The sequence below is a fragment of the Nannobrachium achirus genome (genome assembly GCF_963921795.1).
Source record: "Nannobrachium achirus genome assembly, chromosome: 10".
NCBI lineage: Eukaryota > Metazoa > Chordata > Actinopteri > Myctophiformes > Myctophidae > Nannobrachium > Nannobrachium achirus.
Genome location: NC_137819.1, coordinates 37,779,122 through 37,851,210, shown reverse-complemented (window position 1 = coordinate 37,851,210; position 72,089 = coordinate 37,779,122). Strand labels below are relative to the sequence as shown.

Here is a 72,089-nt window from a genome sequence, read left to right as displayed (position 1 = left end):
AGTTTTTTCCCCTACTCTGCACCATTCTATCACTTAAATTATGTTCCGTTTTACCGATTCCATCACGTCACAAATCTTTGATCTGGACTAGGCTTAAAAGTTGCGCTGTAGGGATGCTCCGATCACGTTTTTGGAGGCCGATTACGATCACAGATTTATTTTTTTCATGATCTACCGATACCGATCGCCGATCACGTCATTAATTGAATAAATCTGCTCATTTAAATCGGCCACCGAACGATCGGAGTATCCCTAATATTAAATATAAACATTAGGAGATTGCAGGCTGAGGTCCTTTATTATCCAATTCAACTTGTAGGAGTTGTAGCTGAGGTTACATTCAGTCCTACAGATAAATATTGTGAAAATAACTGATCTAGCTTGTAGATTAGCAAAGCCGATACCGCCGATCACTCACCGATCAATCGGCACATCTCTATTGCACTGTGTAACTTTCCTGTTCTACCCTGGATTTTAACCCGGTTTCAGAGCTTGGCTTCATTGAGGGTTGGAGCCAATTAAGCAAATCGTCATTGTCAGGCAGAAACCTTATCGTACCTCCAAGTTTCAAATTTGTATGTTTTTTTCCCCCTACTTCATCATACACAGGTGTTGCACAAAAGTAGTGAAAATGGCAGATCTACAAGCACACAACGCCTGCAATGCGAGGCATTGTGTCCTTGTAGATTATCACTCTTTTAAATAGTTTTTAAAATAATATAAAAAAAGGATGTTTTTTTGGACATTAGTACAAAGTTTCCACCCGACAACGGTGAAATGCAACAGTGACTCTACCACTGTGCCTCACGTGGAAATGTAGCTGTGCTAATGATGCTTGTTAGTTTTTTAAATGGCGTTGGAAAGCTGTAGCTGTTGGTGCATCTCACTAACCTATCCTGAAACCTCACAGAAGAAAAACCACGTCAATTTAGGGATGGCGTTCACTTCAATACCGGCCAATTCAGGCGTACGCAGTCGAGTGCACAAGGTTCATTTAACACATTTTTACTGGGTAGACGTTTATTTCCAAAACTAAATTTGTTATTCCTAAACTTTCTTTTGTTTCAAAAATAATATCCATTCCCACTTTTGGGTGAACAGCTGTTTGAATTAGCATTTTGAGTGTTTCGAAGACGCATTGATTGACCCCAGCTCAACTCTGTTTTAGTATATGCGCATTATAGTTAAAGATAATTAAGCACACAGTTGCAGCAGAAACAAATAAAAGGCCCTGTTTTTGAATTGAGTGGGGATAAACATTATTCCCACTGTTGTAATCAAATATGAATTGTATAGACGACTAATGGCATAGAGTACAGTCATGCAATATTCAAGAGCAAGATTAATCTTTTCCCACACAAATATATAAATGACAAAAAATGCCATGAGCTTTGAAATTTCTCTACGTTCTTAATGTTTTTTTTTTCTTTAGTTTGGGTTTTTTCATCATATCTGAATGGATAAGAAAAGAGTAATCATTGTGATATTTGCCATATTTTATCATCCAGTAAATACGTATATACTTTTGTTTGTTCTGCTAGAATGAACAAAGTGTTTATTCTTGATGATTGTGATTGTCTTTAGGGTATGTAGCCAGCTTTTGTGTTCCATAATGCATCATCACACCAGTTATTTACAATACACTGTTTGTATTTCGGGGACTCATTTGGTACTTGGTGTTTTCATGGTGGCACGAACTAAAGCAGAGAAATCTTGAGTTATTTAACTCTTGAGAGTGTACAAATGAAACCAATCGGACCCATTTGTAAATTCTTCAGTTACAAATGGATATAGTAACACATGATTTGACTGTATAGCGTGTAGTGTACATTGAAAATGACACTGAGGCAGGTGAATAAGGGAATACTTTTGCTCATTTTCAAACGATGTGTTCATCAAGCAGCTTACTTGAGAACAATGTCTGTTTATTCATTTAGTGTCAGACATGATTATATGTATCCGTTTCACTCAAGTGGACCTTTCTGTCAATGTTGGGTTCTGTTTACACACTGTATTCATATTTAACAACTTCTACAGGTTCTATGGGAGTGGTTCTCCAGTTCTGAGAACTCAGACTACTGCTAGTTTTCTGTTCCAGTCCAAATTACTTCCCGGTCAGATGGCTGCAATTTAGCTGAATTTGTCCTTTTTATTTGTTGACTGCTACAAAGAAAACTAGTAATACTCAGGGATCCCAGGATAAGAGCCACTGTTCAATATGTCATTGAAGGGTTGCACTTTTAATTGGAAATAGTTGAAAATGCTTATTTCATGTGACTTTGCAGTTGATTCCAACATCTTATTTAGATGTTGCCCTCATCTCTTCACCCGTAGCCTACAAAATAGTTAATAAGCAGAACATTGCACAAGAAATGTCTCAATCAGGCTCATATAATTGCAATTATATCAGAGGTCATTACATATTATTTGGCCAAAGATATGACACCATTAAGCACAATGAACAGCAAAGGCATCAAGAAAATGATGTGGGGAAGGGAAAGAGTCATTGCCAGTAATCATGATTAAGAATCATGATTACAATAATAAGCAAAAAGACACTAGCAGCAAACATGCAGCCATATCGATTGTACACAAAACCATTCCTCACACTCTGGGATTGTTGTCAGCTTGTCATCAAAGTTATCAGTGAAGAAATAAAAGATATTCAAGGATTATCCATGTATTGTGTTATTATATATATAGAGATATAGATGGATAGATATACACACTGTCACACAGTATATCATTGTTTCGGGTGACTTACAAAATCTAAGGTCACAGTCGGAGTAAGTGCCATGAACATACAAGTAGTTAGACAAGCATATACAAAGTAACTTGAATAACTTGCGAGCAACATCATGCATCACTGTTAGTCGACTGTTGATCAGTATTTCAAGCCCTGACATTCTTTCCTTTCTAGTCTAAGTTCTCAGTTCATATTACAGTTTTCAAAGATATTTCTATACCATCGAGGGAAATGTCAGAGAAAGTATAGGGCAGGGATAGGCAGCCTGCTGCTCCAGAGCTGCATGTGGCTCTTAGGCCCTCTCCCGTGGCTCCCAGTTTCTTAGGCAAAGAAGTATCATAATCATAATGTATTATTGTCGAAGTCATAAAGTTATTCTTAGGTATTTACCCATTTTTTGGATTAGGATTTTTAGTTAGGATTTAAGGACTTTTACTATGTATAAACGACTTATTTATACCTCACAAATATAATACCACAAAATGAATCAACAAACTATCATAAAAATGGTCAAACATTGTCCAGATTGTCAAACGTTAGCCTACCTAAGAAAGAGGCAAAACTTGAAAATAGCTGTGCTTTACATGCTCAACACCTGAGCGTGTAGATCGGCTATTTTCACAATGTTTATCTGTGGAGTCAAACTAATGAATTGCCAATTCCAAGTGCTTGTCAGGGTGGGGGGTCACCAAATCAAATATGATGGGGGTCACAGCCTGAAAAGGTTGAGAATCACTGTTTTACATTATCGAACATATTTTCTCTATGCCATGGGTCTTCAACAGGGGGTCCTCAGAGTTACTACAGGGGGTCCTCCAAATCTTTGTGTGATAGAAACTTTTTTCTCCTTTTTTATATTGACTACCTGAACGGTCTGAACTCTAGCGTCCATATTCGGAGAACTTTAGCCAAATAGCAGATCTACAGGCTCAGCGCAAGGCGTTGTGAGCTTGTAGATCGGCTATTTTCGGCTAAGAGGTATGGTGTAGAGGGGAAAAAGAGCAGACCAAGTACAGAGGGAAATGTCAAGTTAGCCTCGGAAACCCAGGCTTTTAATTACTTATTGACCGTTCAAGCGGTTAAGTATCTGAAAACACAAATTGAAATTGAATCTAAAATACACTGATGATTGTGCTGTCAAACAATGAAACTATATGGAATCTATGAAGAGGTTCCCGCTTATCTCTCTCTCAACTAACGGGTCCTTGGCCTGAAAACGTTGAAGACCCCTGCTCTATACTACACAGCACATTGTAAAGAAATGGTATGTGTATTAAAGTGCACTTACAGATCTGAGCTCTATTCATACCAAGGCCTCACCAGATGAATGTTATTTATTTTCACAATTCCTCCCATTTTCTCTCAGAGTTTAATCGTTGCCAATGGCAGCGGCTGCACTTGCCAATTCTCCCTGTGTATTCATTGTGCACTGTCTGCAGTCCCTGTCACTGCCAACTGTTGGTCTTCGGAGAGTGTAGAGTAGGCTTGTGGTGCACAAACTGTGCTGTGGGTTGCAGCCCCAACTTGTATGGAGCCAGAACAGTCTCATAATTCACAAATGCGTACCTCCAGTTTTGTAATTTTTGAAATTTTGTGTTTCCACATTTTGAACTCACATGCCCAGATTTGAAACTCACAAGGTCAGATTCTTGTGTATTTTGTATCTGTGATTTGTATCTGTGTTTTGTATTTGTGTTTTGTATCTGTGATTTGTATTTGTGATTTGTATTTGTGTTTTGTATTTGTGATTTGTATCTGTGATTTGTATCTGTGATTTGTATTATTATTTGTTATTTGCATCTCTGATTTTTATCTGTGATTCAAATCCACAAAATACAAATCCACAAAACACAAATCACAGATACAAATCACAGATACAAATCACAAATACAAAACACAAACACAAAACACAGATACAAATCACAGATACAAATTACAAATACAAAACACAAATACAAATCACAAATACAAATCACAGATACAAAACACAAATACAAATCACAAATACAAAACACAGACACAAAACACAGACACAAAACACAGATACAAATCACAAATACAAAACACAAACACAAAACACAAATACAAATCACAAATACACATCATATAAATCCACAGATCATGCACGTCTGCTGTGAGGATTTTTTTTTCCGCCACTAGGGGGAGCTGTTTTGCAGTGGATCTGTTTTACAGTGGATCTGTTTTGCAGTGACTTTATGAGACTCAGTCTGACGGTTGAGTGACAGGCCTCCCAGACCCAGTTGTTGCCATGTCTGCTTATTATAAGCGACTTTATTATTACCATTATTATTATTAATATTAATAGTAATTCTTCATCTCCAGAGGCGAGGGGCCAGCGGCCGACCGAGGGGCCTCTGGAGTCGGGGTCTGACCACCCGGGGACCCCCTGGAGCCCTGGGGACCCCCAGCGGACCCCCTGCTATCTAGTCCCATGTATTTAAAAAATGTTCGGCTCTACAATGGTTTCAATGGGAGGGCCGACATTTTTTGGGGGAAATCCGGGACTTAACCCGCACGGACACCCTCCAGGGGGCCCAGGGACCCCCGCAAAATTATAGCGCCGCCACTGCAGCGCACATAAACTTCCATAACTCGGGCTAGGAGCGACCGTTCGAGACGGGACCGGTACCCACACGTCCGGCTCGGGGCCCCGGAGCCGGCCGTGCCACTGCGCCGCCTGGCGGCCGACGCCAAACAGGAAGTGCCTCTATATCTCATGAACCGTTTGTCGTACAGACGCGTGGGTGGCGTCATATGACTTGATTAAGAGTCCTTGACCTTAATTGGTGCAACAGGAAGTGCCCTTCGCCAAACAGGAAGTGCCTCTATATCTCATGAACCGTTTGCCGTACAGACGCGTGGGTTGCGTCATATGACTTGATTAGGAGTCCTTGACCTTAATTGGTGCAACAGGAAGTGCCCTTCGCCAAACAGGAAGTGCCTCTATATCTCATGAACCGTTTGTCGTACAGACGCGTGGGTGGCCTCATATTACTTGATTAGGAGTCCTTGACCTTAATTGGTTCAACAGGAAGTGCCCTTCGCCAAAAAGGAAGTGCCTCTGTATCTCATGAACCGTTTGTCGTACAGACGCGTGGGTGGCCTCATATTACTTGATTAGGAGTCCTTGACCTTAATTGGTGCAACAGGAAGTGCCCTTCGCCAAACAGGAAGTGCCTCTGTATCTCATGAACCGTTTGTCGTACAGACGCGTGGGTGGCCTCATATTACTTGATTAGGAGTCCTTGACCTTAATTGGTGCAACAGGAAGTGCCCTTCGCCAAACAGGAAGTGCCTCTATATCTCATGAACCGTTTGTCGTACAGACGCGTGGGTGGCCTCATATTACTTGATTAGGAGTCCTTGACATTAATTGGTGCAACAGGAAGTGCCCTTTGCAAAACAGGAAGTACCTCTATATCTCATGAACCGTTTGTCATACATGTTTGGGTGGTGTCATATGACTTAATAATAATAATAATAATAAAACTTTATTTATATAGCACCTTTTAAAACAATGTTACAAAGTGCTTAACAACATAAGATAACATCATACAGTGAATCATCATCAATTTCAACAATAGGATAAAAATAAAAACAACACACGACAACAATCAGAGAATAAATGCAATTAGGAGGTTAAAAAGGCCTTTCTATAAAAATGAGTCTTTAGTTTAGATTTAAAAATGGTTAAAGAACCAGCAAATCTGAGGTCCACAGGAAGACTGTTCCAGAGTGTGGGGGCCCTGACAGCAAAGGCCCTGTCACCTTTGGTCACTCTGTTAGATGTTGGAACCTCCAAAAATGCCAAATCAGAGGACCTCAGTTGCCGGGCAGGCACGTAGGGTTCCAACAGGTCTCTTAAATATTGAGGTGCTAGGCCATTAAGAGCTTTAAAAGTCAACAATAAAATCTTAAAATCAATTCTAAAAGTAACTGGCAGCCAGTGCAATGCGGCCAAGACCGGGGTAATGTGCTCTGATCTCCTAGTGCCTGTAATGAGTCTGGCGGCGGCATTCTGCACGAGTTGCAGGCGGTGTATGGATCCTTTTTTGATGTTGGAGTAGAGGGCGTTGCAGTAGTCTAGGCGAGATGATATCAGTGCATTTACGACTAAGTGGAGGTTGGGAGTGGAAAGTATTGTTCTGATTCTATAAATGTTCCGTATATGGAAAAAACAGGTACGCACCACACTTTTTACCTGGGCCTCGAGACAGAGGTCGGAGTCAAGGAGTACACCCAGATTCTTTGCCACGGGTGTGACATTTTCTGACATGGCGTCAAGACTGCTTAATAGTTGTGCTCTAGAGGTAAGTGGGCCGAACAGGAGGATCTCTGATTTGTTTGTGTTAAGTTGAAGGAAATTTGCGGACATCCAGTTTTGTAGTTCAGACAGGCAGGCTTTGAGAGAAGATAGACAATTAGGGTTTGAGGTGTTGAGTGGCAGGTACAGTTGCGTATCATCTGCGTAGCAGTGGAAATGGATGTTATGTTTACGGATTATGTGACCTAATGGGAGCATGTATATAGAAAATAGTAGGGGACCAAGAATTGAGCCTTGTGGGACACCGTGAGTGAGGGGGACAGAGGAGGATGTGGCAGTACCAATTTCAACAGAGACAGTTCTGTCAGTTAGATAGGATCGCATGAGTTGGAGTGCAGTGCCATTTAGACCCACCCACGATTCTAGTCGCCTCAATAAAGTGGCGTGGTCGACCGTATCGAACGCAGCACTCAGATCCAGGAGAACCAGTATTGCGGCGTCTCCATTATCGAGGGTCATTAGCAGGTCACTAGTGACCTTAACCAAGGCTGTCTCGGTACTGTGGAGTGCTCTAAAACCAGATTGAAATTTTTCTAAAATGTTGTGGTCTGATAGGTGTGTGAGGAGCTGTGAGGAAATGACTTTTTCTAAAATTTTGGACATAAAAGAAAGTTTGGAGATGGGCCTATAGTTGGAGAGGAGAAGTGGGTCAAGACTGGGTTTCTTTAAAAAGGGGTGAATTAAGGCGTGTTTAAAAGAGAGTGGGACAGAGCCAGAGATAATGGAGTGATTGATTATGGTGAGGATGGATGGGCCGACTGTTGGAATTACCTCTTTTAAGAAGGAGGTTGGGATTTTGTCCAGATTGCAAGAAGATGATTTCATATGGGATATGGTAGAGTTGAGTTCAGACAGGGTTATGGGGTTAAACTGGTGTAGAGGACCTGGGATAGTGGGTGAAATTGAGGTGTCAGCAGTGGTGGATGGGATCTGGAGGCGTATATTAAGCACTTTATTAATGAAGAATGATAGAAGTTCTTCACATTTGTCTGGTGATGGCTCTAGTAGAAGGGTGGAGGGGGGTTTAGTGACAGAGTTAATTACAGAAAAGAGGGTCCTGGGATTATTGCTGCTTTTTGCGATGATGTCAGAGTAATATTTAGATTTGGCCTTACAGACAGCTTGCTGGTAGGTTTTCATGAGGAGTTTAAGATTGATGAGTGAATCGGGATGTCTGGTGGTCTTCCATTTGCGTTCAGCTGCTCTGCATTGTCTTTTTACTGACCGGGTGTGATCATTGAGCCAAGGGTTTGGGTTGGGTTTGGGGGTTCTAGTTTTGAAGGGTGCAATGGAGTCCAGAATTGTTAGGCAATTACTGTTAAAACTCTCAACCAAGCCATTGATATCCGTGTTATCAGTGGGCTGCCCAGGGGAACCTGGGGAAGGGGAGGTTATAAAAGCATTGCAGAAAGCGCTAGCTGAGTTAGAGTTAAAAACACGTGATCTAAAAGGAGCAGAGCGCTTGGGGGGAGGGCGGGGCAGTGGAGCATTAAAAACCAGGGCTTTGTGGTCAGTCACACCACGGTCCATTAGATCATCAATTAGCTCCACAGTATTTTCAGTTTTCGCCACCTAGTGGCGGAAAAAATTACCTCTGGGAACTCAGATTGGCTCCACAGTACCGAGAGCCAGACCAAGGGATAACACTAAATCAAGTGTGTGACCTAGCCTATGAGTGGCCCCAGTGACAAATTGTTTAAAATCAAAGGACTCTGTGAGGTTAATAAAATCAGTGGCGAGGGGGTTAGAGGGACAGCATATGTGGACATTCAGATCTCCCAACAGAATTATGTTTTCATAACGTTGTGTGATAAGGGATAAAAGCTCTGAGAATTCGGTCATAAAACCAGAGTTGTGTTTAGGGGGTCGATAAATTAAAACACAGAGCACTGGATTTTTACTGTTAATTAAAAAACTAAAAACTTCGAAGGTGTTAAAAGTACCGAAGGAGATAGGAGAGCATTTAAAAGTATTCTTATAAAAAACAGCAAGCCCGCCACCTTTGCCCTCGGGTCTAGGCAGGCTAAAAAAGGAAAAATTTGGTGGGGTGGTTTGGATGAGAGGTACATTGTCCTCTGGGCTTAGCCATGTCTCGGTAATGAAAAAGAAATCAACATTTAGTGATTCAATGAAATCGTGACAGGTAACAGTTTTTTGAGCCAGAGCTCTGATATTTAGTAGCCCAATTTTAACAGTGGAGGAGACAGGAGTGGTGAGATGAATGGTTGGTAAAAGTGAGATTAGATTGGACAGATTAACAGAGTTATTTGGTCTATTTGTGGTGCGATGACATGTGATCCTGACTGGTATGGTGAGAGAGAGTGGGGTATCAACATGACCCTCTGGGGGTTGCTCGTCAATATTGCCAGATAGGGGGTCTATGGTGGGATCATGCTGTGAGGGATATCATGTCTTGAATGCAACAAAGCGGATGTAATTTGTGGTGAGTTGTCGGATACCATGAGTGTTAGGGTGTAGGCCATCAGGTTTATATAGGTCGTTTCTAGACCAGAAGGTGTCAAAATTATCTACAAAACCGTGCCCTGTTGCAATGCAGAATGCTATGAGCCATTCATGCAAGCTGTGGAGTCTGCTAAAATGCTCTGCATTCTTGGATGGAGCTGGGATGGGACCGGAGAAGACACAGGTTTTCTTCAGACTTTCAATGCTGTTGGCAAGCGCTTCTAAATCTAGTCTGAGTTTGGCAGATTGCCGATTTAGGACACTGTTTGTCCCAATATGTATAAAAACAGTGTGGGCAGAGGGGTATAGACCAATAATAATAGGTGCTAGCACTGAGACATTGGTAACTGTACCACCAGGAAGACAGAACGTGATGGCACCTGGGATTATAATGTCTCTGGTGAGCGAATCACCAATAATGAGGATGTCTGGATTGTTGTCTTTAAACAGGAGCCCCTTATAAACAGAGAGTTTTGGCCAGGCAAGTAGAGGGTTCTTATAGATCTCGGGGGATGGAGGGGAAAGACAGACAGCTGACTCAGGGGTTTCCATGGCAATCGCTGTGGGAGAGTTGCAATTCATTAATTCAGGTTCAGGGGTGGTAGCTTTCACAGGGGATGTGAGCGTGAGCGAGTCATCAGCCATTAATACATGTTCCGGGGTTTCACTACTTGGCTGATGGCTAGTGATGTCATCATTATCCACAGCTGTGACCAGTTCACAGCTGGGCAGTGGGGCTAGCGGTGAGTGTGTCGGGGCAGGAGAAGACACGGGGAGCTGGACGACAGGAGTGGATAGGAGAGACGCAGTGGGACTCACGGAGAGTTGGATAACGGGAGGTGGAGGGGAAAAACGGCGTGAGCGCTTATGGACAGTTTTCGGAGTCAATGATGGGCAGGAACGTTTCCGTGAGGAGTTGGAGCGAACCTGTTGCGCCTGGCCAGCGTGCGTATCGGGGACTGCTAGCTCCGCGTTAGCCACACAGTCAGCTGGTGTTGTTGTTAGCATATCGCTAACCACCTCCACGCTAGCCTGCAGCTTGGACTCGGAGTGAGCCGCAAGTGGGGAGAAAAAGTTCTACAGTGAAATGTTGCCTGCATCTCCGCCTGGGGAGAACAGGGGGAGAGAAATCTTGATTAAGAGTCCTTCAGCTTAATTGGTTTAACTAGCCCTGCATCTCTTCTGATGGCTGCTGCCCCTTTTGACGTGGGTAGAGCTGCGAGGGCCCGGTCATCATTGCTGAAGGACTCTTAATCAAGTCATATGACACCACCCACACGTGTACGACAAACGGTTCATGAGGTATAGAGGTACTTTCTGTTTGGCAAAGGGCACTTCCTGTTTGACGAAGGAAACACCAATTAAGGTTAAGGACTCTTAATCAAGTAATATGAGGCCACCCACGCGTCTGTACGACAAACGGTTCATGAGATATAGAGGCACTTCCTGTTTGGCGAAGGGCACTTCCTGTTGCACCAATTAAGGTCAAGGACTCCTAATCAAGTAATATGAGGCCACCCACGCGTCTGTAAGACAAACGGTTCATGAGATACAGAGGCACTTCCTGTTTGGCGAAGGGAACTTCCTGTTGCACCAATTAAGGTCAAGGACTCGTAATCAAGTAATATGAGGCCACCCACGCGTCTGTACGACAAACGGTTCATGAGATACAGAGGCACTTCCTGTTTGGCGAAGGGCACTTCCTGTTGCACCAATTAAGGTCAAGGACTCCTAATCAAGTAATATGAGGCCACCCACGCGTCTGTACGACAAACGGTTCATGAGATACAGAGGCACTTCCTGTTTGGCGAAGGGCACTTCCTGTTGCACCAATTAAGGTCAAGGACTCCTAATCAAGTAATATGAGGCCACCCACGCGTCTGTACGACAAACGGTTCATGAGATATAGAGGCACTTCCTGTTTGGCGAAGGGCACTTCCTGTTGCACCAATTAAGGTCAAGGACTCCTAATCAAGTAATATGAGGCCACCCACGCGTCTGTAAGACAAACGGTTCATGAGATACAGAGGCACTTCCTGTTTGGCGAAGGGAACTTCCTGTTGCACCAATTAAGGTCAAGGACTCGTAATCAAGTAATATGAGGCCACCCACGCGTCTGTACGACAAACGGTTCATGAGATACAGAGGCACTTCCTGTTTGGCGAAGGGCACTTCCTGTTGCACCAATTAAGGTCAAGGACTCCTAATCAAGTAATATGAGGCCACCCACGCGTCTGTACGACAAACGGTTCATGAGATACAGAGGCACTTCCTGTTTGGCGAAGGGCACTTCCTGTTGCACCAATTAAGGTCAAGGACTCCTAATCAAGTAATATGAGGCCACCCACGCGTCTGTACGACAAACGGTTCATGAGATATAGAGGCACTTCCTGTTTGGCGAAGGGCACTTCCTGTTGCACCAATTAAGGTCAAGGACTCCTAATCAATTCATATGACGCAACCCACGCGTCTGTACGGCAAACGGTTCATGAGATATAGAGGCACTTCCTGTTTGGCGAAGGGCACTTCCTGTTGCACCAATTAAGGTCAAGGACTCTTAATCAAGTCATATGACGCCACCCACGCGTCTGTACGACAAACGGTTCATGAGATATAGAGGCACTTCCTGTTTGGCGTCGGCCGCCAGGCGGCGCAGTGGCACGGCCGGCTCCGGGGACCCGAGCCGGACGTGTGGGTACCGGTCCCGTCTCGAACGGTCGCTCCTAGCCCGAGTTATGGAAGTTTATGTGCGCTGCAGTGGCGGCGCGCCGCCGCTAGGCGGCGCTATAATTTTGCGGGGGTCCCTGGGCCCCCTGGAGGGTGTCCGTGCGGGTTAAGTCCCGGATTTCCCCAAAAAAATGTCGGCCCTCCCATTGAAACCATTGTAGAGCCGAACATTTTTTAAATACATGGGACTAGATAGCAGGGGGTCCGCTGGGGGTCCCCAGGGCTCCAGGGGGTCCCCGGGTGGTCAGACCCCGACTCCAGAGGCCCCTCGGTCGGCCGCCGGCCCCTCGCCTCTGGAGATGAAGAATTACTATTAATATTAATAATAATGGTAATAATAAAGTCGCTTATAATAAGCAGACATGGCAACAACTGGGTCTGGGAGGCCTGTCACTCAACCGTCAGACTGAGTCTCATAAAGTCACTGCAAAACAGATCCACTGTAAAACAGATCCACTGCAAAACAGCTCCCCCTAGTGGCGGAAAAAAAATCCTCACAGCAGACGTGCATGATCTGTGGATTTATATGATGTGTATTTGTGATTTGTATTTGTGTTTTGTGTTTTGTATTTGTGATTTGTATCTGTGTTTTGTGTCTGTGTTTTGTGTCTGTGTTTTGTATTTGTGATTTGTATTTGTGTTTTGTATCTGTGATTTGTATTTGTGATTTGTATTTGTGTTTTGTATTTGTAATTTGTATCTGTGATTTGTATCTGTGTTTTGTGTTTGTGTTTTGTATTTGTGATTTGTATCTGTGATTTGTATCTGTGATTTGTGTTTTGTGGATTTGTATTTTGTGGATTTGAATCACAGATAAAAATCAGAGATGCAAATAACAAATAATAATACAAATCACAGATACAAATCACAGATACAAATCACAAATACAAAACACAAATACAAATCACAAATACAAATCACAGATACAAAACAAAAATACAAAACACAGATACAAATCACAGATACAAAATACACAAGAATCTGACCTTGTGAGTTTCAAATCTGGGCATGTGAGTTCAAAATGTGGAAACACAAAATTTCAAAAATTACAAACTGGAGGTACGCATTTGTGAATTATGAGACTGTTCTGGCTCCATAGCCAGCCAGCCAGACTGGCCTGGCTGGAAATATGGGACTTAACATGGACTGTCCCAATGCCTAGATTTTAAATAATCACAAACTGTCACATGATTTCTAATGTTCCAATAGAATCCTATACTGGATTACGAAATTCCTATAATAAGGATTTACATTTATTAATTATTTATTATGTTAATTTCATTTGTTTTGTAATTATATTAATATTCTACAAGTATTTGTTTAGGATGTAGGCCTACATTTAGTTTAGGACTTATTTGATGCAATACACATAGGCCCTGTAATAATAATAATACTGTAATAGGCCTACATTAGAGCCTCATTTAATCCATATAGGCCTACTCTCTCAAATTAGCTCTGATATGTTTGTGTTTTCAAAAGTTACAGGCCTGATTGAACTTGGGATTTTAGAGTCATCATCATCATCACCACGCTTTTGAGATTGTGAGAAACTGTTCTATTAAACCAGCATTGTATGCAAGTATGGTTGAAATCATCTACACACACACACACACACACACACACACACACACACACACACACACACACACACACACACACACACACACACACACACACACACACACACAAATACAATGCTATCATATGTTCAAATCAAATTCCAAATAAACATAGACACTTATAAACTGTGGTAATTAAACAATAAAGGACTATTTCCTCCAGCGGAGGGACTCTGACAGACTCTACCTCAATTACCTGGTAACCAGAACGGCGGAGCAATATATCCATCTTCAACGAGGACAATGACTCCACGACGCCACCGTGTGGTGTCACCGACTAAGCTACAAGTCCAAGTAGGCCTAGTTTTTTTAAATCTGTGGAACAGATTTTATTAAAGAAGTGCGTTTGTGGCGAGACATTCAGGCGACTTTCAGGCGACCTATTGCCGATTGGCTGTCCATGTCACATGGTAACCGAGCTAGTTTCATGATTGGGAGCGGCCTTGCGCTGTTCTGGCGCTGTTCTTCTTCTCGAGTTTGGAAAAAAAGGATCCGTTCCGTTTCCTGCTTGAGCCAGATGCGAGCAGTCCTTTGTTGTCCCTGCTTAGCATTGACTTAGCATTGACAACATTGTCATGATCGTAAAACTATCTAGTTTTAATGTTCAGAACGTTTTCTTTTTGGACAATAAAAACATTGACAGCCAGGGGGAAAAAAATCCATGAAGGACACGGAATGCAATCGTTCACTCGCCGTTGGAAAATTGACTTATTAGACTATTCTGGATGTGTGGCTAACGGCTAACGCTAACGTTAGCTAGCGCTAGCTGCAGGCTAACGCTAGCTAGCGCTAGCTGCAGGCTAACGCAGGCATGTTATACACAATTACTCATGGAATAAAACGGCGACCCAACTCTATTTTTGCTCTTCTACAAGCTCACAACGCGAGGAGGTTAAGTCTGTCAGAACCGTCAGATTATCCTTCTAACTGAAGTTACACAAACACTGATTATGCTACATTTAGCACTGTTAGCCCGACCAATTTAGATAGTGCACGAGTCACGTTGTTGCGCACGTAATACATTCACTTCAACCTCGTGTTGAGCAGTTAAACCTATTTGCTACGTACGTCTACAAAAACGTTCTTATTTCAAAGATAAAGTGCTTACTGAAGTCTCACAGATGTCACAGTATGGTACGCTCAAGCAGAATTACCCGTATCTTTCGTATTGTTTAATAAACAGCATTTTAATCCGATCAGACGTCATTTTCTGTTGTTTTTCAGCCATGCGACCCCATCGGTTGCGAGGTGTACTGCACTTAGATACATTAATACCTTTTTAAGGAAACGACGACCGATCGGATTAAAATGCTCCTCTTTAAATAATACGATCATTACGGGACATTCTGCTGGAGCGTACCCTATGGTGACATCCGTGAGCCTTCACTAAGCAATTTATCTTTGTAATCTGACCGTTTGTGTAGACGTACGTAGCAAATTGGTTAAACTGCTCAACAGCAGATTGTGTTGAATTCACGGTTGGCGCAGCGTAGCGTCTTTACATTTAGCCCAATAATGCTAATCTACAAAACAATAACTAAAGTTTAAAACATACATAAACCACTTTAGCCCTATGTTATACCAAGGCTATTTGAAAATAGCCGATCTACAAGCTCACAACGCATTGTGGTGCGACGCGTTGTGAGCTTGTAGATCTGCTATTTTCAAACATTTTGTACTTTTACTTTTGGTACTTTAAGTACATTTGGATACCAATACTTTTGTACTTTTACTCAAGTACATTTTTTATTCTGGACTTTTACTTGTAACAGAGTGATTCTACATTGCAGAATTGATACTTTTACTTAATTATAAAAATGTAGGTACTTTTTCCACCACTGTGTAAACGTTTGTGTTCTCCATGCCAATAAAGCTTCTTTGAATTGAAGATTGAATTGAAGATTGCTCCCCATGTGGCGGAGTACACAATAATGGTAAATAAAGTAGCTTACTCTAAAATAATCCATCCATCCATCCATCCATCTTCAACCGCTTATCCAGCATCGGGTCACTGGGGTAACAGTTCCAACTGAGATTTCTAGAGTTCCTTAATAATAATAATTAAAATAAACATTACTAATGATTATAATTGCGACCGTCAGGTCGCAGTTACTATGAAAATCTCCACCGCCTGTCTGTCTGTCCGTCAGTCTGTCTGTCACGTCACATCACACTTTTTTGCCCCTATCCATGTGAAATTTTCCACACACAATCCTTGTCTGCCAATCCACAACCTCCACCCTTCCAGGGACCCCCGCAGCTCCAGGGACCCCCGCCAAATTTTTTAAAACACATTTTTGAATACTGCTCCTACAGTTTTTGCCCTAAAATCACACAAATCGCTACACAGTATGTCTACACTTATCTCATCGACATGGATCTGTCCCATATAGCGCCACCATCAGGTCGATTTTTTAACACATTTTTGGACCTAAACTTTTTTTTTTCTAATTTTTTTTTTCAAACTTTTTTTTTTTTTCAAAAAAAAATTTTTTTTCAAACTTTTTTACACTAACTTCAACACACCAATCCACCAGATTTTATATTGACTGTGTGTCAATTCTTGTTTCCTCACTAGAGCTCTTTATTCTTAAAGAATGGTAAATTGTCCTTTATCCAAAGCACATTACAATGTGTGCTAGCAAACGTTACATTCACCCATTCACGCCGACCACTGCAGAGAAAAGGCACCAACCTGCTCATTGAACGTCTTGTTCAAGCCAGGAGGACACTTCAACACTTCAACACAAAACATTCCGGTTCCCAGTTAAACAGTTGCTCTTGCCCTTTCAGGAGCGTCTGAGCATCTCCAAGTTAAATAAACCTAAACGTTCCACAAATGTAGAGCTCATGGAAGTGGTTGCAACTCTGGTCCTCAGCAAACAAACTGCTTGTACCTTAGAATAGCCTAAGTAGTAGTAGTCTACCTACTTCTTTTGAAATCGTCCACAAAACAAATCTCCATGGTTAATTTACAAGCAGTGTAATCAGAATTCAGAAACTAGGCTGGCATGGGATGGGACACCCCAGGTGAATGCAATTAATTATCAGGTCAAATGGAAAAGCTGTGTCCCTTTTGCTGACAGACAGACATTCCGTAAATGAATAGTTAGATAATAATAATAAAACAAGGTATTTACATATTTGCACATACGGTAGCATATCCATCCATACAGTATGTATATGAGCTTTAGACATAATGTCCATCCAGAGCCCTAGAATGGAGAGTTGCGTCACTCCCGTTCACTTCATGGGGCCAGGTCTTCTACGCACACATCTATTGGCGTATAGTGACAAACGGCCAACCGGAAGTTTACAAAATGCATTGAAGTCTATGAGGTGTAAAGTGACAATGAACCACGTGACCAGCGCTGTTTCTGACCCCGCGGTGACACCACTCTCTGATTATACTGCTCTGTGTCTGTCCATCCATCCATCCATCTTCAACCGCTTATCCGGAATCGGGTCGCGGGGGTAACAGTTCCAACTGAGACCTCCAGATTTCCTTATCCCGAGCAACTTCCTCCACTCCCTCAGGGAGTATACCGATGCGTTCCCAAGCCAGTTTGGAGATATAATCCCTCCATCTGGTCTTGTCTTTGGTCTGCCACGGGGTCTCCTCCCAGTGGGACGTGCATTGAGGACCTTCCTAGGAAGGCGCTCGGGAGGCATCCGTACTAGATGCCCGAACCACCTAATGTGCATAAGCTTAACAACTGGTACTGTTCATGGTATACTTTAGGCCTAGACTTGAGTGTAGACATTTAGGAGCAAAAATAAGTAAGCACATGACATGAGATTAAGGTGCATCAGTCAGGTTCAACCACATAGTCCACAAGTTAACTTTCACTGGTATATAATCCACAGGTAGGTCCATGAGGAGGAGCATAAGTCCAAGCCTGCCTGATGACAAGCGGTGGCCAGGCCTTGTTCAACAGTCTGATGGTGGCCTGCCCGGCCAGGTGGAAGCTGATTGGCTGATAACCACACGTTGTTTACTGGTATGTTTTACATGTCGTGACTGTCGGGCAGAAACCTCGTATCTCCAAGTTTCACATTTGTATGTTTTTTCGTAAAGTAAAGCCCTGCTTCATCATACAAGATTGTCACACAAAACTAGTGAAAATAGCTGATCTACAAGTAGAGCAGCTATTTTCACTATTTTACATCGTTTTTAAAATGAAAAATACAAAACGAACGGTTTGGACATACAAGGTTTCCACCCGACAACAATGTTATGCATTTGGTTATGTGCTTTTAACAGCAGGCTTTGGTGTGCCTTGAAAAACTTTACGAAACATTAGCCTTAATTGTTCTTTTTTCAAAACAAGACATAGAATGAAAAATATAAATGCGTATCGTTAAATAATGAAACATTATGTCTGTCATTAGCAGGCAAACAATTAACTGAGTTAATTATTATGAATGCATATTACAGTGGGATATGGGTCGTGACAAGCACCATGGATTAATTATTCTAGTTAATTTCAGAAGAAAAAAGTTAATGCACTCCTGTCATAGGTTTGCAAAATGTGATCAGTTGCAAAGACTTGGGGGTGGGCTGAAGGCGAAGAAGTCGAACAATGTCAATTATTTTCGTCTTAAAGAATTGTAGGAAAATTTTAAACTGAGAGAGAACTAGTCAACTAGATATTTCATGTTTGATAAACACTGCCTTACAGCAGTGGGAGTTCTTTAAAAGAAAAGGCTTGACATTTGCCATTAAAAATCCATTAAGATCCATTTATATCTGTCAGTTTTGGGATGAGCCCACGGTCATGGAATTGCTTTGGCTGGTCACACCTCCAGTGGTCAATGATAATAAACAGTGATTAGTATGCTTATCAGCAGTGTCCTGCTGGGGGGTTTTGCCTCCACGAAGGCAGCTTTTGAGGATTAAAATGGTTAATACCTATTGGTGTCCATCTGTTTCTTGATGGCTTTGGGCTGAGCCCAAATTCATGAAATATTTATTTTCATTAGTGAGGCACATTGCCTGTCGTCAGTTAGAATGCTTGTTGATTGGAATGTGTAACAGCAGTGATTCACAGAAAACGAGGAAGCTGTAACCACGTTCAGCTTGTAGATTGGCACATTTTAGCTCAATACCCTAAAGGGAAATTTTGCATATTTGCCTGGGACCAAAAAACTCATGTAGCAGATCTACAGATCTACACCAGAGATTTACAAGCTGATGGAAAACGTGTCACATTGGGATGTGTTTGAGCCTTGAGGTTGTAGATTGTAGATTTGAACTAGAAGCAGTGCTCTACCGAGCACAGGTCTCCACCAGGCCAGGCGTCCTGGTGGTGCTATAATAGGCCAATGTAAAAAGGGTGGCATGTGTTCTTCACCAATCTTAGACCTTTCATGGCGCCACCATGAGGCTGATTTGAACATTTTGTAGTGTAATTTCTTCCTTGGCCTTTTGCGAATGTGCGTGCACAATTTCATTACAAAGCACGCTGTGTTCATGATTTGAGGCATTTTGTTCGAAACGGATCAATCCTGGTGGCGCTATAAAAGGCTGATGTGAAAAATGCAAGGAAAGGGTTTTTCCTTCCACAAATTGGCCTCATGGTGGCGCTAGAACAGGCCCATGTGAAAAATGTGGGGCAGAGGTACTGAATTGGCATCCAGGGAGTGTGCTTACAAAGTTTGAAACTGATCCACCGATTAGTGTCAAACTTTGTATGCGCACTCCTTAGAGGCCAAGGTAAAACCTTTTCCCTGCATTTTTTACATCAGCCTTTTATAGCGCCATCAGGAGGCCGACTTATGTAAAACACATTACATGCCTGACCTGGTGGAGACCTGTGCTCGGAAGAGCACTGCTTCTAGTTGCACTCTGTGTTTGTGATTTGAGGCATTTTGTCCAAAATGGGCCAATCTTACAAACTTTGAAAGCCAATCTCAGCCAATCAGGATGGAATATGGACAATCAGACAGATCTGTGGCGATCACATGACTACCGATTTGCGTGATTTTTGGACAAAATCTGTAGGAGTAGTGTACAGAAATGTGTTTTGCAAACATCGGCCTCATGGTGGCGCTAGAACAGGACCATTTGAAAAATGTGGGGCAGAGGTTCTGAATTGGCATCCAGGGAGTGTGTGCGCTCATTTTGGCAGCGACCGGGCCAACAGCGCCGGAGATTAGCTGGTAACAAACTCGGAGGACGGACGCACGCACGCACGGACGGACGGACGGATAGGGGCGAAAACATACTCTCCCCCTGCCTTCGGCTGGTGGAGACAACAACTGTCCTAGTACAGCTGTTAATCAAGTCTATTTCTCTAAGAGTAAGTTCTATTAAGAGCATTTATGTGGTGAAGTACAGTAAATGCATTGACATCCTCCTTTTTAGACCGTTTTGTCTTGGTCCCAGATTTTCAAGAGCAGGTGACAACGGCAGTAGTCAGTCACAACATCTGTAACAAAAGAGGCAGACTTGGGTTGTACATGAGTGAAATGTAGATTAGCAGAATAATGATGACCTTGGTCAGTTAAGAATGGAATTGTCTTCTGAAATTGGCACTGGATACTACTTACTTTTTATGTTATTTTGTATTTTAGACTTTTCGCTCAAGGCTCATAATCACCATCACAGTAGAGGGCAATAAGGACTGTTCTGGTCACTTAACTTTTGCATTTTCAGACAAATAGTTTATCCAGAGTGTTTAAAGGCTTCAGCAAGCTTCTGGTCATACAGTCTGACCACGTAGTACAGCCAAATCATTCATACTTATCCCAAATGGCTAAACACAAAGGTCATCAGAGAGGGATGGTATATAAACTCAAAGTAGGCTAATTGCTGCTGTACATGAGAACAGTTGGTGACATTGTGACCCAGAGCGGCAATGCATAATTTCTTTGTTTGCCAACCGCCAAAGAAGGTTGTGAGGTCTGTTTATTTGGGAGACTTCCACGTTTACTTTTATTTGGAAACGGAAACATGGCACCATGTTAAGATCAAGCTACAGTACATCATTCCATTTGATTAATTCAAACACCGACAGGAACACTAGAAATAAAAAATAAAACAATGACACGCATAGTGCTCACATTGATTAAATCCGAGAGACTTTCGCGTGCAGGCCACATAATGCTTTGGTCAATTAATGATTACTAGCCCTTACCCGTTCAAAGATATGAGCTCCAAAATGATGTGCAGTGTGTGGGTTATGGGGGTGCACACAGATACTGTGTACCGATCTGCATGATTTTTGGACAACATCTGTAACAGGGCCAGAACCCCCCACCCCCCCCCCGCCCGCCCGCCCGCCCGCCCGCCCGCCTGCCCGCCTGCACACACACACACTCCCCCCCCCCCCCCGTGTGTGTGTGTGTGTGTGTGTGTGTGTGTGTGTGTGTGTGGGTTTGTGTGTGATTGTGCATGGCCTGAACAACAGCGCCCCTCCCTTAACATGTGTGGTCACAAAAGGTACTGTAGGCTAAATAGATATAGATACACCATAAAAATGCTAATATACAGCATACGATTTGTGAAAGTGACAAACGGGCTTCACAGTTATGTCAGGTGTGTTCATATGCTGATGGTGATGCGATTTCAGATCAATTGCTCCAGCCACTGAGGAGAAACGCTGAGACAGACAGACAGACACTCACTCACTCACTCAGACATTCGCAAAATTATAGTATAGATGTTCTCCTCGCTCCATGAAATGAATTTACAAGGAATGCCACCTTACACAATAGCTCTGATGAATAGATGAACTCCTTTCATTCATCATATCCAATGAAGTCCTAAAACAAAATTTGGAAGTAGGCCTAAATATGCAAGTCAGTAGCTGCTTTTACATGGACACTTTTAATCCGGTTAATACAAGATTTTAAATAAACCAGATTAAATTTCTCCATGTATACACCTAAATAAACCAGATCAAGCCCAACCCCATTTCAATTCAAATCGGGTGCAGGTGGTCTACACCTTTTTAAAACCGATCAACACCAGATCAGATTGATCTCACCACATCATGTAAACACTTGATCCAAAACCTTCTATTAGGTTTATTTTAATTCGATTGGAATAAAGGTGTCCATGTAAACACAGCTAGTGTCTCTTGGATTTTGTGAACACAAACATGTACCGGTATACAAATTCAAGCAATTCCCTCCCTGCAATATTTGTAATTTGCCCAGTATATTTACAGAGAATATGTCGTATATGATGGTCAAATGTTGTGTATTCCTTTCTTCAACACACACGGAAGAAAGGAGCTTTTTATTTTTTATTTTGTTACTTCTGTTTTTATGTTCAAAGTTTATCAGCTTTGCAAAACGCTGAGCTAATCTGTCCTGGGTATATTCATAATCTTGTTCCGCTTGGCTCTGGTCTCGCTTATATTAAATTACAAGCAATAAATAATAAGGAATCCAGGCATCAAAGTGACAGTAGGAATATTCATGCACTCTAGCATTTATTGGACATGCCATTTTGGTTTGAATTAATGTAATTGAAAAATATAATTGTTTTTGAAAGGTAGTCATTCAGTAAGCTTGCCTGCAGTGCCAAAGCTGTTGGAAAAAAACAGTGAGTTATATACCCTGGTTATGCTACATGCTACAGTTGCCAATCGCCCAATAATTCAGTTATACTATAAAATGCAGACATGACAATAATTAAGCTTGTTAAGAGGCTTGTGTTTTGCTTGACACCCGCGCCAACTAAGTATAACTTAGGTTTTAGGGACAAGACAGTCTCTTTCACTTCTGATTTCAGGCACGTGCCGTGCGTGCACACATAGACATGCCCTTTTATCCGTCTGTAAAAAGTGCCCTCTCCAGACCATGAATCCAGTCTTAGTATGGAAAGAAATGAAAATGCGCTCTTTCCATGCCATAACTGAAGGCAGAATTGCCTTGCAAACTCTCCTGAACTTGAATGCAGCGTCTTAAGTTGAAAGAAATGCCCTCTCTGTGTAGAAATCCATGCCGTTATCTCCAGTATTGACTTGATTATGCTTAGTTCAGTGTGTTATCAAGCACCGAAAATAGCTGGCCTCCAAGCTCACAACGCGCCGCAGCGTGACGCGTTGTGAGCTTGGAGGTCTGCTATTTTTGACATTTTCACCAAAATGCCCTTTTTGAAATGTCAGCCCCTGCCTCTCTAACATTCTCTGCACGTCCTTGCCTGATTTAGTATGCTGTGAAATATTGCAGAAACGGTTAACAAAACAGACAGTGTAACTATGACAGCATCTTTTCAGAATAACTTCAGGCGCAAAAGCAACCAAGAGGATCTTTTGATTGTATTTGAGCAATTTCATAAGTGACACATTAAGGAGGCTTACAGTAAAAGTAGTCCCCCGTGGTACGATTGTAACGTGTGGAAACAATGAGAGCATTGTTCCCTTCAAGCACATTCGAATGGGCAGATATAGCGTATCAATTACTGTCAAAGGCATTCAACTGCCTGCACTGCGTGTCTAACTGATGTAATGATTATTATAATACGGTGTAACTCGGCTTGCTTTTTATATTCTAATAGCCTGGAGGCTTCTGGAGAGGACACAGAGAGACAGATTGTGGAGGGGGCTACATTGTAGGTTAATAGAGTGGTTTTAAATCAGTAATTCTTTAAGGGAAACTTTTAAGGGACATAATCAACCACAGAAGAGGGAGAGCGTGAGCATGTGCATGTGTGTGTGAGTGAGAGAAAGTGAAAGAGAAAATTATAGAAGCAAAGAAAATTTTGAAAAGGGGAAAATACACACACACACACACACACACACATCCTGCCAAGCAGCGCTAATGGCAGTGCCTCGGGTCATGTCTCTCTACCTTACATACTGTGTGTGTTGGTGTGAAGTTTGTGAGTGTGTGTGTGTGTGTGTGTGTGTGTGTGTGTGTGTGTGTGTGTGTGTGTGTGTGTGTGTGTGTGTGTGTGTGTGTGTGTGTTCAGCTGAGGGAGAGGAAGCTATTAAAGCTTTATGATGCCTGCTGGCTACAGGAGGATGGCTGCATATTAACACCACCACATCACATAGCAGGTAACAACAGGCCAGTGATAAATAGGCCTGCAGGTGTCACCTGTGGGGAGAGTGTGTGCACATGCTGCAGTGTGCTGGCGTGTGTTGTGTACGGTGTCCCAACCAAACAGTGGGTCGGGACTGGGCCAGGACCATGTTTGGGTCACAGACCAGTGAAAATAACAGATCTACAAGCTTGTAGATCTGCCATTTTCACTAGTTTGGGTCCCGGCCAAACGTCTACTTTCTCTTTATATGTCAGTAAAAGGCTCATGCATACTCCAGGCTTCACTTTTTGGGTGATAACAAGTGAAGGCCATCATACTTCACGGTGAAGGCCTATCACCGTGACCCTGCCTCCCTCTGGTCAGTGGCGGAAAAAGTACTCAAACTTTTTACTTAAAGGAGTAGTTCACCACTTTTCAACCTGTCTTCATATAATAGGTCCTCACTAATGTTCATGATAAAATATCACAATTTTTTTCTACTCGGTCCAAGTCTCCTAGGAGAGCTGTGGGAAGTTCAGAATCCATAGTCTTGTGACATCATCATTTTCCAAAAAAAAAAGAATTAATCAATATTTTTGAAAAAAATATTTAGATTTTTATTATCGTGAGAACAATGGCTTCCACTTTAAAATTGCAACTTTTCAGGAATAGAGAGCCTGCAGTTTCTATAAGCTGGATTGGCAATCGATGATGTCACAAGACTATGGGTTTCTGACCTGCCCACAGCCCACAAAAAAAAAAAAAAAGAAAAGCTATTTTTGAGTGAGGACCAATTATATGAACATAGGTTGAAAAGTGGTGGAGTGCCCCTTTAAGTACCAGTAAGACTCCCTAATCGGGAGATTAGCGACCGGCAGGTCACCCCGGTCGTGGGGGGCCGAGTTACGGCATTTTTAGCGGGCTGCGGTGGTGGGGGCCCTCCATTTTTGCATCCGTTCTGCAGGAGTCTGTGGTCCCCAGGAATTCCCCGTGAGCAGGCTGTCTCCGGTCCGCCGAGGCGGGTACCGGCCCCGGCTCTCCCGGTCGCTCCTAGCCCGAGTTACGGCATTTTATGTGTGCTGCAGTGGCGGGGATCCTTTTGCATGATATGGCATCCGTTCTGGAGCACCAGGAGTCGGTGGTCCCCGGGAATTCCCCGTGAGCAGCCCTGTTGGGGTGGTCATAATTTTTGCAGAGCCAGGGGGTCCCTGGAGGTCCCTCGAGCTCCGGGGGTCCCTGGGAGGGGTGGAGGTTGTAGTTTGGCAGGCAAGGAGTGTGTGTGCAAAGTTTGGCATGAATTGGGGCAACGGTGGAGATATGAGTTGGGGAAAAGTGTGACGTGACGGACAGACAGACTGACAGACAGACAGACAGCCGGTGGAGGTTTTGATAGTAACTGCGACTTGACGGTCGCAATGACTTCCTTAGTAGCCTACTAAGTGATGTTTATTGAAATGCAGACACGGAAGACGGAACAGCAGAAAAAGCAGGCTTGAATGTCATTTGAAGAACAACATAACCAACACTGCCATGTCCAGCATGCGTTATATTGCTCACAAGCTTTTACTCAAGTACATTTTGAATTCCGGACTTTTACTTTACTTACTTGCATTGCAGTATTGATTGAGATCAGTCTGTCCGTTAGGTCAGTCTGTCCGTCACGTCACACTTTTCCCCTACTCATATCTCCGCCATGCCTTCTCTATTTGACTGACCAAATCAAACGCGAAGCGGATGACGGCAAATATAGCGGCATGGTCATGATGGACCTCCAGAAGGCATTTGACACCGTAAATCATTCTATTCTGATTGAGAAACTAAAAGCCATCGGTCTTGACAGCGCAGCAGTGAGGTGGATGCAGTCTTACCTGGTGGGGAGGGAACAGGTGGTGGAGATTAACGGTACCCTGTCCCCCCCCCTCCCGGTAAACTGTGGTGTTCCTCAAGGTAGCATACTGGGACCTCTGTTGTTCCTAATATACGTGAACGACATGGCATCTGCTTGTGACTGCAACCTGTTCCTGTTCGCGGATGACTCGGCTCTCCTAGTCTCGGGCAAGGACCACTTGCAGGTTGAGAAGACACTTAACTCTGAACTAAGTAAGATCTGCACATGGCTTAACGACAACAAATTATCAATTCACCTGGGTAAAACAGAGTCCATCCTCTTTGGATCAAATCATAACCTCAAAAAAGTTGATAACTTCACAATCAAAGTGGGTGACAAGGTCATAACACGAAAAAACGAAATCTCTTACTTAGGATGTATCCTTGAAGCTAATCTTTCCAGTGAAAAGATGACTTCTAAAGTAATAAATAAAATCAACCAACGAACTCGTTTCCTACAGAGGATCGCCCCGATGGTCAATTCCAACACACTGAAGACCATAGCTGGTGCAATAATCCAGCCCCTCTTTGACTACGGAGTCCACGTATGGTATTGTGACGCCCCACAAGCCCTGAAAACTAAACTACAAACAGCCCAAAATAAACTAATTAGGGTCCTGCTTAGACTTCCCTATCAGACTCACCTCACCGCTACTCACCAGTTAAGAGTGGGGTGGCTCAGAGTAGTTGACAGAGTACAGCAACTTGCAATGGGCCTGGTGTACAAGATACACTACACCACTATGATACCCAAGTACCTGTCAAAATACTTTATAAACATTAAGGATGTCCATAATTACAACACCAGAGGCAGCGCCACAGATCACTTTCAACCCAGAGTCAAAACCAACAAAGGGTCAAACTCTTTTTTCTGCTATACCACCAAAATGTGGAAAGCCTTACCGAAGGCCACAAAGGAGTGTGGATCACTAGCATCCTTTAAAATTGCCCTGAAAAACCACTTACAGGCAGCAGCCGTTCGCAACTGGTAAAAAAGAATCTAGCCCAACCCTACCCTCCCCTGCCCCTTCTTTGTATATACTGTTTGTTTTGACTTACTGTCTTCTATTTTGTTTTTCTTTACATATCTACTGCATAGTACTGTGTTCTATTTGTCTGTCATTCAATGTTATATGAGATACTTCAATGGTTTCCAGTGGAAATAAGCTTAGTCTTTTCATGGATCTCCTTTTAGTAGACCTTGTACCAGTGAACTGTACCGTCATGAAACTGTACCTTTTCCTATGCAAACTTCTAATAAAGTCTTCAATCAATCAAAAGCCACCGTTGCCCCAATCCATGCCAAACTTTGCACACACACCTTGCATGCCAAACCACAACCTCCACCCCTGATTTCTCACATGCCCCTCTTCTAGCGCCACCATGAGGCAGATTCTTGCAAGACACATTTTTTGGAAACTGCTCCTACAGATTTTGCCCTAAAATCAGGCAAAGTGGTACACACTACAGTATCTCTACAGTCATCTCATCAAAATGCATCTGTCCCATCTAGCGCCACCATCTGGCCCATTTTTTAAAAACACATTTTTGGACACTGCTCCTACAGATTTAGCCCTAATATCACGCAAAGCGGTACACAGTATCTCTAAAGTCAAGTCAACAACAGGGAATATTTCCCATATTCCCTCCCGATTGGCTACCATTGCCTTCTAAAGTTTGTGTATGGGACCTGACGGTCGCTTATCTCCCGATTAGGGAGTCTTACTGGTCAAACCCCTATGGACCTCTGAAATTGGTTCAGAGATCCGAGTGAAACAGACTTAAAAAAAGAAAAAGACACACCCAGCATTATTTTATGGACCAACAAACCTAACATGCTGTTGCTGTAGCAGCCTACAATAAGAGAAAACAATGACGTTAAATTCCATGTTTTCACCTCAATGAAAGCAATCCATGACCACAACAACCACCGTGCACTTTGATTCCACAGAGGTATGGTTTGTGCGTACGCTCTCTGCTCTCACCGAACTGACTGGTGGAGGACAACTTTGTTGTTTGTTCCCCCATATTTGGCTGCAGTAATCTGATCCCTGGTCAATCATTCTATTATATTAACTGCACTTAATTCTAGCAGCTCAAGCTTATTTCACACTCACAGACAGTATCATAGACTGTAAAAAATATGGATGGTGGGAACCCATTGGTTTTTATGCTGTGAAAATGAAGCTTTTTTTGAAAGCTTCATTTTCGGCGGAAACATTTGCATTAGTGTCACCCAATAGTGCGGGGACATTCTAGACCGAGACGAGAGTGCTATTCCAATAACTACTTTATCAGCCAAAACGGCGAGAGAGGCACTTACACATTGGGCGTGGCCTCTGCTCAGCTCCGGCGGGAAAAACATACTTACAGGGTAATGGTTTCTTGGCAGCCATTTTGAGGCCATTCAGTGACATTGGGGGTTTGTGGATTAAAGTGCGAAAAGCTGAGATGACGTGACCCTGCGGTGGCACGTCGTAGTATGGTGAGGCGAAATCCACAAATTACATTTTAGCCTCCAAGCTGTCCAGCTTTTTTTTCTATGCAGCCTGGTTGTCAGACTCTCTCTCTTTCTCTCTCTCGCTGTTGGCTTTCTATAAATCCCCCTCTCACTCTTTGCTGACACACATAATTGTGCCAGTGTCTCTGAATGTCCACTTTGGCTTGAGGCCATGCCACACACTGACACTTGCAAATTCACACACCCACAGCAGCACAGCCACGCTCATGCATGCTGCATGTGTGTGCATTTGTATGAGACACGGCGGACTACCAGAGAGCCACTGTTTTACAAAGTGGCTCACGTCACGCACCGATCAGACAGATGCTGCTGCAGTGATGCAAATGTGGGTTCACAAAAACGTGGCGCGGTCATGGAATGGCAACTGCACATCACTGGGCTCTGATTCCTGCGGCAGACATCCCAGACACTCTGGGTATATCCATTCCCGGAATCTCCCGGAATATGGGATCAGCTCACGACGGGGACACCCGTAAATGATAGCAAACAAAATGTACTGCAAATCCCACACTACAGAGGCAGAATAATAGACCAATTATTTGTTTACAAACATTGAGCATGAATGCACAGGTGAATGTATCATGTAATCAATTCCCAACAGATCCCAAACCTTGTGTTTTGGGGAGCGCTGGTTTCAGTTCATTCAACCTCCTCCTGTGTGTTGGCTGTTGGTGGACCATTAAGGCATTTATTCCTTTGTGAATTTTACTTTTTGTGATTGCCTCCAGGATTAATAACTTATCAATTAATTTATAATTATTTCTGAGCCAGGGTTGTCGGACTGTTCATTAATAGAAATACACTGGACAAGTTTGGCACCAATGTGGTATATAAAGTGTGTGCTATGTTAATGATCCCTTTATTAAATGGTAAATGGTGCATTTATATATAGCGCTTTTATCCAAATCGCTTTACATAGATTGTGCATTACATTCACCCATTCACACACACATTCATACACCGATGGCGGAGGAAACCATGCAAGGCATCAACCAGCTCACCGGGAGTTCAGGGGTTCAGAGACTTGCTCAAGGACTCTTCGACATTAACTCAGGGGGAGCCCGGATTCGAACTGGGAACCCTTCAGGAACCCTTCTTGCTCTAATGACGGTTTAACAAGTTTAATTTATTCAATGCAATAAATGATTGATTAAAATACCTACAGTATGATCACAAAACAAAAACCCAAGTATAGGCTTTCAGGGTCAATGCAGTGGGGGAAATACAGTATATAAGTCTGGGTAAGAGCTTTGAGCTCGAAACTTTGTGTTGCAATGAAGCATCTGTCACATTGGAGCCCTCAGTGTGCAGGCGTCTATTTATTTTCCCATTGTTTTTCCTACAGTATGTGGGGAATATAGAACAGGAGCTATGGAATCTGAACTGCCAAGAGATGAAAGAATTGAAAAGTGAAAGTAAAAAGAGTGAAAGAACTAACTTGAACTTCTGATAAAGTAGTCCTAACGTAATAATCTAATATCATGGACAAGAGCTGCATTTAATGAGCTGACCTGTTCTTTGAAGGTCAGCCAGTTCTGTGCATGCCCAGACGACAGATGATGATCCGTGGGTTGGGGTGAGTGGGGCATCTTGTCGTGTCTGTGTGGTTTCGCTGTTGATGGCTCTGCGTCTGCGGGCCTTGGTTCGTTGTGGCAGACGGGAGACTATAATGTTACCCAGTCTTAATGTTACACAGTCTTGGGTGTGAGTCTATTAGGCAAGATTTTCACAAGGGCGAGAGTTGGCTGTAGCTTGTAAGACCAAAAGGAGAGAGGAGCTGCTTATTTGCATATGGACATCAGGACATGTCATGTCGGCTGACCCTCTGGGCATGAGATGAGATCTGAGAGACACAACCTCAGGCTGTTAATTCTTCCTCTTCTCTAACTTGTCCAGTTTTTCTTCTAATCTAAAGCTCTACCTATGTAGATCACTTTAAATGACTAACCTCACCATTGAATTCCCCATGAAATGAGCTTACTTGATGCAAGTGATAGACGTGTCTATGGGTTTGCCGCTCTGACATCATGCTCTGTTGTCACTGTGATGTCAGGGGAACCACTCTACCAGAATGGGTTTGCCACTCTGATATCACGCTCTGGTCACGCTCTGGCTTCACTGTGATGTCACACTTACAGAATCCCTTTTATGCCCATAAATGGAGTTCCCTAATGTCATCAATATTAATGATGTCCTTTTAGAGAGATCCCTGTGATGCCAGGGGGAACAAATCCCTTTTATGCCCATATATGGAGATCCCTGATGTCCACATCCCTGATGTCCACATCCCTACATCTGTGATGCCAGGGGAACAATCCCTTTGTCTTTTATGCCCATATATGGAGATCCCTGATGTCCACATCACTGTGGCACAACCTCACCCTTTAGGGCAAGGTCACTTGTCGCCCTGAGGCGTCTTACTAGTTCCACATTCCTGATATAAAAAAGAGACGTCCTCATGTATGCAGAGACTCACTTGGTTGTTAATCTCAAGCAATCTCTTGGATATCGGCTCATACCGATGTTGCCTGTTTCCTTATAGGACTCATCAGATAAGAATAATAATACTCCACTCTCAGAGGTTGTGTAGAGACAAGACGGTTCCTGTGGGGTTTCGCGCTTTAACCCCAGAAGGGCACATTCACAGTCAATGAATTACGGCCTGTGGAGTTAACCTCCGATCCACGCAGTCCATTTGCCTGTGTTTGGAAGGTCCTCTAAGGTGAGGAGATTACATGTGGGGTTATGTTCAACAACCAAAGTATAACTGCAGAATTGCTTTGTCGACCCTGGTGGTGTTCCTGTGAGGGTTAACTTTAGCAGTCATTTTAAAGTGTTGGGGGAGACATTGTCCCTTTGGTACTCTGACAGTTAGTGTATTATTGGAGTAGTAGGTAAACAGAAAAGGGTGCTTGTGTGCTTGTGAGAGTGCCTTAAGTCTTGTATATTACATAAAAATAACTGATACAGTAATCCACCATACAGTATTTGCTTAACCACCGTTACTAAGTAATACTTCCTCTGACATCAAGCTGGGGTGGGAGACTATGCTTGATTTAAAGTTGTCGCTTTAGTCACGAAACATGCTAATTATGAAAATGGATGAGGTGTTCTTTAGGGTACATGTAATAGGACTAACACTACACAGACGGGACAATATTATATACATTTACCAAAGCCCAAAGCCGATTTGGGGAGATAACTACAGTGGATTAAACAATAGATCACACAACATTGTAAAAACAATTAACAGCAAATGATATTAACATGTTAACCCTGTAAATCATAACATCTTCCCTGCTATAACAATGCGTTATCACTAAACCAGCAACATGCATAATGACTCTTTTATACAATACCTAAAATCCGAAAAGCGGAGGTCTATATACTGAATTCACATCAGCAGCTGCCTTTGTGACATTGAGAATACTGCGAGGTTCAATACAAATTCTACAGAGCGAAGCGGCCACCCCTTTCTTCACCCTTTCTTCATCGTAGCAGGGGGTAGGCAAAGCAAAATGCCAGGCGTGAAAGTTTTGAAAAGTTAACTTTGATGCTGCGAGACAGTATTGGCAAGCTGTCAGAAGCTTGCTGTGCTCTGAAGTAGTCATGGATAGGCATATTTATACACTCAACACCACAGAAAAAGACTACTATATATCGTCGTTGTCGGGTGGAAACCTTGTATGTCTAAAAGCGTTCGTTTTGCATTCATCATTTTAGGAATGATTTAAACTAGTGAAAACAGCCGATCTACAAGCACACAACGCCTCGAGCCGTGAGGCGTTGTGTGCTTGTAGATCGGCTGTTTTCACTACTTCTGTTCGACGGCCTTGTATGATGAAGCAGGGCTTTACTTAAAAAAAACGTACAAATCTGAAACTTGGAGATACGAGGTTTCTGCCCGACAGTGACGATATGGAAGTAGCAAGTATTAAAACTACCAGTTGTAGGTGTGAAATTGCTCAAGACTTAGGCAACTTGGTCGGAATCTGAAACAGATTCTGGGTTAAGTAAGGTTAATCTCTTACTTAAAATGTATAAATCTTTCAAACAAGCTGCCACGTATCAGCGTTGGGGGTCTGTTCTCCCCCTCCCGGTCTGCTCTGCTGCCGGGCGCAGCTGGCATTGATCCGCTCGGAACACAGCAGCTCTCGCTGGAGCGCAACTCAACTTATTTATGATGCTGTCACTCGTATCCATTGACACGCCCAATTTATTGCGTCTTTCGAATATCTGCGCTACAAACGTTTGCACGTACACTGCTGGTGTAAATAGATTGTTGGTATCATCACAGCATCATCATCCCAGCCAGCACGCCCACATGGGTCCCGCATGGGTACAGGGTGGGCTTCCCTACATGGGCCCCATGTGGGAATGTCCGCGGTTTCCACAAGGGTCCCTCGTGGGTTAGCCCACGTGGGCTCTGTGTGGGTTCTACATGGGCCCTGGGTGGGCCCCACCTCGGCTAATTTATATGGGACCCAGGTGGGAACCACTTGGGCTAGCCCACGTGGGCTCAACGTGGGTTCTACGTGGGCGCTGGGTGGGCCCCACCTCGGCAAATTTATATGGGACCCATGTGGGAACCGCCTGGGCTAGCCCACGTGGGTTCTATGTGGGAATGTCCGCGGTTTCCACAAGGGTCCCTCGTGGGTTAGCCCACGTGGGCTCTGTGTGGGTTCTGTATGGGCCCTGGGTGGGCCCCACCTCGGCTAATTTATATGGGACCCAGGTGGGAACCACTTGGGCTAGCCCACGTGGGCTCAACGTGGGTTCTACATGGGTCCTGGGTGGGCCCCACCTCGGCAAATTTATATGGGACCCAAGTGGGAACCACTTGGGCTAGCCCACGTGGGATCAACGTGGGTTCTGCAGGGGCCCTGGGTGGGCCCCACATCGGCAAATTTATATGGGACCCAAGTGGGACCCACTTGGGCTAGCCCACGTGGGCTCTGGGTGGGTTCTGCATGGGTCCTGGGTGGGCCCCACCTCGGCAAATGTATATGGGACCCAGGTGGGAACCGCTTGGGCTAGCCTGTGTGGGCTCTAGGTGGGTTCTACATGGGCCCTGGTTGGGCCCCACCTAGGCAATTCTATGCGGGAACCATAGGGGATAAACGTGGGATCCAAGTGGGCTCAACCTTGCTCCTAGGAAGATTTTAATGGTAGACTAAAACAGTGTTTGACATGAACTGTGTTAATTATTGAAACACCTAAAATACATTTTGGATGAAATAGACAATATACTGTATATTTGACAACGTTTATTACAAAAATAAACAAGATAATAAAATACAATATAAATAAAGATAGCAGCAGCATGAAGGCAAACAGATCAAATGTGCAAGTGTACATACAGTACATTAAAAAAAACACTTGAAATGCAAAAAGAGATATTCCCATAATGCTCCACAGACTGCTAACAGAACAAAATAAAGGATAAAAAAATGTCCAAAAACATAAATTGTGTAAGAGGTGCATCAAAATCTTGAATTTTGTAACAAAACTGTTTTAGGGCATAGGTTTTCTGGAATCCACTGTTCATTCATGTTGCATTCATCAATCTGGGTCCGCTGTGCTTGTGGGTGTTTTTTTTAGCCAACCACAGGGGGGAGAGAGAGAGAGTTTGTCTAATGGGGTGGCACATCATCCAGATCTTTTTCTGTTGTATGTCCTTACACTCCGTTGCAGCAATCCAGTCGAGTGTGTCATTGTCTAGGTCATGATCATTCTCGGCCACGATCACCATTCAGTGGCTGGTATATAGGGCAGCTGGTCATCACATGCTACACAGTCTGTGATGGATCCTGTGCTGCACTGAAACGTCCCACACCTGTCCTCAGGTGATTGAGGGTTGTCCACTCCTTACGGGGGAGGTGCTGGTCAGGAACATCTGTGAGATCCTTGATGAATTGGTGAAGCCTGGATGGTTCTGCTGCGTTCCACTGGTCTGTCCATCTTGCCTTCACCCAGGAAGCCTTAACCTTAGATATCTCCGACATGGCAATTCCTGAGTTTATGGCAAAAGTCAAAGAAAGGATTAGCCACAAGATATGAATGTAAAGTAGTCATTCTATCTTTAAACACACTTACACTGGCGTCACCAGGAATGAGATTTTAGTAGGCGAAATGCCAGCCGAAATGCCAGTGAAGTGCATTGCGACGCATTGTGAGCTTGTAGATCGGCTATTTTCAAATAGACAAAATGTATAGGGCTGAAGAGATTAATGTAGGCCTATGTTTTATAGCCTAATAATATTCTAAATAAGTAACTAGTAACTAAAGTCCAATAGTGTAGTACACAGGAGACAGACCATTTGGCGAGCGTGTGCACATTTGATTCTTTGTAAAGCCAGGTGACGATGACCCAAAGTAAACCCCCGTCACCCAATGAAAACAATAGCAAAGATTTGCATCTCTATAAGCAAGTTGAGTAGGCCTATGCTATCAGCTGCCTACTGTCTACGTGCCTGCTGACTGTGGACAAACTGGTTTTGAATGTTCAATGTTTTCAGGCCACGGACCCCTTTGTTGAGAGAGATGAAGCAGGGACCACCAAAACCTTTACATAGATTCCATATAGTTTCATCATGACAGGAAAATCATCATTGTATTTTGGATCCATGTCGATTTGTGTTTCAGATATTTAACCACTTGAACAGTCAATACTTAATAAAGTTGACATTTCACTCACTACTTGGTCTGCTCTTTTCCCTCTCTACAAAACCTCTTTGCCCAAATGTCTGATCTACAAGCTCACAACGCCTCGCAGTGCAAGGCGTTGTGAGCTTGTAGATCTGCTATTTTTGGCTCAAGTTCTCAGAATATGGACGCTAGGGTTCAAGTGGTTAATATAAAAAATGAGAAAATAAGGTTTCTATCACACAAATATTTGGAGGACCCCCTTTAGTGACTCTGAGGACCCCCTAGGTGTCCCGGACCCCCTGTTGAAGACCCTTGATGTAGAATAAAAATGTAACTGCCAACCGTGATCTCTTCAACAAATCTGCCCCTTCCACTAGTTAGCTGCAGCCGTATGCTGTCACATTCAACTTCAGTTTTTTCCACACAACATTAAAGTTAGCCAAGATCAATATCCCAACAAAATCACAAACATTATGTAAGTTTATATTACCATTGTCACTTATGGGGTACTTCATTGTCTGTCTGTAGATTGAAGCCTCTGCTTTTCAGGTTTGGGTTGAGCACATTATTTGTCTTCAAGAAAGAGGGGACAAATGAGATTTCAAAAGTTAAAGCAATGTAAATTTCAATGTAGGCACACACATATTTCAATCTGTCTTGATTTACAAGCTCATAACGTGCTGTGATGCTTTATTAGCTAGTAGAGCTGCTGTTTTTGTGGGTTTGCCCAGACTAGGAACACATTGGGTACATTAACCAACATATACAGTACATACGGTAAACCAACATACATTGTAATCTAGGGATTTAAAACATAATATATAACAATATTGGCCTGCCTAAATCCATGGTTTGAAATAATTTGTTACAATGTGATAACATAACATTACATCTAGAGCATAAAACATGTAACTTGTTGTTTAAAGATAATGTCCTTAGTTAAGTTGACAAAATCAACAAACCGTGAGTTAAAACTAGCCTGTATCTAGGCTAGTCTAGAACATTTTAGAATATAGATTAGACAATGAGGCTACTTACCATATACTTTTGGATTTTTTAAGGTCCATTCGTGGAAGCAAGTCCTGTCATGAAGTTCCTCACTCTCAAATGACAAAGAAAAAGTGATTCAGTTTCAAAAAAGTCTGGGAAGCACAGTGATTGGTTAGACGGTCAATAACACCTACATGTGAAATCACCCTGTATTCACATGGTAATGAGAGGCTTGGTTTGGTCTACTCACTGTGTGTGTCTGTCTGTCTGTCTGTCTGTCTGTCTGTCTGTCTGTCTGTCTGCCTGCCTGCCTGCCTGCCTGCCTGCCTGCCTGCCTGCCTGCCTGCCTGTCTGCCTGTCTGTCTGTCTTGTTGAACAAAATGAATGTGGTGTTGTAGCCTAACGTAGCCAGACTATATACTAATGCAGCTAACTAACTGCAGTATTGGGTGGATTGTTTAGCTCTGCTAGGCTAGTGGTGTTGTACAAAGCAGCTAGGTAAACTAACTAGCAGCACATAAAGCAAAGTCCAAAGTCTGGCCAATCGTGGGAACACAGACAGATTGTGTATGGCCTGAGGCCCACTTCCATGTTATTTTGATCAACATTTTGCCTGTTATCTCTCCTATTGGTACAGCATGGAATTGTTATAGCATCAAAGCCATGGATATTATTACTATTATTACCCAGGCCTAATTAGCCCACATGTAGCCCATGCAGAAACCGCGTGGGCCAGCCCACTTCCATCCCATGCCCAGTTAGCCCACATTTAGCCCATGCGGGAACCACGTGGGCCAGCCCACTTCCATCCCAGGCCCAGTTAGCCCACATGTAGCCCATGCGGAAACCACGTGGGCAGCCCACTTCCAACCCATGCCCAGTTAGCCCATATGTAGCCCATGCGGGAACCACGTGGGCCAGCCCATGTCCATCCCATGCCCAGTTAGCCCACATGTAGCCCTTGCGGGAACCACGTGGGCCAACCCACTTCCATCCCATGCCCAGTTAGCCCACATGTAGCCCACGCGGGAACCACCTGGGCCAGCCCACTTCCATCCCATGCCCACTTAGCCCACATGTAGCCCATGCGGGAACCACGTGGGCCAACCCACTTCCATCCCATGCCCAGTTAGCCCACATGTAGCCCACGTGGGAACCACCTGGGCCAGCCCACTTCCATCCCATGCCCACTTAGCCCACATGTAGCCCATGCGGGAACCACGTGGGCCAGCCCATGTCCATCCCATGCCCAGTTAGCCCACATGTAGCCCATGCAGGAACCTCGTGCCCCAGCCCACTTCCATCCCATGCCCAGTTAGCCCACATGTAGCCCATGCGGGAACCACGTGGGCCAGCCCACTTCCATCCCATGCCCAGTTAGCCCACATGTAGCCCACGCGGGAACCACCTGGGCCAGCCCACTTCCATCCCATGCCCACTTAGCCCACATGTAGCCCACACGGGAACCACGTGGGCCAGCCCACTTCCATCCCATGCCCAGTTAGCCCACATGTAGCCCATGCGGGAACCACGTGGGCCAACCCACTTCCATCCCATGCCCAGTTAGCCCACATGTAGCCCATGTGGGAACCACTTGGGCCAGCCCACCTCCATCCCATGCCCAGTTATCCCACATGTAGCCCACGTGGGATCCACTTGGGCCAGCCCACTTCAATCCCATGCCCAGTTAGCCCACATGTAGCCCATGTGGGAACCATGTGGGAAAGCCCACTTCCAACCCATGCCCAGGTATCCCACATGTATCCCACGTGGGACCCATGTAATTTGCCCACATCAAGCCCATGCCCACGTGGTACCCAAGTAGCCCAACTCGTACCCATGCGGGACCCATGTGGGCGTGCTGGCTGGGATATTACACCATTAACAGAAATAAATCTGTTTTTCTTTCTTTTTTTTCCTTTTTTTTTTACCATTTTACACAACTTCTGACTACAGCACTACCCTCTCATATACTAGAGATTCTATGGAATTGGAGGTCTAAAAAGTTGACATTACTCCTCTAGAGTCTAGACCAGTGTTTCCCAAACCTTTTAGCTCAAGACCCAAAAGAGAAATTGGATGTTTGCCTTTGCCTGGGAGCCAAAATCGCAGATGTACAAGCTCACAACACGGTGCAAAATATATACTATTTTCACAACTTCTTCTATTGTTTTATTTTGGAATTGTTTTTAATTGATGAAAAGTTTTGATTTCATTTGGTTTCAACTTTTTTTAAATCTTTTGAAATAATAATACCTTTCATCACATGATAACATGTCATATCATACACAATCCGTAACGTGTCTTATGCTTGTGTGTTCATGTTCTCACAGCAGAACAGTAGCCTAGTGACATTTTTGCAAATCGGAGGTAACTTCTTAGATTAATGTTGAGTCAGTCATGGTTTCTGGTACCCTGCCAAAGTGCCAAATATGATGAATGATGACATAATATAGAGCCGAATGTCATCATTCAACCACTGGTTGTCAAGGAGGTGTCCACATAATAATGTGGGTTTTATAAATGTACATAGAATTAACATTTATAAGTAACATAAAAAATACTGTATAACGTTATGAATGACAGTTTTATAAATGATGAAAAACCTGCTCTGAATAGGAGAGCTTTGGCAAGGCTACAATTACTGTAATTGGGCGATGAAAATGTCAAATCCAGTAATGCTTAAGGAGCTGTAGTTGGATGTAGCTTTCCACAGAAATGCAGCGTTTTAACAATTAAATGTATGCCTACAGATTTGGGAAGCATATTTAGTAGGAAATAGACCTGTGTGTAATGGATTCAAATCAATATAACATGTTGAGGAAGCACAGCTATTAACAACGGCTATTGAATCCCTATTCTAATGTTGTGTTCCCGTTGAGGTGGGTCTGCTACCTGCCAAGCAAAGTTTTGGGGCTTTGGCTTTTTTGGCTCAAAGGCCCTGGCTGTAATCCTAGCACCCAATGGATCTTATTAACTCATTTAATGCCACCCTTTCACCACTAGAGGGGGCCAAGTGTGCCACAGACAATCCCATAGAGATATGCTGGTATATGCAGAAGCCCTGCAGCCATGACTTGCCTAAACACTTTCCTTTGTGCATGTACAGGAAGAGGATGAAGTTAGCTTGAAGTTAGCTATTGGCTACCAAGCATTTTAAAAGCCTTATTTTCGTCAACTTAGCCATGATTAAACCTTGCACACCTCATGCATGGGAAAAAAACAGAGAAGAATGAGCTCTAAAAAATCCAATGCAATCCTGGATTGCATTGTTGTGGGTTTGTGCAGTTTGTTCACAGCTTTCAAACAAAAAAATCCGATTGGAAATCCGTTCAGGCATTCTTGAGATAATAGCCATTATGTTTTACACTGTTGTGAGCTTGGAGGTCTGCTACCTGAGTTGTATGGGGGTTGTATGGGGGTTAAACATGCAAAATCGCGATTGAAATCATGTTCACTAGTTTTGATGGGGTCCCAAAAAAAAAATTCAAAAAAAAAATTTCAAAAATTTTTTTTTTTTTTTTTTTTTTTTTTTGAATCACGTGTATACACGTGATTGGCACTGTGGGATGCGCTAATATATCACGTGTATACACGTGATTGGCACAGAATGAGTTAAGGAAGTTCGCACCTTCTTTATGGCAATGGCTTTTTCCTTCATGTCTTAGTTAGAGCCATGGGATCAAAAATGTGTCCCACAAGCTTATATTATGTGGGATTCTTTGAACAAGAACAGATATTCAACCACCAGGTGAATCCATGGGCTCAATAGGTGCGTTCACAAGAGGTTGTATAGATTTAACGATGTCATTGATAGGTGATGCTGAGTCTCAGGTTGTAGATCTGTTCTTTTTGACCCATGACACAGTCATGCTACATGGTATTTTAGGCTTTTAGGTTTGGTAAATTATAGCCAGGCACAGGCCTTTGACTGCTTTGCATGTTGAGCCAGGGGTGTCGCACCAAATTCTGGGCCCTGGGTGCAAGGATTCACTCACATTTTGATGATATGTATTTGGCCACGGACCCCCATCTCAAAATATTTAGTTCCAGGGACCCTCAGAAGCAAAATCTGAGTTACAAATGTTAGTTTAAAATGCATATATTCAAAGATTTGCACACATTTTCACGACTTTTCAAAAATAATCTCACAGCCGCGCTGTGAGCTTGTATATCTGCCATTTTTCAATAGCTAAAGTATAAAATAATGAAGGCCCCTCCACCTTGGGCCCTAGTAACTCCTAGTAAGTCCTACTTCCCCCCCCTTGTGACACCCCTGCCTTTGACTGCTTTGCATGTTGAGCCATCATCCCGTTTCATAGCACGCAATCTGATCAAAGGAAATGTAGCGAACGTGCATGTGAGGAAATTCAATCCCCCTTTTTAATGCTGCTTATCAGAATTGAAATCAGTGTTTGAAATTAATTCAAAACGTTATGGGACCATCAACGTAGTTTGTGCCCCAGTGATTTGATTCTCTCATCTCTCGAGACATGATGACGTCATATTAGCAGACATCCCACCGTCGAAAAACTGATTTCAGGGACGTTGAGAATTTGAAGCTGACTTGTCTCTGTTTTCTGTTTTAGAAATCTGTGATGAAAACTTGCCATTCCCTGAAAAAGAATTACCACACTTTCAGATCGGTCCTATATACAGTACCACAATAATCTTTGCAATAATGTATTACTTTTATATTATTATTATTGTTGTTGTTGTTATGTGCTTCTGATGGCTGAAGACCATAGCTGGAGGCTGAACTGGTTGGTGAGATAACATTAGCTGGAGATGTGAATATTACATCTGAAAAGATCAGAGTATTCAGGCTCCAATGCCATATTGACAGCAGTTGTTGCTTGCTGGCTGCTGTTTTTGATGATTTAATTAGCAAGCATAATGTTTTGCTATTTCTGAATTCGAAAACATCTTTTTAAATAGCTTTCCAGTCTGTTTGCAGAAATGGGAAGGGAGATGAAATGTGAACTGAAAATGTTTTTATTCTGGAAATTACAAAGGGATTAAAAAAGTCCAATGTCCTTGTACTTATCCTTGCGCTTTTGTCATCCTTACTTGCTATGTTCCATGAACGAAGTGATATTTGAATTTGAATTTTGAATTCAAAATGATAAAAAATATATATATTGTTTATTTCTTTGCCTTTTTTAAGTACAATACAGAAAGTTAATTCGTACATGCAAATAAACCAGACAAATTATTTTCCTAATCAGAATTATTAGCTTTTAATCACATGCAGCAGATAACAATGCTGCTGTTTACAGCTTGACACACAACATTTTCTGCTGTTTAGAAGTTTGATGTATACCTCTTTGGTGAACCATGATTGTTTTAAACTAGAATATCGCCCGCCTTCGGCGGGCGAATCCTAGTGTTCGCACATAAATCCTTAGTCTAGTTGTGGGAAGAAAAGGATATCATCATCATCATGGCCCCAAATAACTTTTAAATATCTTGCAATTGGCGACGAGTCTCGACTCTTAATAAATCGGCAAGAGTGCCTCTCATTTTCAATACAAAGGCTAAGCTATATAAGCTCTCCATCATCAGCAATAATAGTCAGTGGTGCGTGTTCCCCACACTCCCAAGCCCCCACCGTTGCGCTTAGGTTCACCGGGAAAAACTCGTCGCGAGAGGCGACATGGGTTCTGAAGGCAAAGGTGGAGTCAGTGACGTAGCGGCGGCTCCGGCAGAGAAGTATAGGTTCCACTTGCGCAAAGGCACGTCGCATCCGCATACGTCAGGGACGTTTACACGGAAGAAGGAGAGACTGTAAAGGATAAGTGATTGTCGTCTCAGGAAGAAGGACAGACCTTTCAGGAAGAATGATATGTGGCGTAGCACCGTTCGCGGCTGAGGCAGAAAAGCGGGGCAAAGAAGGTAAAAGAATGCATAAAGAGACAATAAATAGTGACGGTCCAAAAGCGAGAGGTATGATTGTGCTGTTGGTTAAATGGTTTTGGGAATTGGGCCGTGGGTCTGTGCTAACATAGCTGCAGTGTAGCAGCGGGATACAGTACACGGGGAGTGATTAACTTCTCAGGGAGTGGCTAACTTCTAAATTGTATATAAGGATGTGCTTCACAAATAAAGTTGGATTTGATTTTGATGCGCTAGCATGACCATGCCCTGAAAATTCACCTTTCAGGAGGCCAAAGGCGGAGATAGGCCTAGTTATCACTTCTCCCTTAGACAGGCGAGAAGTGATCACCCCCCCTCCCCATTAGCATTAAACACTTGATATTCGTTGTGTTTTCATCAAGTCCCTAGATGATAACCTAAAAAGCACACAGTGTGTTTTACCTGGGTGTTTATGACAGCAGCACCTGTCATAATTACACTTCCCCTCTATCTAATTATTGGAAAGCTTTAACTGATATGAGTCATGGCTACTGTTAGGAATAATCTGAAGTGTCTTTTATACTGTCATCTTTTGCACAACAGTACACGAAGCACACTGCACATTCACTACACAATAATCTTGCTCATAGCTGCCTCGGGCACAGATATCAATCTGTGACAACACACTGTCTACTGCCAGACCCTCACACAGCGAATGACATTGGTTCATCTTTGCCAGATTGACAGTTAGCGACGAATGAGAACAACATGGTTGGTTGATTGATTGATATCATTATTGATCATGAAATGAAACACGTCTGACATACATCTAACCCACCTTAATCAAATGGATAACGCAAAAAAGCTTACAGCTTGTTTCCACTGAGGGCATGAAACGCATGCACGCAACAAGTTTATGATGTGCTAATGTGTCCCTGAGCACTAGGAGGTAAAAAAAGACAGATAGAGAAGATTAGATAAACGGTCTGTGTGCATGGCTGCATGCATGTCTTCAAACAACCAAATACAGTAAGTGGGCGCTAGGCCAGGTCTGTGCTCTGAGCACTAAACAGAATCTAGGGTAGCGATGCAAGATTTTGGTGGCAATTGACAAGCGATTTACACAGGTGGTAGTCTACTCTTGATTGGAGTATCCAATCAAAAAGATGACTTCAGATCTCCATACATATAGTATATATTGTTATTGTGTGTGTGTGTGTGTGTGTGTGTGTGTGTGTGTGTGTGTGTGTGTGTGTGTGTGTGTGTGTGTGTGTGTGTGTGTGCGTGCGCACGCCCATACCCATATGCCACTCAGGTGGAAGATGGCATCGCTGCATGTCTGGCTGACATTTCACAGTGGATGTCTTCCTACCACCTCAGGCTGAACCCAGACAAGACTGAGCCTTCTTCCCAGGTAAGTCGTGTCCCATGCAGGATCTCACTACAGTATTTCCATAGATATGTCTCTGGTGGCCTCCAACGGCGGAGAGCCTTTGTGTCGTCCTGAACAGTCGGCGCTCTCATTAATTCAAGGCACACATTGCAGTGGTCACTCGATCCTGTATAACATTCAAAGGAATCAAACCCTTCCTCACCCTTCCTCTGCCCTAGTGCTGTTGACACAGTCCAGGTGTCTTTAGGAATTGACCGCTTATGATGTTCCAGTAGTAAGTTGAAGTTGAAGCAACCAGTCGGACCTTTTCTGGATACTTCAGTCTCACTGACACATAGCCTGGAGGGATGGGATTCATTCATTCTCAAAAACATAATTGTTGTTGAGCAATTTGAAATTTGAGTTCAGTTCCATGGCCTGCTGGCAGCGTTTATAAGAAATATGACGCTGATAGGCCTCGTAATTTGCGAGATTAGTGACAGACATGCAGTCAGACATACAGACGCACGCACGCACGCACGCACGCACGCACGCACGCACGCACGCACACACACACACACACACACACAGAGTGTCTTTATGGTGGTTGTATTCCATTGGGCATCCTCCTCCCGTCACAAGAGCTCATAAATCTTGCTGTGTTTGCACATTGCTGTACTTCAGACCCATCAGGTCTCTCTCTGTCCCTCTCTCTCTCTCTGGTCCACAAACATTCTCTCTCTCTCTCTCTCTGGTCCAAAAACATACTCTCTCTCTCTCTCTCTCTCTCTCTCTCTCTCTCTCTCTCTCTCTCTCTCCTTTTCTCTCTCTCTCTCCTCTTTCTCTCGCATCATCATGCCTGCAGACAGGCACAGAGCCATCAGTCACTCAGCAGCACTCCACAGTAGGTGGCCGGCAATCTTCTCCAGACTCCTGACCACAGGTGGTAAACCAAACAATCAGCTCTCCTCCACTGCCTCGCTGATATCACAGCAAACTGTCCTCCGCCTGCACAGGGGTCAATACACCTTCATCCGTCACCAAGGGGGGTGGGGTGGGGTGGGGTTGGGTTGGGTGGCGGTTCACTTCACCAATGCCTCCTTTCTTTCCAGATTATAGGCAAGATGGCTTTCTGTGTGTAAAAGTCGAGACGCGCTGCCGCTGAGTCAGCTGACTGGTTATATTGAATTATACAATAATGAGCATGTGAGGAAAATGATACGGAATGATGGCAAACTGTAATTATTATTGATCTCCTCCAAGATGGCAATGAAGCTACCTTAGGTGCTGTTTGGACAAAGGTGGTTTCTATAAAAAACTGCAAAATAAAATGCCAAATAGGCCTATGCCGTCCAATTAGATGACAACAGCGTTTTCGGGGGTTGAATCCGCAAAAAGGTGAAACCACCTTTCAGAGTGGAAATCATTGATGACGCTCCGCCTCGCGTCTCCATGTGAACAGGAAAAACGGAGGAAACGACAAAACGTGTGATGTCATGGCTCAAGTAGGCTCACGGTGCAGACTAGAGCCGAGCCACGTAGCATTGGTGAACGTAAACAAGGAAGTACGATGAACCATCACTGGTCTATCCGGCAGTGCATCACCACCATGCCCATTGCAGCGGTTTCAATCACGGATAAGTCTCCCTGTAAACGCAGAATAAAAAGTGACAACGCAACGACCTGCAGCATCTGCAATGGCTAGTTCCAGGAGCATTGTAAATCACTAGTTAGTAGAAGGGTGCATTTGCCTTAGCCTGGAGAGATGAGCTGCTGTACTATGATCATGAATTCAGAAAACCACATACAGTAAGTGTTGACAGGTTTGAATACTTGAGACTTTAGCTCCTCAACTTGCTGTAAGCGTGTGCAATAAATATGACACTGATCGGCCTAATGGTATGCAAAATAAGCTGCGGAGCAGTGGTGAAAGTAACTAAGTTACATTTACTCAAGTAATGTTACTAGTAAGATGCCTCAGGGCGACATGCAACCTCACCCTAAAGGGCGCCCCAAAGGGCGAGGTCGCGCCAAATCTTGGCCATCTGGCCAGTGATGTATATCAGACCAGTTGCACCAGACTCCTGCATGATAGTCAACAATGTGATGTCGGAACATGCCCATATATAGGCATTACCAAATATGGGCATTCCCAGATAGACATTTAATATTGATGACATCGGGACAGCGATCTGCATATATGGGCATAAAACGGACAAGGACGTAATTAATTTGCAAGTGTGACTCGTGATGACATCAGCGATCTTCATTTATGGGCATAAAAGGGACATCAAGCCAAGCTTGATGTCAGAGATATACACAGACAAGCTGTGACCGTTTTCATAGTAAACTTTCGACCTACGGTCGCAAGTAAGTACAGTAGAATAGTACATCTACTATTTTATACATTTGAAACTTGAAATGGGACATTCTGCATAATGAGTACTTATACTATTGGTACTTTAAGTACATTTTGATACCTTTGCACTTTTACTCGTGTACATTTTGAAGTCTGGATTTTTACTACATTGCAGTATTGGTACTTTTACACTGCTGCGGACAGACACACGGGTGGACATTCTAGTGTAATTATCTCCTGAGACAGTGAGCAGGGCCTACTGCTGCCCCTGAAGCAGACACTGGCGTCTGATCTAATGGCTCTGTATTCACAAGGGTGGATCTATTAGCTTGTTGCTTCCTCTGGAGGACAGGGAATTAACACAAACAATCTCTGCTGCACCCTCTGATGCCAGAGCAAATGCTATTTTTAGGCCTGCTTAGGGTGTGTGACTGACTGTGTAGGCTGAGATGATGAATGTTTACAATTGTGCTGTGTGTATGGGTTTGAGAGTGTGTTAACGTGAGATTTATTTTGCTCAATTGTGTGTATACATGATTATACTGTATGTTTATGTGTGGACTCACTGGACTGGACTACGGAGAGTAGTGTCAGACCGATATATCGGGCACCGATATGCCCTTATTTGGTTATATCGGATCATATCGATATCGGTGAAATGTCTCCCTGATAGAAAAAAAAAAAAAATATATATATATATATATATATATATATATACTGGTATTCAAATATCAGCACAACATGTGTGATGAAGGCTTGTGTAGCCTCGATCAGAGTCTCGAACAACGTTACGTCATTCCTCGCGGTGAAGAGCTTTCCACCGCGAGTCCCGACACATCTCTCTGTTTTTACTATCAGACAGACAGGCTCTTCACCCCGTTCACTGATTGGTCGATCTAGACCAGTCAGTCACGGTGAATAGGACTACACAGTGACTGACTATAATGGCCTTCACTTATTTTCTTTTTAAACAATATGTTTATTTTCTTTTTTTTTCTTTTTTAGAGAAACACATAACAAATAAAAATACATGACAATGAAAATGCTTCACTTATTTTCTGACTTGAGGTGGAAAGCTTTCCACCTCAAATTTGCGGTGGACAGCTCTTGATCGAGGCTTAACAAGCCTGGCTTTCCTCACAGTCATTAACCAAACCGGGGACATTGTGTTTCTCAGGTGGCTTCTTTGCCCATTCACTTATGGCAGCCCCATTCCAGATATGTATTGTCCCACATCTGTAAAATGTTTGTTTTAGAAATATGGAAGCCAAAGTAAAAAAAAAAGAAGGAAAACTCAACCAACCCCAGTCTACTAGATACAGATTCCCAGAGCCTTGTGATGCATGCCGAGGTACAGTGTACCAAATAAAAGAGCGACCTGGTTACTTAGTATGAGTTTGTGATTATAAATAAACCGGCAGGGAGTGAGCTTGGGCGACGACACTGATATCTTCACCTCCAGTTACTCTTCCCCCACAGTGCTCTGAAGCCAATAAAAATAAATATATACAGTATTTTCATCCGACAACTGCTCATGAATCATAGCAAAAAATCAATACCCGGGGCCTTGCAAGGAGGGTAGCTCGAGCTCTCCACCAGATTTCTGTTACGTTAAGACTTTACTGTAGAGAATTAATTATGATGAGGTAGGTTGGTACCTGGTATTGCTGTGCTGGTTACTTCACACGTTATTAATTATGGATGCTAGAGTTATTTTTCTATATATGTCTACAAATGTTTAGCCCTGCACCTGCATTCCTCAAGAGCTCTACATTTCTGGATATACCGGTAGTCCGTGTGAACGCTAAAGTGCACAACGGTATCCCAGTGGTGAGAGAAATGCTGCTGATTTGAGTCCCTGGAAACAAATGAAACGGAATAAAATAAGATAAAATGAAATATAGTCCTCTCTCTCAAGGACACCTTGATTGTAGTTGTTTGGCTTATATCCACCTGGGTACTGCCGTGGAGCTGATTGATCAACAGTAGGAGGCTGTTTAGTTTATATACTGTAGAACTGCAGGTCTGACGTGACCACTAGTAGGTACTTCCAAGTTCTAGGCTATACCGTATAATAGCCTCAGCTAGAAGTTGAACCTTGATCCCCTCTCCTCAACAGCACCATATGGAATTTACTATGAATCATAGTCTACTATGAGTCATAGTAGCCTATAGGCTACACTAGTACACTTGGTATTAACAGCATTTTCCAAAGCACAGTTAAATACTGTATGTACGTTCATTAAGGTATTTGAAAATCAACCGAGACTTAGTTGAAACCTACCTGAGCTTGGTAATTCAACACGGTTAATGTCATGGTGCCATTATTGTTTGTCAAAGTTATTGATTTGAAAAGTCTTGGTGAATATAGTCACTTTTCTATAATTTTTTATTAATCAAATTATTCCGCTAAATTCTGTAATGTTGATATTACAAAGAGAAAAACGTTTTTTTTTTTTTTGTATTCGTCGCATTCCTAAGACTGGATGGGGACCCAAATAAGGCCCTGGATGGGGACCCAAATGCATTTGGGTCAGAATCAATGGGGGTAAATGTAGGGTCAACGGTCAAGTTCAGCTTCTAGGATCAGCGAGAATGTAGATCCCAACACTCCAAAATGTGGAGGAGAGTAAAGTTAAAGATGAATTCTATTCAATAAAAATGCCAACATGTTTTGACTGGTTAAGGTCTTCATCAGGGCGAGATGAAGACCTTATTAGACCATATTAAAATGGTTTGTTTGTGTATAATATATGGACAAGGCTGTGAATTGATATTAATATACTGTAGCTTCCTTTAATAATGTTAGTCAAGCTCTGTGTCCGTGTGAAGCAGAGCGACTATTTGTATATCAGGAGTTCATTAGACCAGAACAAATAAGAAGACCTGTGAGGCCTGACGGCATTTACAAAAACTCAAAATTGGTATTTAGTTTCATATAAAATGATTAAAGGATAAAGCACAGATTGCATTGGCAAGAAAAACTAATGTTTAGAAAATAATTCAAAAGAATCCCAAAGAGGAAATTGGCATGACAAAAACAAGACATAAAAGACAAGAATAGAAAGCTAAATCAAATCAAATCACATGGGGTAACACATTAGATGCAGATGACAGCCCCACAAACTTGAAGGCATAATTGTCTCCACCAGCCGAAGGCTGAGGGAGAGTATGTTTTCCCCTCCGTCCGTGTGTCCGTCCGTGCGTCCGTCCGTGCGTCCGTGCGTCCTCGCAGTTTGTGAGCGCCAAATCTCAGTCGCCGTTGGCCCGGTCGCTGCCAAAGTGAGCACACACATTCCCTGGATGCCAATCTAGAACCTCTGCCCTAAATTTTTCAAATGGGCCTTTTCTAGCGCCAACTAGTGGCCGATGTTTGCTAAACACATTTCTGTGCACTACTCTTACAGATTTTGTCCAAAAATCCTACAAATCGGTAGGCAATATCTCGACAGTCATGTGATCGACACGGATCTGTCAGATTTTGCATATTCCATCCTGATGGGCTAAGATTGGCTTCCAAAGTTTGTGGGATTGAGCCGTTTTGAACAAAATGCCTCAAATCACAAACGCAAAGTGCAATTATCATGAAATCGCGCACACACGTTCCCACTAGGCCGAGGAAGAAATGCCACTTAATTTTTTTTTAATCAGCCTCATGGTGGCCCTATAACAGCCCGATTTGTGGTTTTACCTATAACTCCACCGATCAGTTTCAAACTTTGAAGCGCACTCCCTAGAGGCTAAGGATAAACCTTTGCCCTGCATTTTTCACATCAGCCTTTTATAGCGCCACCTTTGGGCCGACTTATGTAAAACACATTTTTGGATATTACTCCTTGAGATTTTATCCAAAAATCATGCAAATCGGTACACAGTATCTCTATAGTCATGTGATCAAGTCCGATCCATCTGATATTTCACATTCCGTCCTGATTGGCTAATATTAGCTTCCAAAGTTTGCAGGATTGCTCCGTTTTTGAACAAAATGCCTCAAATCATCAACGCAGCTTGCGATTACCGTGACATTTGCCACACATATTCCCACTAGGTCAAGGAACAAATGCTACCTTTTTAACATTGTCCTGTTATAGCGCCACCAGCAGGTAGACTTTAGCAAAACACATTTTTGGAACACAATGCTTGAAATCATGCATGCAGCGTCCGATTGCCATGAAAGATCTAAGGTGAAGAACATATGCCACCCTTTTTACATTGGCCTATTATACAGTAGCACAGGTCTCCACCAGGCCGTGCGTCCTGGTGGAGACCTGTGCTCGGAAGAGCACTGCTTCTAGTTCAGTGTTTGTTTTAGTAGGTTAGGAAGAAATATTCGGAGGAAAACAAAACATCAATATTGTATGGTTATTTGTGACTCACAAACACTGTCTTGTTATCAAGGCAGGGATTGTTGAGGATGCATGCCGTTTGTCTGCAATGGCCTATTTCACATTAATACTCTGTGTAACACGCATTCACACCTGGGAGCTACCCGGCAACAACCACATTTTCCTGATGTTAAACAGCTCTGCCTGACTATTTTAGGTCACTTTTCACAAACCACAACAGTATGATAAATGCTGAGGGAAGATAAGATATGACAAGGTAAGATGAAATGATAAGATAGGACAGTGCTGAAATTGGGTCTTTTCAGCAGCCACTATAGATACAATCGTCAATTTAACTCATAACTAGAAAGGTGCGCTCAGTAGAGCGCAAATCACCACCAGGTCAGGCGTTCCCTAATAATAATAGTGTGTGCAGTGAAATGTATGCAGAATGTGATTACCAATCGTACGTCGTCTGTCTTCCTCGCTCGCTCAGTCATACACATCCATTGTCTACCTTGCTCTCTCCATCTTTCTCTCACATTTCTATCATTCAAATGTCTCTGGAATCTGAAAAGTCTCATGATTAGTTTCTTGTGCCACTGTCAATTATGTTTCTATCACCGGTCAATGACATGTTACAATTGAAAATGTGCCTGGTTTTCGCTCCAGCATACAAGTCCTTCACGAGTCATTGATATTACGGCCACACAAGTTTGCTGTCAGTTGTGGATAAAACTGACATGTAGGATTAGATTGCTACTATTATAGGCCTATATCTCAAAGTTGGCAGACCATACCAGCGTAGTCTCAGAAAAGAGACCTCAGATCTGTGTGTGCGTGCGGGACAATCTGCTTGAGATGGAAAGAGAGAGAAAATGGACAGATTGGTCTCTCTAGCCCATACACACGCATGACATACTGTACAGTATTCAACATTCAATGCAGTAGAGACGTCCATATCAAATCATCCAAAACATACTGCATGCTTCAGCAACTTTATAAATCCTGTGGGGAATTCACTTTCAGTTTCCCCCAACTGATGGCTGCTCAGAGGCACTCTGTGGGTAGCTCTGAAGCTGGGTTCAAACCTGGATGGTTCGAGCGGCAAGATTACATACAAAGTCAATGCAAAGACGAGATGACGCGCGACCGGGAGTGCCGCGAACAGGCGCAGCACGAGCGATCCGAACGGGGCAGTGCGAACGGCCGCCTCGTTCGCGCCACCCCACTTGGAAAAATCCAACTGAAGCGACCTTCACTTCCCCCTGACTCCACCCATCGTGTTCTGACAGCCAATCAGCGTTGATGTTGTCCGGAGACACGGACATGTTTTTGGTGTTTGGTGTTTTTTCCGGGTGATTCGCCTTGATTCCAACGGGACATGATTTTATTACCAATGCGGACCTGCGGGACCAAAGTGAAGCAATAGAAGCGACTAGAATAGAAGAAATAGGACGCACCTTCACAGTTTATGCTCAGGGACACTTTGACGCGCCATCCCAAAACCTATACTGCTTGTGCAAGGACGCGCTGTGATTGGCCAGTATGCTTGTGCAAGGACGCGCTGTGATTGGCCAGTAGCCACTTGGAGTGGCTACTGGCCACGTTCGGCATCACAACTTGCTCGCTTTAGCTCGCTCGGTGGTGCCTCTCGCTGAAGTTCGCTTCAGACGGCGCGCCTCCGTCATGGTCAAAAAACGTTTTGTCCGTCTGTCCGTCACGTCACACTTTTGCCCTACTCTTATCTCCGACACCGTTGCCCCGGCCCAAACCATGCCAAACTTTGCACACATACACTCCTTGGATGGCAACTCACAACCTCCACCCCTCATTTCCCACATGGCCCTCTTCTAGCGCCACCATCAGGCCGACTTTTGCAAAAATCATGCAAAGCGGTACACAGTATCTCAAAAGTCATGTCATCAACATGGATCTGTCCCATTTCCCATATTCCCTCCTGATTGGCTACGATTGCCTTCTAAAGTTTGTGTATGCGACCTGACGGTCGCTTATCTCCCGATTAGGGAGTCTTACTGGTAGTGTACTGTGATCCGATACTCGGGGGACGCCTATCCTATAGTCTGGAGGGGCAGTTGCTCTTCGATGATTAATCTTTAAAAATACCATAGTTATGACTGATCGATGTGAATGATATTTGAGAATTGATGTCTGCTGTCAGCCTACTGTCAGCGTGTACAAGAAATATGTTGCCGATCGGCCTAGTATATCGCCGCTGTCCTTGTATGTCCAAAACCGTTCGTTTTGTATTCATCATTTAAAAAATGCATTTAAACTAGTGAAAATAGCCGATCGACAAGCACATAACGGCTCGCAACGCGAGGCGTTGTGTGCTTGTCGATGAAGGAGGGCTTTCATCACTTAAAAACGTACACATTTGAAATTGGAGATATGAGGTTTCTGCCTGACAGTGACGATATGCGAGACACGGACACGTGGGGGAATGCATGATCTCCTGGTGGAGATAACAAAACATACATTGGAACAGGCAACAATATAGGAAAAAAAAAATCGTGATCCCAAGCTGCTGGCACAGATACAGCAGGTGTATGATGGATGCATTAAGATGCAGCAAAGGATACACCTACAGCGCACATGTACATGACCTTGATGTGTCAACCCCCATTATCTTGGTGCTTCACTGCCGCTGGCCAAGGAAGGAAGGCCTATATAATTATTGACCCCCATAACCAGATGCCTGTTTATGAATCAGTGCAGATGAAATCAAATCGATATCTCGCCGTGGTCTTCCTGCACTCTGTCTTCACCGCTGCTACTCGGCCGGGTGATTACCATTAAAGCTTTACAGCTGGTAGCAGCAATAGGAGGCTCCTTTTTGCCTGTGGTGAATTATTGCTGACAGTGAAGCGCACCTAAGTGCACGCCCGAAAAGCTGTTACATTTTTTAATCTGTAAATAAGGGGGGGGGGGTTCATAGAAATAATCGATCTCATCGATTATAAAACTCTTTAATCAAATAATTGATTTTAAGGTAACATTTTGAAATTATTTGAAAAACACAAAAAAAGAAAAGAAAAGTAAAAGCTTGCAAGCTAAATTCGCCTTTGTTGCTGTGCGCCATCCTGACTCCCAGATAATGGCTATTATCCTACTGATTTTAGTAACCCAGTGGCCTTTCCTCCATCACCACCCTTAGGCTAACATTTCCAATGGCACACTCTCTGATTATAATTACATCTAATGATGCTTCTGCTCCATTCACGTTTGGTGAATGTAGCCTTGGCCAGGAAAATTTGATGTCTTCAGGCGGTAACCATCGATCATCAGGTGTTTCGACCCGTGAACCGCTACACCCTCCTGATGGCCGGGTCGGCAGTGGTGGCCAAATCACTGCCCATCTCCTCCTCCTGGCCAAGGCTAAACTTCCCTCTCCTGCTCTATTTGTTTTTTCCCAACAAGAGGCTCCTCTGGGGAGGTATTGGGTGGGTCCCTCCTGAGGTCTTGAGGTGACACAGGTGCGTAGAGTTCTCCAGTACTGTGGGGTTATTCCTGCCTGGAGTTCTCCTTCGTCTCACCAACTCACCAACCAAGTTGTGCGCTGCACCTGTGACCCCTCTTCTTCACACTTGGTCTTGGCTTGATGTATTTTTACCTTTTGGGTTCCTGCAGATGTTCTCGCAGTGACACTTTACTTCCAATTTCTCCCCAGCTGATGTTGTTTAGGTGAGCCATCTCGTTAGCTGTGATTAGTTAAGGGCTGTTACCATTATGTTTGTATTGTTGAGTCTCACATACTCCCCCCCTCTCGGGAGACTCTGAGGGTATCTGTATAAATGTCTGTAGCTTGTGTTGGTGCCCTCTCGCGAGTGCTGTGCATGAGGTTGCTAACCTCATACACCCACGCCAGGCTCTTCCTGGTGGTCATCTGTCTCTCCAGCGTCACCGACCTTCCTCGGTTTCCATCCAGACTTTCCTGGAAGTCACTGTTTGCCCAGAGTTCTATGATTATAATTACATCTAACGATGCTTCTCCTCCATTCACGTTTGGTCAAAATCTAATGGGCAGATTGCCATGGAACTTAATACTCAACTCAGCTCAACATACAGACAACACTGGTGACCCCAAAGCCTTTACTCTAATGGCACCCTTAGTTTTGTGTAAGGAGCAGCATCATTGACTCTGCTAGTTTCGACTCTAGGGCCCTATTTTGGGGAAAAGCAAACTGGAGTGTATGTGGTACATACTTTTTGACTGGAGAAAATACCTGCTTTGTAAAGATTCCCACAGCCCAATGGTCTACTGGTAATTTAGTGTTGGAAACATAATTTTTCCCAAGAGCTAACTGTCCTGTCCCAGTGCAGGATTTATACAATAACAAACCTACACAGCTCCTCAAACAGACCGCCATTAAGATTATGTAAAATGACATTGGGAGGAAATAGCAAATGCAGTTAATACCGGTATGTCTGATAGTGCTCCTGTAAGAAGCTTTTCACAGCTACGCCCAGTTAAAAAGCCCCGTTCAAAATCTGCAAATAAACTACACGGGTGGATGGATGTTCACAACAACTACTGCCTAGGGCAGGGGTCTTCAACAGGGAGTCCTCCAAATCTTTGTGTGATAGAAACTTGTTTTCTTATTTTTTTATATTAACCACTTGAACCCTAGTGTCCTTATACTGAGAACTGTAGCCAAAAATAGCAGATCTACTGCGAGGCGTTGTGAGCTTGTAGATCGGCTATTGCGCGAGGCGTTGTGAGCTTATACATGAATCCAAAATACACTGATGATTGCGCTGTCAAACAATGAAACTTTATGGAATCTGTGAAAAGGTTGTGGGGGTCCCAGCTTCATCTCTCTCTCAGCTAAGGGGTCCTTGGCCTGAAAACGTTGAAGACCCCTGGCTTAGGGTCTGGGTGAAGGGTTGACACAGGGATGACATTGTGAATCAGTCAACTATTATGCCCATGCCCACCTATGTGCGAACTGCCCATAAGAAAGAAACGTCTGGTATGCTGAGTATGCTTAGATTTTTATACTGTTTTCACTATTCAGTGTATACCACATGTTTGTAGAAAAATAAACTGCTGCAGGGTTTCCCTCTTGGCTCGGGGTCCGCTTCAGTTGAAATGGTATGAGCACAATCCGCCTCTTGAGTGAGCCACACGCATGCAGCAGTGACTCCGTAACGGGGGCGTTTAAACAACTCATTTCCGCTAGATCACATGGCTGTTGTTTCTAAATTGACTAAACCCACGGATCGTAATGTGCCGTGGATAAAAGCTGTGATCTATTCAGACATAAACGGAGGCAGTGACAGGTTTTGTCGCCTTGGCCACTCGTGAAGAGGAAGCCTACGTGATCCCTCTTATTGTGATGAACTGCTGTCAAGCAAACCAATTATACGCACAGTGAAACATGACTTGTGTGATGTAAATACCCACATGCTCGCGCTAAATTTAATGCATTTAGCTTGCTCTGCGCTCATCTGTTTTCACTGTCTTGCATTGTTCCTTTCTTCCTGCCCATCTTTTTTTGTCAGCCTTTTCTCTCTTTTTCTCTCACTTTGTCTCTCTCTTTCTCAATCTCTCTCCATCATCCCATTCCATCTCCTCTGTGTCTCTATCCCAATTTCCTATGTTAGGTTCGCTCAACCCCCCCCCCTCTCACTCTCTCTCTGATTGTTTTTCTCTTATTTTGGGACTTTTGTGTGATTGAATAGAGAGGGCTTGCAGACTTTTAAGACTAGAACTCATCAACACAGCCAGAGGGCCAGACTGCTAGGGAGTGCAGCACCATGGATAAGGATGGCTAGATGTCTACTCCCTCCCTCACTCTCTCTCTCTCTCTCTCTCACACTCACGCACGCACACACAGTCACACACGCACACACACACACACACACACACACACACACACACACACACACACACACATACATGAAATGTTCAACATAAACACGCATTCTGCCATTTCACCTGCTGTTTCACCTAAATGTATCTCTCGCACCACAGGGCTCCTCTTAATGAACAGACAAGTAGTGGTACTGTACATAGCAGGAAGAATCTCTCACACACCACAAGAGATTCACCGACACAAGGCAACACCCACTCACAGAGTTCCAATAGCCTGGTCTTTAATCGCTTCTCCAAATGTTGTTTCCTCCCCCGTGGTGAAGAGCTTATATATTCTATTTATGGTGGAGTGTTTGAGCTGATGGGAAATGATTGCAAAATGTCTCACTCACATCGTGACTTTCCTCTGTGTGTGTGCGTGTGTGTGCCTGTATTTGTTTGACTTGTGTGGAGCTGCATGGCTGTTTTGTACCTTGGCGTGTGTCTGTATAGGCTTCTCGTCACCCACTTGTGTGTGTGTGTGTGTGTGTGTGTGTGTGTGTGTGCGCGCGCTCATGCGTGCGTGCATGTTTGCCTGTATGGTGTTTGAGAACAGGGACGTCAACAGAAGCTGGCTCAGGGCGAGCAGATGTACCATCAATAATGACTAAAACAGAATGACGGCAGGGGAGACAGCAGCCATGAGACTAATCAACACCTCATAGCAGAAAACTCTTCTGCTGAAACAAAGTTGTCTGTGTGTGTGTGTGTGCGCGCGCGCGCGCGCGCGCGTGTGTGTGTGTGTGTGTGTGTGTGTGTGTGTGTGTGTGTGTGTGTGTGTGTGTGTGTGTGTGTGTGTATATGAGAGCTTGGGCGCACAATCCGCACATGTCAGCGCATGTGTGATTGCAATTTAAGACAGTGAGGTTGACAGATTAGTTGGTGAATAATAGCCTACTGTGAGGTTGAAGACAGTAACGCATTGCTAATGTGCAAATGTGATTTTATCATGGACAATTGGACATGGAGATGTGCACTAGACACACACACACACACACACACACACACACCGTATATGTCTGTGCGTATCTCCCTAGCTGCAGTAACTCAAGTCATTATCATTATTATTATCAGTTACCTTCTGTCGTGAGTAGTGGCAACTCAAACCCACGCTGGGGAACCACAGCCAGCCTGTGATGTAAATCAAACTACCGCAGTGACTGGAGCTCTAATTAACTGCAAAGTTAAGGCAAAGTTTCAGTGCACCGAAACTAATTTCTCACCGGCGGTTGAACGACAAGATGGAGGTAGAGAACGCGCAAAGCACTGTGGAAGGAAGGAGGGAGGGAGTGGGAGGAGAGAGAAAGGGGACAAATATATTGTCACTGTCGGGCAGAAACCTCGTATATCCAAGTTTCAAATGTGTAAATTATTTCGCAATAAAGCCCTGCTTCACCATACAAGGCCGTTGCACAAAAGCAGTGAAAACAGCAGATATGGTGCGAGGCGTTGTGTGCTTGTAGAACGGCTGTTTTCATTAGTTTAAATCATTTTTACAATGATAAATACAAACAAACAGTTTTCGACATACGAGGTTTCCACCCGACAGCGACGATTTAGTATTTGACAGGGCACTTGATGACGGGAAGTGATAGAAAGAGCTGGTGGTTTAGATAGAGGGAGAGATGGAGAGAGACAGAGAGAGAGAGAGAGAGGACGGTAAGAGAGATGGGGAATCAAATATCAAGGAAAGAGAATGGTGGTCGAGAAGGGAATACTGTAAAATGTAGATGCAGAAAGCAAATGAGAGAGAGAGAGGGTGCTGAGAGCAATAACGAAGGAGTGAGTGAGGTATTTCGGGAGGTGTGTGAAGAGAGAACACATCATCCTTCGGGGCTCTGTGTCTTTCTTGCCCTTTAATGTCTTTAATTAAAGCCAGCAGTATTATCTGGCGTTTCCCTTGGAGTGCCATTAGTGAAGCAGCATTCTGCCGCACATCCAGCTAATAGGCGAGGAGAAGGGAGCTGGGTGTAAGATCTCTTAATGACTGGGAGAGAGTGTGTGCGAGGGGGCTCTCGTGGAGGACCTGCAACTCCACGGGGCGACGTAGGTGGGGATAGATGAAGAGGGCCGCTCTGAAGGAGGGAGGAGTTTGTGTGGACGATACAGGCCGAGAGGCGGCTTGAGATGGGTTGAGCGAGAAAGAGAATGGAAAGGGAAGATTTGAGGGCTTTTTCAAAATGCCAATGCTGAGAGAGGGGACACGCAGTAAAATGTTAATTCATCCATTTGTCACTCTGAGAGTGTGCAGATGTAACCAAGTGGACCCTTATGGGTCCATCTTTTTTCGACAACCGTATATTTAAGGCAACAGTCCGCCATTCCGAAACACCGCTATTCCGAAGCAGGGGGTTAGGGTTAGGTTTAGGGTTAGGGTTAGGGGTAGGGTTAGGGGTAGGGTTAGGGTTAGTTAGGGTTAGGGTTAGGGTAAGGGTTAGGGTTAGGGTTAGGGTTAGGGTTAGGGGTAGGGTTAGGGTTAGAAGTCAACGTTCGGAATAGCGGTGTTTCGGAATGGCGGGGTGTAACCATATTTAATGTAAAGGTCACCCATGCGCAAAGATCCAACCTTAATCATGCCTCAGGCCAGTGGTGGAAAAAGTACTCCCATCTTTTACTTATCAATACTGCAATGTAGAAATACTCTGTTCAAGTCACAAGTCCAAAATTGAAAATGTACTTGGGTAAAAGTAGAATGTGTTGGTTTCAAAATGTATTTATAAAGTACCAAAAGTAGAAAGTACTCATTCTGCAGAATGTCCCGTTTCACAAGTGTATGTGTAAAATGTATAAAAAGTTAAAAACCTTTTGAAAAAAGCAGATCTACAAGATCACAATGGATCGCATCGCGACGCATTGTGAGATTGTAGATCAGCTATTTTCAAATGGCCGAAATGTATATACAGTAGGGCTGAAGTGGTTAATGTTTTGTAATAATCCAAATTTAAAAAGTAACTAGTAACAAGTAGTTTTCATAAAAGTAGAGTAAGGCTGCATCCACACCAAAGTATGGTCGCCAGTAAGTGGATAAACTATTTATTTTTGTGTGCGGCTGACTAAAAAACGCAGAGAGCACATTCTGTCCCAAAGCCAGTCACGCGCCTGTCAGTCACTTCCAGAACCCTCCCCATTCCGCCTTCGACTCACCCAATTGGACAGAGGGGAAAACCAGAGAATGTATCTGCTCCAGCATAAACGCAGTCTCTATTGGCATGAAAACGCCCCCTTCCCATTGAAATGCATTGGCGAAATGGGATTCCACTCATGCAGCCTAAAAGTATAATATTTGCCTCTGAGATGTTGGAAATAGGCCTACTCCAGTAAAGTACCTCAAAATACAGTACTTGAGTTAATGTACTTAGTTACTTTACACTACTGCCTCAAGCTGATCAGGAAACTGCAGATGGATGCTGTTGAAGCTCTCTGGTATGGCTTGTCAGTCGACAGAACAGGTGGTTGGGAAGAATCGAGGGCCTGCGGGAACCGAGGCAGGGAGTTTGGATTTAGGGGCTTGGAACCCTGCTAGAAAAACCAGCAGTAAGACCAGCACCAGCACAAACCAGCGCATGTTGTGTTTTGGTGCTGGTCTGTGCTGGTGCTGGTTTGTGCTGGTCCCACCATCTAAACCAGCATGAACCAGCACAGACCAGCACCAGCACAAACCAGCGCTTACTGCTGGTCTGTGCTGGTGCTGGTCTGTGCTGGTGTGGTCAGGGACCCCCGGGGGACCCCCCTGAGAAGTGGACCAGGTCTTTGCTGGTTTAATTTGCTCTTTGCTCTGGTGCTTGAATCCTGTTCTGTATTTGACCATATTAGATTGTGACATTATTTTTGACATTGTGGGTGTGAGTGGGATTTGAACTTACTACCTCTGGCACTTCAGTCCTGCACTTATCTTCGGCGCCACTGGAACCTGTTAGTTAAAATGGGTGTTTGTCCCTATTTGTATATGACCAGCTTAGACCAGCACAGACCAGCACCAGCACAGACCAGCAGTAAAACACAACATGTGCTGGTTTGTGCTGGTGCTGGTCTGTGCTGGTTTATGCTGGTTCATGCTGGTCTGTGCTGGACCAGCACCAGCACAGACCAGCAGTAAAACACAACATGTGCTGGTTTGTGCTGGTCTGTGCTGGTCTATGCTGGTCTGTGCTGGACCAGCACCAGCACCAGCACAGACCAGCAGTAAAACACAACATGTGCTGGTTTGTGCTGGTGCTGGTCTGTGCTGGTCTATGCTGGTCTGTGCTGGACCAGCACCAGCACCAGCACAGACCAGCAGTAAAACACAACATGTGCTGGTTTGTGCTGGTGCTGGTCTGTACTGGTCTGTGCTGGTCTATGCTGGTTTATGCTGGTTCGTGCTGGTCTGTGCTGGTGCTGGTGCTGGTCTGTGCTGGTGGACCAGCATGGGACCAGCACAGACCAGCATAGACCAGCACCAGCACCAGCACAGACCAGCATGAACCAGCATAAACCAGCATAGACCAGCACAGACCAGCATGAAAATTGTGCTGGTCTGTGCTGGTTTTTCTAGCAGGGAAGGAAGAGGCGACAGGTTGGAAAGGAGCTTAGATTAGAATGTAAGCTTGACGGAGCTGTGTTACATGCCCAGGATGGGAATTAGAATTGGGTTGGACAAAGTTAGACAGGTGGGTTGGAGAATTCAGGTGTATTGCACAGAGCATCAGAAGAAGGTCTGAAGGCTGGAGCTGATGCCTCTGGGAGAAGCTGAAGCCTGAGGCAGGAGTTTATACTTTGGGGATCCCATGGAACGAACAGAGGCTGCAGGGGAAAGGGGCTGGGCATTGAGGGAATTGGACGAGGCTGGAGCTGGAGGAAGGGCATTGGGGATTAGGACTGGAATAAAAATGATAAAAAGGGTCAGTATTAAAAGGTTTCACTTTACGCTGACGATTTATTATTATACGTATCTAACCCTTCTACATCTATTCCCAGTATCATGTCTATTCTGGATAGTTTTGGCAGAGTATCGGGCTATAAGGTTAACGTCATCAAAAGCGTATTATTTCCTATCAATATACAAGGAAATTCACAAACACTTGATACTCTACCTTTCGAAGTTACATCCAGCTTTCGGTATTTAGGAATTATTGTAACTAAAAAACTAGAGGATTTATTCAAACAAAACCATACAAAAATCTTCGAACGGACTGAACAGGATTTTGCAAAGTGGTCAAATCTTCCCATATCACTTGCCGGCCGGATTAACATAATCAAAATGAATATCCTTCCTAAATTTTTATTTTTATTTCAATGTATTCCAATTCTTATTAACAATACTTTTTTCAAAAATTTAGACAAAATAATTACTAAATTCATTTGGGATAAGAAACACCCTCGAATAAGGAAGGATTTTCTGCAAAGGCCTAAATCAGAGGGTGGAATGGGGTTACCAAACTTCAAATTATATTATTGGGCATGTAACTTGCGTGCACTTTCTTTTTGGCTCCAAGATCAATTGCCCATGTGGGCGATTATTGAAGGTCGATATTGCCCCCCAACCTCGTTATCAGCTCTAATCTTTTCCCCATTGGCTTTCAAATATGCTGGCTTACCAAAGAATACTATTGTCTCCCACTCTCTTAAAATATGGCTCTCAATACGAAAACATTTCGGCTGGCACCCAGGTTCGGTGCGGTCCCCACTAATCGCAAATCATGCATTCCCCCCATCTCTTTCCGACGCAATGTTTCAATTATGGCACAGAAATGGTATACATTCATTTAAAGATCTCTATATAGATGGCTTATTTCCGACTTTCGAACAATTACGAAACAAATTTAATTTACCCCAAACACATTTTTTCAGATTCCTACAAATACGTAATTATATAAGACGAAACACTGCAACATTTCCCAACGTTCCTACCAATTCACCAATGGAATCCATATTCATATCGGACCCTCTGGTCAGAGGAAGTATTTCCATTATTTATAATTCTCTTTCGTGCTTGGACAATAATGCCTCTTTAGAACACTTAAAAACTGCTTGGGAAAATGATATAGGAATACCCATTACGGACGAACAGTGGTCAATATCACAAAAAATGGTACACTCGTCATCAGTATGTGCAAGGCATGGCCTTCTGCAATTTAAAATTTTACATAGACTACATCTGTCAAAGGAAAAGCTTAACAGAATGTATCCAAACGTAAACCCAGCCTGCGACAGATGTGGTCAAGCTCCAGCAACGTTGGCTCATATGTTCTGGCACTGTACAAAATTAACACCATATTGGCAAAATATATTCAAATCACTATCAGACATACTTGAGAAGCCTTTTGACCCGGATCCACTAACGGCTATTTTGGGGGTTAAAGGGCCCAATGTTAAACTGACTAGTGCACAATATAACATGGTGTCGTTTGTGACTATATTGGCTCGCAGGCTGATACTGTTAAATTGGAAACAAGTGTATGTACCGACACATACTGCTCTTATGAAATATGTTATGCATTATCTGCAATTAGAAAAAATAAAGTTCGAATTGAGAGGGAGTGAAGACAAATTCTATAAGATTTGGCAACCTTTCATCAGCCACTTTAATAAAAGTAAGCTGACCCCCCCAACATAATAATCATTGAAAATAATAATCAAAATCTATGTGGAAAAGATGGAGAAGAATGAGAAAGACAAAAAGGACTAGAGTATTTCCTTTTTTTTTTTATTGTTTTATTATTCCATATCCCTTTGTTTCATTTTATAAGTGAAATACATCCGTGGCGTGTATAACACGCCTAAGACCACTATCGATTGAAGAAACAGAGGGAATAACAGAAAGGGCACGATCCGTGCTGGAGGACTGAGAGCAAGAGTGTCTTATTTACTGTTCTGTTTTTTGTTTTGTCGTTTGCTATGTTGTTTGTCACTGTTTGTTTGTTTCTGTTTTTCTTTCATGTTATATTTGTACTTATATTATTATTTAATATTACTACTTATATTACTCATTGTACCATATCGCTGCCTTTTTTATATTCTGTTGTTTATAACTGTGAAATTATTCCTTGGTATGCCCAAAACCCAAATAAAAATAGTATTAAAAAAAAAGAGGGTCAGTATTGGGTCTTGGTCCAGGAGGTTCTACGTCATTCTTATATGTCTTATATAGGGCATAGCAGTGGGCGTGGTTTACTGGTGCCACTAAAAGATATCACCCATTCATTTTCCCTTTTACAAAGATATTTATCAATTATTTTAAGCCTAGAATCAAGCCATCCAGGATCCTGGTGAATCACAAATCATTACCATAAAACATTTGATTCTGTGAAGAAAGAGAAGAATATTTAATTATACAATATACTACGATTTCAAACTCTTTGTTTTCACAGAACCAAAGGTAACATGGTCATGATTCACCAGGATCCTGGATGGCTTGATCCAATCCAGCACCATGGAGAGCCTGACGTGTCATTACCTGGTATGGGTACTGCACTGCTCTTGATCGCAGAGTGCTGGAGAGAGTGGTGCGGACGGCCCAGCACATCGTTGTAGGTGAGCATCCCTGGTTCCAGGACATATATGCCAACCGGTGCATAGCCACGGCTAAAGTGAAATATCAAAGAAACTAGCAGGTAGCCACCATGCACATCTACAATCTGTTCATGCTGATGCGATACCGCAGTAAGCTGAACAAACAGCTTTCCGCGTTCCTGTTCGTGTTCAATGTGGCCACTAGGTGAGTAGGTGGCCATGTCTGTTTTAAAGCTATACTGTGTAAGTTGCTAAACTAGTGGTCAGTAGCGGTATTGCTTTTTTCTGCCGTTTTTCGCCCAGAGTCGCCGCGGACCACCGCCGCGGACCACCGGAGCAGCGCCGCAAACCACCGCGACCGATACGAATCCGTGGAGGGGTAGAACGTAATTTTCTGGCCAGGATTTGGGGATTAAGAGTTTAAGAATCCTTCACCATCGTAAACACTGTAGCTGAGGGAGGCTACTTCCTGAAGAGACGGCAGATACGCTGTGATTGGCCGGTAGTGTATCATGTGTGTATGATTCACAATGTGATTGGCCAACGTATACACAACGTATACAGATGATGCAGATGACGTAATTTTGCCGCGAAATCTGGTCCCCGGCCAGGATCATAGAAAACATATAAAGAGAAGGCTTTAGAAGCTGAAAATAACGGAGTGGGTGTTCTAAAACTTTAGCGATTTAACAGTTAGGATAATTTTAAGATTTGTTTTATTGCTGCCATTTAACAATACCTTCGTACTCTCATATGCCCCTGTCTCCATAGACTTCCATGTAATTCATAGTGCACGGATCATGCACACCCATGCCTAGATAATGCACCACGTGTGTCCACATTGCTCACAGCTTTCAAACAAAAAAATCCGAATGGAAATCCGTTCAGGCATTCATGAGATAGCAGCCATTATGTTTTCCTAAAATGTAAACAAAGATGGCTGCCATGTTTGAAAGATGGGGTTGCTATGGGGGTTAAACATGCAATTTCGCGATTGCTATCATGCCTACTACATTTCTTTTTTTTTTTTTAACTGAAAATTTCCGGGTTTCTCGGGCATGGCAGGGCGGTACAGCGGGATTTTTTCGGGCTCCTCGGCCATAGCAGCAAATGAGTTAAGTGCACTCATTTACATTGACCTGCCACTCACTCACTCGTGTATACATTATACTGTATTTAGATTCCTTTGCATTTATGTATATTTGATACGTACAGCTGTGACAGAGCAATTAAGGTTATGAAACTGCATGCGCAGTAGGGCCTACTAAAAATACCTCAAAGTGCAGTATTTGAGTAAATGTACTTAGTTACTTTACATCACTGGAAACAAACAAGCCCCCAGGTACAATAAAGTGTTAACTCTAGGTCTGCAGACTTCTATTTCACAGAGGCTGGTTAAACAGAGGCAGGTTTATTTGCATAGCACATTTCTACAACAAAGAAATTCAAAATGCTTTGCACAAAACATTAAGAATTATGACATTGAGACACAGCGTTTAGAGAATGTAAATGAAAGAAACACATTATAAATAGACAAAGCAGAAGAGGAAATAAATTAATGGTCTATAAAAGTTGTAGGAAGGCGGAAAATCAATTTGTGGCGTTTTGGCATAATTGAGATGGAATGTAGGACAACATAACAGACACCACTTCAAATAAACTATGGAGGGCAATAATTTACAGCAGATTGCGCAATGTTCAAACAGCATTATAATTGGAGCAAGAACATTATGGTGTCAGCTAACTGCTTCCAAGATAATTGTAAAAGAAATGATAATAATTCTCCAGAACAGCATATTGTTAGCACACTAACTCTTGCAGTTCAGTGAACTGCAAGACACTGAAAAACAAAAGTAAGGAGGACTTTGGGGAAAAACCTGAGATGAAAAAAATAAAAAAATAAATCGACTTTCAACTACAACAAAGACATCTGTGAAGTGAGTGGTGCCTTTATTGGCCACTCGTCCAGGTGCCCACCTCTCCAGGTGCCCTGGACATCATTCTAAACATCATTCGATGTCAAAAACAGTATAAGGATTTCAGTGTGTTTACATTTCATCTGAGACGGGGACCATTTTAAAGTTCGATGACATTTTTAAACAGTGCCTAGAGCTGCATAGTGCCTGGAACTGCATAATCATTTGGTTCTGGAGTTGGACATTATTTTTCCCTTGCTCTCTTGCTGAGGTGGCAAAAAACTTTCATTTTTGGAACACACACATGCGTACACGCACACACACGAAAACAACACAACAAAAACAAACATCAGTGAATGACCAGAACAGCGTAAGGATTTCAGTGTTTACATTTCATCCGACACAGGGGCCATTTTTCAGTGCGGTGACATTTCAAAACAGCGCCCGGAGCCAAATGATCGCTTGATTCCGGGCGCTTGCTACCTCGCTCACTTGCTCCAAAGGTATCCCCTCTCGCTCAAAACTCACGCACCCACCTACCCACGCACGCACGCACACACACATACACACGCACGTCTGTGCGTGCACACACAGAGCGAGAATAAAGTGTAATGTTCCACCAGGTTTCGTTTAACTTGCCTCCCATTGGAGTTAGGTGTTGGGCTGTGATAAGGTCAGTCTCACAGCGCACCTTCAGTCGAGTTTGACTGATGGTCTGCTCCGTCTTCGTTCTGTTCTGTCTAGTGATGTTTCTCACTGTAGTGTGTGTGTGTGTGTGTGTGTGTGTGTGTGTGTGTGTGTGTGTGTGTGTGTGTGTGTGTGTGTGTGTGTGTGTGTGTGTGAGACGTGTGTGTGTGTGTGTGTGTGTGTGTGTGTGTGTGTGTGTGTGTGTGTGTGTGTGTGTGTGTGTGGTGAGCTGCTGTTGTGCTGGGTAAAGGTAACTTGTAAGCCTATTCAAGCGAATGGGTGCGTTGGTGTGGCGTGACGCGTCTTTGAAAACGATCAATCCATCACTCGTAATGTTGGGCTACGGGGCTCAAAGCCTCCGCATGTAAGACCATGAAAGATGCTGTGACTTTGAAACCACTGACTGAGTCCCCTGTTTGCCCTCTCTTCTCTCTCTATCTCCCTGGTGTCAGGTGTCTGGTCTCATTCCAAAATGTTGTTCCCTGAGTGATTGGAAGGTCTGTGCCCAACCGAGTGCAACAGAGGCGCAGCTTTTAATAAACAGAAACATCCCCCAGAGGAGGTAGCGACCAGCCTATTTCTAATCAAACTTTTTTGGAACAAAGTTTAGACATGTAACTTCCCAATGACTTTTACGAGGCCCCAAAAGGTTGTTGATTATCACTTAACCCTGCTACCTGTATTTTCTTTTTTGGAGCTGCAATGTTGAGGCAATCACAGGAGGGTCTGTTTGATTTAGTTGACTCTCCTGCAGGCACATAGACATCAAAGGGGGCGTGAGCTCCTGCCCTTTTACCCGCCTGTAAAAAGTGCCCTCTCAAGGCTTTACTATGGTGAAAGAAATGCAAATTCCCTCCTTCCATGCCATACCTGAAGGCAGCATTCAAACGTTAGTTCAGTGTGGTATCAAGTACCGAAAATAGCCGACCTCCAAGCTCACAACGCGTCGCAGCGTGATGCGTTGTGAGCTTGGAGGTCTGCTATTTTCAATATTTTCACCCTTTTGGAATTTCAGCCCCTGCTTCTCTAACATTCTCTGCACATCCCTGCTCTCCTGTGACTGAAAATTAAACTGGCAATATCTGGCCATTATATGTAAGTTCCACCCACCCATGGTTCTCACAGGATGTGGGATGAAATAATAACACAGTCACCCAGTTCTGATTCACTAATGACAGTTTAGGCCTTCAGGTCAGCACTGAAGTGTAAGAATGTCTGTCACTGTGCCCACAGTGATGGTGCTGTGGTCAAAGGACTCAAACGGTTACACATAGAGCACAGCACAGTCCTTCCTTGCCTAGGATCCTGTTCCACCTGAGAGCCCTCATCCATGTTATTATTACCGTCTACTTTACGTTTCATTCAAGAAAAAAATGGGAAAGAACCTCACTTTGCCTTTGCGAGTAAATTGCTTTTCCGTTGCTTTTTAGGGTTTCTAAACCTAATAGCTTTCTAATGAAGAATTGCTTATAAAAGCATGTTTTCGGTTGATGCATATATATATATATATATATATATATATATATATATATATATATATATATATATATATATATATATATACATATATATACTGTATATACATATCCACTATTTTTCTTTCTCTGAGGCTGACCCACACCAGGTACAGTAACTGTAAGTATAAGAAATTCAGCCCAACCTGACTTGACCTGACTCAGTTGTGTCTAGTTGTGTCTCGTCGAACCACATTCTCATCAATGTACTCGAAATGTTGGTGGGTTTGAAGTTGCCTCCTGGCATGTTTAGTAGACCATCGCTTAATCTGTTGTCCCTCAACCAGTGAGCCAGGTCTCATTAGTTGCTCACAGGGTATTCTGGCATGGTATTCAACAGAATATTTGTGTCCCAGTGCAAAACTAGGTTGTGAACCAGAATGACTCTCTGCACTGACCTCTATTACGCCTTATGCTTAAAATACTCGCCACATAAAATAGATGATCTAAAATGCTCACTAAGCATAACATTGTGGTGCGTTGTGAGCTTGTAGATCAGCTGTTTTCGGTGTGCGACTCCTTTATGACAAACACCCACTGTACCCTACGACAGTGGTTCTCAACCTGTGGGTCGGGACCCCCAGGGGGTTCCCCAAATTATTTTGGAGGGTCCCCAAATGTTTAGCTTATGGGTTAACAATGTTTTCTCACTTAACAGTAAACAGAAAAACATACAGTATACTGTAAGTGTATACACTATACAGGTTATCTACACATTTATTTTTAGTACCTCTGGTTAAACATTGGCAAAATTGTCAAATATTAGAGGCAGAAATTGTGAAAATAGCAGTTCTACATGCTCACAACGCCTTGGAACGCGAGGTGTTGTGAGCATGTAGATCAGCTATTTTTACAATGGAACTGATCGAGTTAAACTAAATGTAATGCCAACTCTTACAATTCCAAGTGCCTGTCAGCGTGGGGGGTCCCTAGTTGAAATATGATTATTTTGGGGGTTGCAGCATGAAAATGTTGAGAACCTCTGCCCTACGACACAGATGAATTGTGCTAAATCAGGGGTGGGTAATTGTTCCGGGGATTTGATCTTCTGTACAATCACCTACCAATTCAACAGTGAAATTAGCAACTACTTTTAAGTCTTAGACTGCTAATCATCAAAATGATCCACAGAATAAGTCATTCCTTTAACATTAATAATAAAGTCTGACTACATCTGCAGAGAAAAGTGTTATAAAAGAAAGTAATGCATGTGACAGAGTTTGCCCAACCTGATGATCTACTGGTAGATCAAAAGGATATGGCTGCCCGTGTCTGCGCTGAATGTATACCGCTCAGAAAGACAGAAAGAAGCCCATTCTCCGGAGTCTGTTGATCCATGTCAAATGCTCCCCCCTCCCATCCTATAAGAACCTGGGCTACATCAACAGGGATTCGGTGATTGGCGGCCACCTCTTGCCCTCTCTTCCCCCGTGTTTACAGACGGAAAGATTATCTGGCAACCCTGCCAGACATTCCCAGTGGAGCCATATTTAATTGACCCAGCTCTATTTTCTCAATCTCACTCAGAGTTAGCACTGACGTTTTTACTGCATGTGTGTCTGTGCCCCAACTCTTATTCCTCCCCTATAAGAAAACATACCATGTCTATATCCCTGGCTTTGTGGTTGATGGTGCATGCACGCGTGTGTTTGTGTGCATGTGTGCGCACATATATAGATTCAGATTCACTTTATTGTCACTTCGATGCACTGTTTAGGTACAGTACATACGTGTGAAAAACCTACGCTCGCAAGCTCCAATGCAATAAAACATGATAATAAAAACATGATAAAATTACCTAAAAACACTTAATAAACAAACACAGGGCAAGAATATCATTCAATGAAAGTGCAGAGTGCAAAGAGTTATTGCACATTCACTTTTCTCTGTCATATGCTGTATATAGGTTCATAATGTTGGTGTATTAATACATACTGTGTCTGTACACATCCAGTATACAGTATGAGTCAGTGGTGCGGATGTATGCATGAGTGTGTGTGTGTGTGTGTGTGTGTGTGTGTGTGTGTGTGTGTGTGTGTGTGTGTGTGTGTGTGTGTGTGTGTGTGTGTGTGTGTGTGTGTGTGCGCGTGCGCGTGAGTGTGCGCGCGCTTGCTCCTCAGAGGCTCATAATGAGGTGTGAGAAACAAAAAAGTGGAGAATGGCACATATACAATTCATGGGCTGTTTGTAGCCCTGTTAGAGCCCAGCCCTTGCTCTGCTAATGCAAGCCAACAAATGTGCATTTGTGTGCAGACACAGTTGTGTGTGTGTGTGTGTGTGTGTGTGTGTGTGTGTGTGTGTGTGTGTGTGTGTGTGTGTGTGTGTGTGTGTGTGTGTGTGTGTGTGTGAGCGCGTTGTTGCATGCACTTCATTTGTACCTCAGCATGTTTGCAGGTGCGAGTGAGTGCATGCATTTTGTATGTGGTGGGGTGGGGGTGGGGGGGATTGGGTGCAGCACTATATTAAACTGGTTGGTTGATTGAGTTGATTAGATTTATGGCACTGGTGCAATAAAATCCTCTGTGTTAATTTGACTCTTGGTGTATAAAATGGACCAAAAAGGGTTTTTGTACACTCTTCTGAGTGAAGTGAACACAGAGGGTGTTACTGACTTTAAAGACAGGAGAGGGAGGGTGTTTAAGATTATTTCATTTCACGGTTTGAATGGAGCAACAGAGATGGAGAGAGAGAGATGGAAGGAATGAGAGGAAGAAAGGGGGGTGGGGTGAAAAGCACGATGGGAAAGAGTGAGGCGCAGGCAAAGTGTTTTGCATTTTCAGCTACAGTACACCCACCTGAAGGCTGCTCAGATGGTCATGATGAGGGGTCCTTGGTGGGGTGTTTCCAGGTGGTCCCCAACCAAATTACTTAATATTGCATCGAAATTTGTTTAAAGGACGACTTCACCACTTTTCAACCTACAGTATCTTCATATAATTGGTTTTATCATGAACTAACTTTTTTTCCTACTCTGTCTGTGTCTCAGAGGAGGGCTGTGGGCAATTCAGTAATCCGTCTAGCAGTGACATCATCGATGGGGAATCCAAGCTAATAGAAACTTTAGGCTTTCTATTCCTGAAGGGTTACAGTGTTATAATGGAAGCCATTGTTCTCACGATAATAAAAATCTAAATATTTCTTTGTTGTTTTGTTGTTTGTTGTTTTGTTGTTTTGTAGACACAGACCGAGTAGAAAGAAATTGTGCTATTTTATCGTGAACATTTATATGAATTATATGAAGATAGGTTGAAAAGTGGTGAAATCGTCCTTTAACTTTGTATTCATTGGCTATTTGAAATCGGGACACGTGGGCGGTGGCGCAGTGGTAGACCAGGGGTTCTCAAACCTTTTTAGGCTGTGACCCCCAAAATAAACATATTTCAGTTTACAGTTTCATATTTGAACTGGGGACCCCCACCCTGACAAGCAATTGGAATTGTAAGTATTACATTTAATGTGACTCGGTTCCACAGATGAATATAGTGAAAATAGCAGATCTACATGCTCACAGGTGTTGTGAGCATGAAGATCAGCTATTTTCACAATGTTCGCCCCTTGCTAATCACCTGGGGACCCCACAAAATAATTTGGGGACCCCACTTGGGGTCCCGAACCCAAGTTTGAGAACCACTGTGGTAGACTCTTGAAGAATTGTGAAAACTTTGGAATGTTTTGGGAAAATATTTTACTCTTGTATGGGTGTCCCTGGCACAAAATATTTTCAGAAGGAGGCCAAATTCCTCTGGCAAATGCATATTAATTTGGTGAAGTCCTTGAGGTGAAAGGGTTCGAGGACCACTGTAATAGAGGTCAAGTGTCTCGCTCGAGGTCACTTGAATGTGTAGACGTGGGGGCGGAGCGGGGGCCGGGGAGGCCAACCAGTGACCTTTGTGATTACCAGACAGCCTCTCTCTACCCACTCAGCTACAGCCCCTCAAGGAGGACAAGAAACCTCCATGGAGGGGGAGTTGGAGGGAGGGGTAGAGTGCCGGAAAGTAACTAAGTACATTTACTCAAGTACTGTACTTAAAGGAGCTATAGTCAACTTTTTCATTGTAGGGCCGACACTTTGTTTACATCCTAGTCTATAGACTAGAATGTAAACAAAGTGTCGGTCTGGCAATGGCCAAAATTCTTATTTTATCATTATTTTAAGCTTTTTGTGGTCATTTTTTAATAGAAACACATATATGAAGCTTATTTTTTGATAACATATTTTCGAAATATTATTTTTATTTTAGCATCCGTTTTTCAAGAAAAAGTTGACTATAGCTCAAGTAAAATTTTGAGGTACTTTTTTCAATTTAAGAGAAGGATAGAGTCCGCAACACTGGTAATACTCAGCTCTGTTTTATTGCTTCAACGTTTCGATCCGTTTGGATCTTCTTCAGGAATAATCATTATTCCTGAAGAAGATCCAGCACCTGGGCTAGAGTGGATTTGTGCATGCACTATCACCCCTGACTTTTTTTCAATTTCCAATCCTTTTTTATTCACTGTATCAGTGGCAAATAATGTACTCCACTACAATTAAAAATTGAAAACTTTAGTCACTAGTTACTTTGTAGATTTTGATTATTATTACATAGATTTCGGCCATTTGCGCATAAGCTCACATGCGACAGACGCATTGTGAGCATGTAGATCTGTTATTTTGCATTTTTTTGGAACGGAGTATTTCTACATTGCAGTATTGATACGTTTACAAATTTAAAAATAATTTACGTTTAAAAATACTGTAGAGCGACAGGGAAGGACATCCAAGG

At 43.3% G+C, this 72,089-nt stretch overlaps 1 long non-coding RNA gene across 1 annotated transcript; it reads right to left on the bottom strand.

The window, feature by feature from the left end:
• Positions 1 to 33,893: 33,893 nt before the first annotated feature.
• LOC308293396 lies at positions 33,894 to 36,119 on the bottom strand. The gene is made up of 3 exons (XR_013962459.1): positions 35,974 to 36,119; positions 35,426 to 35,508; positions 33,894 to 34,300 (listed from the first exon to the last, which is right to left on the bottom strand). It is a non-coding gene; the product is annotated as an uncharacterized lncRNA (long non-coding RNA).
• Between the last annotated feature and the right edge of the window lie 35,970 nt (positions 36,120 to 72,089).